Source organism: Trachemys scripta, chromosome 22 (genome assembly GCF_013100865.1).
Source record: "Trachemys scripta elegans isolate TJP31775 chromosome 22, CAS_Tse_1.0, whole genome shotgun sequence".
Lineage (NCBI taxonomy): Eukaryota > Metazoa > Chordata > Testudines > Emydidae > Trachemys > Trachemys scripta.
Genome location: NC_048319.1, coordinates 1,815,624 through 1,883,616, shown reverse-complemented (window position 1 = coordinate 1,883,616; position 67,993 = coordinate 1,815,624). Strand labels below are relative to the sequence as shown.

The following is a 67,993-nucleotide window of genomic DNA, read 5'->3' as shown; positions in this document are numbered from 1 at the left end:
AGCGTCAGGTAGTGGGAACTTTGCCCCACCCTGTGGTCTTGGGAGCTGACTGGACTCCACTCCCTTCAAGTGGGCGAGGGAGGTCCAGCAAACGGAACCTCATTGGAGGGTAGAAAAGAGGAGAGCTGGGGTCAAGTGTGGAGCCCAGAGCCCAGCCAGGGGAGATGAGTAACCCCTGGACAAGAAATGACAAAACAAGGAAGTGGGGCCCATGTAGGACATGTGGGGCAGAAGAGACGCTGGAGAAGGGGGTGAAGAAGCAAGGGGTTCCTGTACAAGGACATCCCAGAGTCAGTGGCAAACCCCCCATGCCCAGTGAGCGGGCCCAGAGGAGACAGAGCTGCCCAAGGGCTTAACACCTAAGGGGGCACAGAATCCACCAGACTGCGAGGACCAGGCCGGGGAGGACAGCCGAGCATGCCCTACCCAGGGATGGGATAGACACCAGGCTAAAGTCTGTGGGGTGTCCCTGGGGTGGTGGCCTGTGGGCGGAAATGGAGCTGCCCCCACCGAAGGAACACTGCTTCTGGGGATGGACAGTGGGAAACCCTCCCAGATGGAAAGTCAAATGAAGGGAACTCCAGGGGCGGAGGAGGATTGCTGCCCCCATAAGCCAGGCCAGGGAGAAAACTGAGCCCCACTGGAAAAGGGGGGCCCTATGCGAGCTGGGAAGCCTGACGGGGGATATGCTGAGGAGCAAGCGATATGAATGGCTGAGCCAGGAGCAGGAAGGGGGCCATGTTGTGATGCACCGGGAGGATAAACAGCAATAACGACACATGGGGCAGGTACCGGCTGCTGGATTCATTGAGGGCCTCCCGGCCAGGGTTTCCAGGAGCTGACAGGGGCCCCCATTCCCAGGGGGTGAACATGTGGGGAAAGGAGCCTGTGGGCATGTGGACAAGCATGTGTGCACATGCCATGGGGGGAGTGTGTCTGTAGAACGTGTGTGTCCCTGGATTCCCTTTCCTCTGGACAGGGCAGCAGTTTTCCCGAGTCAGCCCACAACAATTATGTATCTTTCCACGGCCTCCTGTCCACCCACCCACCCACCCACACACTTGTACAATCACACACCATCCTCCCAGCCAGGCGCTGTCTTCCACTCCCTCCTTGGACCAGCCTGTGCCCTGGGAGGGGGCAGTCCCGCAGCCCTTGCCAGCCCCACTGCCTGGGAGGAAAATGCCCTTAGTCTGCAGTAAGTGTAGGGCAAAGCCCCATTGGGGAGGAGCTCTGAGCCCCCTCAGCCCTGCGTCCTGCCGGATGCAGGCGGCTGTTTACTCTTGTAAAGAGGGGATTCCCTAGGGGAGCTCTCCAAAGAGCATCTCTTCGTGGGGGAGTTTTCGTCCCTCCCCATCCTGGACACTCGCGGCTGCCTGTCTTAGAGACGGCCGGGAAGGCTCCGACGTGAGACCCAGCCCTTCACACAGATTTCCACCCCAGCATTTGCTGGCTGAATTGGAATGAGTCCGCACTGTCGCCATAACAACCCGCAAATCACACAGACACAGCACAGCACAGCATGCATTCCACTCCTGAAATCCACTTCATGGCGCCCGCCCGGGCCCCACCGCTTGCTCGGCGAGGGGGGTGGCTTTCATCTTGTCCCAGGAACGGTACCTCTCCTTTCTCACTAAGTCGGTGGCAAATTGGCGTTTGTTCCGTGCAGATCTTTGGTCCCGCTTTTGTGCCTTTCGAGTGCCTGGCTCCAGGGGCCTCGTCTCCAGGGAAGGGATGAAGCTGTATCCTCGGCTGACCTGGCAGGAGTCTTGAACGGGAGCATCTTCCCTCTAACCACGAGCCCTCTAACCGCCTGGCTAACAGTGAGAGAAACAGCCTCAGAGAGAGGCAGCGTCAGTCTGAAGCCAGGCGGAGAAAGGCTCCTGGAGACTTGGGACAGCGGAGCTGGAGAGATCGAGCTGCCCCTGGCCCGGGGGTGAGAGGCCACGTCAGCGGCAGAGCAAAAGGAGACAGCTGCTCCCACGAAGGGCAGGGAGGGGAACACAGTGCTCCTTGGCTTCCCAGGGCATCGAGGACCTGGGCCCACAAACCCCTGCCACCCCCTGTCTGAGTAGGGATTGCTTCTTGTTGGGTTTGGGGGTGGGGGCAGTTTCCCTACCAAGAACATATCTGTTTGCGCTCTGCGGAGACCTCCCCTGTCGCTGGGGGGGGTGACGGGGGGGGGCGGGGAGGCGGGGTACAGAACGGTTGAGCTGGTTCACTGCATGCCCCGGTGTGCATCGACATGGAGAGCTGCTGCCCCCTTCCCCACGGTGACCCCAATAAAGCCACAGGCAGGCCCTGCTGGTTCTTTTACAAACCTTTATTTCCATTTCTCCCCCCTCACCCCCGCCCGCTCCGCGCTCCTGTCACAGCTTTTTTTAGATAAAAACAACAAACCAGCTCTCTCCAACAATTCCGGACACACATGGATCCCCGGACAACTCTCCAGTCCCCCCGCCCCATTTCAACCCAGCTTCCCTCGGAGCCGCAGCTGCGAGGGGCTTTCTGCTCCCGGATCGTTAATGGCTGACTCGAAAGGCAGAGAGGCCCAGCTGGCTCGAACGCACCTGCCAGGACAACACCACAAACGGCACCTCACTGAGCTGATCTGCCGAAAAGCTATCATGAAAAAGAGTGGGATGGATCCCAGCACGTACACAAAATATCCCCGCCCCCCTCCCCAAACTGCCCACCCCCCTCTCCAAAAAACAGATATGTTGCACACATTAAAGTGATACCGAACGATACAGAACTCAGAAGGGGGGAAGGATGAAAGAGTCTCTTTGCAATAACAACCTACAGGATCCAGTGAAACCGAGGCAGCGTCAAAGTAAAGGGTCAATAGCAATACAGCTTTCAAACCCGAGGGCAGGGAGTCCAAGGTAATAAGTTAATCTATACAGACAGCGTCAGGCGAATGGACAGATGAGCGGCTTTCCCTCTGCTGCAGAAGGGTGTTCTCAGCGCGAGTGCCCATGCAGAGTGCCCGGGGACAGCGGCCCATGCCAGCACAACAAAACCGTAAGGAAATGAGACGTGAAGTCGAGGGATAGGGAACGTCCGTGAGACAGGCTCCCCGCCCCACGCCTGGCCACAGGAGCACAATCACCATCTAGAGCAGTTACAGCAAAAGGGGTGAATTGGGAGGCCTTGTCCAGGCACCCTGGGGTGTGCCTCAGGAATTGCTCTGACGCTCTACAGGAGCTGGTGCTTGGGGGCCAGGGGTGGGGCAAGGCGCCAAGCTGGGAAATGGCTTGAGTTGGCTCCAATGCCGTGGCATAAGGGCCTGCCACCCGGCCCTCCACAGCAGCGGCATCCCCTGGGAACAGGCTGCAGGGGGTTCCAAACAGCTCCCCACGGGGTCCCTCCCTCTCCACCGTTAGTAGAGCAGCCCCAGAGGGAACTTCCTCGGCATCTGGCTCAGAGCAAGGCTCCTGGCCGGGTCGCGGTTGCTGCAGCCAGCAGCTCTCTTGCACCGAGCATGGTCTGGCAAGGACCAGACAGAAACCCTGTCCGTGGTAGGAGAAGAGTCCTGGTAGCTCCCTGACACCTGCCCTGGGCCCTACAGAGTGCCTGGGCTCGGGGACAGGGAAACACTGACACTCCCTGCCTCTTAGGTGTCACCTGGGGCCTTGGCTACCTGCCGGATTTACCCGAATTGACCGAGCAGAGCTGCAGCAGCGCAAACCCTTCACATGGGGGCAGCGCGTGTAGAACTGATGAATGACATTGTTTTTAATTGTTCACTTTATTAATGTAACTTCATACATAAAGTTTTATGAATGAAACAACATTCATTCATAAAACCAGTTACCCCAATAACTGGCTAATTGACAATTAAGATGCTTGTTAAGAGCCATAACTGTTCAGCCAGTTGCTCTTGTAAGTTTCACTGTCAATCCAATTCCTGCTTAAATCACTGAGACTTGCACTGTTTCAGTATTGGAACTTCTGTTCACTGTTTGCCATTCACTACACTTGTCTACTTCTGTTCACTGTTTGCCATATTGTAATTCAAACTCCATTTTACAACGCTTACTCCATTTTGTAAGGGCTTGCTGCAACCTTCATTTTTGCAAAACCTGCTGTAATCTTATTAGTTTAGTTTAGATGTGTGAATGAGGGATGTATGGATGATGGAATCAACCTCCAGCCCCAGCCTGTCCTGATTAAATAGAGTTCAAACACCAAGGGCTGAAGATGCAGACAAGAGCCCTAACAAAGTAAGCAGAGTCCACCCTAAAAAGAAAAGAACAAAGGTACAACAGAAGAAACATCAAAGCCAGGTCCGAGGCTGAAAGTCACGTCTGCAATTGACGGGTGATCAATCACACCGAACCCAAAGGCAGCGTGACACAGCAAGACCTGTAGACTCTGGATTCAAACTAAAGCCTACAAAAAGGATGGGTGAGATGGGAAACTTTGGAGGGTAACATTCTGCTGCCAACATGGGAGGGCAGACCCAGCCCTTCCTTGTGCCTGGCTTTCCTGGCCAGTTACCGCCACCAGCTACGAACCCAAGCTGCGAAATCAAGCCACGGACTCACGCTAGGTTCAGGACTGGTAACGTGTGTGTGTGTGTGTATGTGTACACACACACACACATACACACACACACACACACACATATATAAAGGTATTAGCTAGTGGTTGTAGATCAAATTGTTATCATAATAAATGTGGCATCTTTGCCTTGCCCCCTGAAACGATCCTCTGTAGTGTTGTCTGCCCAACACGCATCACATCCAGGGTCTGCCCGAGCGTAAGCGCCTTGATGCACTTACTGAGACTGAATCTACTCACTGCCTGCCCGGGGCCAGAATCTCCTCTCAGGCCCCCCCTGCCCGGCGCATCCTACGCGCGGCATCCAGGGAAAGTGAACCGAGAGCTGGAGCCGCCCCACTGACACATCCTCTCCCCATGGAGCCCCATCCGCTTCCTGCAAAACCAGCAGCCCTGAGGCTTGCCAGGTGAGGGCTCTGCCGTGAACCCCAAGGGGTCCCCCACCACACGCAGCTCCTGTTCCAGACAGGCGCTGCCACGCCAACTCCCACGCTCCCTCCCCGCCCCCACGGCAGGGTGCACTCTCTCCCTGCCCCCCAGTGCTCCCACCAGTCATCTGACTCCAGCCAACCAAGGTCACAGACCGTGTTGTTCTCACTAAAGCTCCCACCTGGAGCACCGGAGACACAAGGCAAGAAACCCCCTCAGTACCGCTCCCGGCTGGGGCTGAGATTGTGAACAGGGGGAGGAAAACAATTCCCCCTCCCAAGCACAAGGACAATAGATGGAGGTGGGGCCGGAAGCTGATGGCTCCCTCATGGCCCAGGATGGTTATCTTCAGACACAGTGCGGTGCGGGGGTTTAAAACAGCAGAAAGCGGGAAGGCAGATCAAAACAAAGGGGGGGGGTTGCATTAAAATGTTCACAGGAAATAAGGCATGGAGATGACAGGCTGGGGGGGGTGGGGGAGGGGCTCTAGATCACGGTTTTGTCCAGATCCACCTTGACCGGCAGCGGCCCCGCCTCCTCGTTGTCGTCCGCTGGGCAGATGGTGACAGCGATCACAGGGTGCAGAGAAAAGGGGGCCGAGCCATCCAGGTCCTCCAGGTACTCCTTATCGCCGTTAATGCTCAGCGGCTGGAAGAGAGTCAGAGCCAGACACCAGGTGACAGGGCGTGGCCGGGGGTGGAGGGGGCTGTGGCAACAGAGAGGGGGGACATATCGCGGCAGGGGGCTGGTTTGCACCCATCGGGGACCCAGCCGAGAGTCTGTTATCACCACGGCTCCCAGAGTTTCCGGGATTCATTTCCCAACTGGAGCCACGATTTAACCCCTCAAAATAAACCAGTCTCGGGCGCTGCTTGGCTAACGTCAGGCTGTGAAGTGCCAGGGCCCCGGTGTACTGGGGGCATGTGCGAGGATGGGGTATTTTTTTGTGCTTTCCAGGCTCTCCTCCCCACTCAGGGTCACCACCATGCTGCTCTCCACCAGCAGACAGTGCTATGCAGGCCAAGGGTACGAACTGCCCCCAGCCCACCCGGACATCCTCCAGTGGGCTGTGGCTGGGCTCAGCGCACGGTCCCGGCTCCGTGGCATTTGCACCTGCGTTTGCCCTAGGACGCCGGCTGGCTCCGTACCTGGGTCTTGACGTGCTGGTCCGGGGCGGTCACTAGGCTGGCACAGCTCAGCCACAACATCACCATGATGGAGAGGAAGAGGCAGGCAGCCAGGATCCAGCGAGGAAGGCCTGAGCGCCTGTAGCACCCCACCACCCCCCGCCAAAGAGAGAGGACAAGTTTATGGCTGGGCATCAGGGTGGAGGGGGCACAAACAGGACTCAGAGTGGCCGACGAGGGAAGGATTTCCCCTGGCTACCACCAACCTGCCTCCTCCATGGAGCATTCCCTTCGCAGTCTCACCCCTGGCCAAATAACCCCACCCCTCACCCAGATGGCCCCGCCCCTGGACTAAATAACCCCACCCCTCACCCAGATGGCCCCGCCCCTGGACCAAATAACCCCACCCCTCACCCAGATGTGCCCCACTCTTGGACCAAATAACCCCACCCCTCACCCAGATGTGCCCCACTCTTGGACCAAATAACCCCACCCCTTGCTAGTAACATTTTGCAAGAGTGGTTTATTCTGCAATGGAAATCCCTATCCCCACCTCATTATCCCCCCATCCCTTTTTAGCCCCCTGTCTCCTTTCCTCCCCACACATATCCCTCCCCCAATTTGCCAAGGCTTTTCATTCTGCCTCTCCCTCTGCCCCCCGCACCCCTGTGGGGCCAGGCCTGCACCTACTTGGACATGCAGCCCAGGAAGTCGTGCTCTGGTTGTTGGGTCTCCAGGTGCTGGAGCTTGGCTTTGCTCTTTGGCTCTTTCATGGGGGGTTTCTCCAGCTTTTCCTGGGGGCCTGGCAGGATGACACCCAGACCCAAGTGACTCCCCGGCCACAGCAGGCTGGGCACAACCACCCGGGCCCCCAATGAAGCTGGGGCAGCTGCTTGCGTGCCAAGGCCAGGAAGGGGAGGGTAGAAAACAGGGCAAAGAGGACTGCAAGGTCTTGACCTGGCTTGAGAATGAGACCATCCCCCAAAGCCTTAAAATTATGATCACTCCAGGCATTAAACTAGGCTCCAGGAGGCTGGGCACAGCCCCCCACTGGAACATCGCGACGGGGCTGTGACTGGTCAGGAGCCTGTGTGCAGTGAGTTTGGTGGGTTCTCAGTTTGGTTCCCAGTACCCAGGTGTCCACGGCTCAAACCCACCCCCACAGGCCTTGTGCTGGCAGCCTCGGCAGAGGCTGGAGACGGAAGGGGACAGGGCACCTGAACTGCCTGATGCCCCGCCCCAGGTCAGGACTGTGTGTGGAAGCTCCCAGAGTAGGGGGGATGGTCCCAGCTCAGTGGAGGGGGGCACGGGGGGATGGGCAATCTGCCCCTCGGGTAGAAGAGTGTGTGCATGTACCAGGGGGGCTAATCAGAGGCCACAGGCTCTAGAGAAACCGGCTCAGAGCTGGAAGCACTAACCAGCAGCTCCCAGCCCCCTTGCCTCCTCGCCCCACCTGGTCCAAGCACTGCCCCTTGCTCACCTGTGTGGGGCTTCAGGGTGTTAGGACTGGAGACAGGCCAGGACTTCTCCATCAGCTCCGACTTGGGCGCTGGCGCCTCGGGCACCGGGTACTCGATCTCCGGCTGGGACTGAGTGGTTAGGGTTCAACAAGAAACAAAAAGGACCAAAACGCAGTTAGTGACTGAGCCCCAAAACCTCCTGTGGGGGCAGGACTGGCCCATGGGGGGGAAGCACGCGGGATAGTGAGGGCCAGATCCCTCCTGCTGCATTAACCCCCAGAGACAGCCTCTCGCTGCGTCTGGGCAGCACCTCGCACAGTGGGGCCCAATCTCAGGGCCCGTCCTCGGCCACACCAGAGACAAACAATAGCAATTATTATTGTAGGGACGCAGGACTTGCCACAAAGGCTCAGACACTGGTTTGTCAGTCAGCCTGTCTGTCTGTCCGTTGTACTTCTCGGGCGTCTGTCACCTCGGCAGTGTCTGAGTGCTGGATGAGACAATCTAGTCTAGCACCAGACCATGACTCCATCTGGTAGCCCAGTATCCTACCTCCCTGCTGTACCTAATGTGGTGTCCCAGTCCTGGTTCTGGCCAATACCTGATGCTTTGTAGGAAGGCAAATATACCTGGTCACTGGTGAAATGCTTGGCATGGGTGGGATAAGAGGGAACCCCTTCCTGACCCCTGCAGCTTCTGCCCTGAAGCATGGGGATCCGTGCCCTATTCCCACAGCCACGCAGGGCCACTGATGACCTCAGCAGCACGAGCCCGCCCTACCTGGAACACCACCACTTTGCCATCGTCTGCCTGCAGGTAGAAGGTCCAGGTGGAGGAGATGAAGCTCTGGGCAGAGCTGACAATGTCGTTGCAAAAGCTGGAGACCAAGTCAAACATGGAGAAGGACACAGGTTGCAGCTCCAGACTCTGGAAATCAGCAAAGAGAAGAGCACCAGCTCGCTGTGCTGGGAACCTCCGCGTCGTCCTGCCCCACCCCAGCCCCACCCCTAGCGCACAGGGGAGGCCCTTCAGGACTCAAGGCTCTGCTCCAGGGCTCTAAAGCAGGTCTATTGACCAGACCATGCTGAATGACCCACCGCAGCGCTCTTGGCCTTAATGAGCAATGAACCCTCCTGAGAGTGACAGGATGGTCTAGTGGTTAGAGCACTAGCCTAGCCCTTGGGAGATCTGGCCTCAATTCTCAGCTCTGCCACAGAGTCTCTCTGTGACCTGGGGCAAGTCCCTTAGCCTCTCTGTTCCTCAGTTTCCCCACCTGTGCAATGGGGATTACAGCCCTGCACCGCGAGGATTAATCCATTGACGACATGGAGACTCTCAGATACTGCAGGCAGCGGGACAGAAGACAGCTAACCTCCATATCGCCCAGGGCAGTGGCTGGCATGAAATGCATTCATAGGACTCAGTCTAGGGCCCCCTGCACAAGCACTCGTGCCTTCTCGAAGCACCATTGGCCTCAGCACGAAGGCCGTGAGCTGAGCGGGCCATGGAGATCAGAGTCGACACACACTGGCAGGAAGCGCTGGGGATAAACGGGGGCTGCGTGGCTGCCAGCCCAGCTCCTTCCACTAGCACTAAACTCACATGAAAATGTTATAAAGAAGAGGAGCTGAGATGCCGAGGGCGTTTCTCTCCTGGCAGCTTAGCCATGCCCCGGATTCTTGGCTCTTTGCAAGGTTTGTTATGTTTTAAAGCATCCCTGCTGGAATCTACTTGGCTGCTCCTTGCCATGGACGTAGAACATTTTCCAAGGCTGGGCATGCCAGAGCCCCTCATACGGTCAGATGAGCAAACAGGAAAGAAATAGGTCAGGTTCTGTAGCTGATTATTGTGCTAAATCTGCTTTGCTTGCTTGCCCAGGAATCCAAAGGAAACATATTTTGGGTGGAATGAATGGAATCAGGGAATGTTTGGAACGCTATCGCCATGGAGCAATCTTGTTTGGGACCTGGCCTTTCACAGAGTTTCATCCACCCATTCTTTCAGGGGAAGCAGGGACAGATGCTTGTCCCCTTTACAGGGACAGCTGCCACTCCGATATAGCCAAGCAACTGAGGCTTCTTTCTCACAAAGAAAAGCATTGAGCTCTGCCACTGATTCTGTGTTCGACCTTGGGCATGTCACTGGACCATTTCATGCCTAAGTTTCCCCATATTTAATGCTTGTTACCAGCCTCCCAGGGGTTCATTCATGAATTAGTAGAAAGCACTTTGAGCTCTTGGGCTGAGAAGCTATAGACGCAGCACCGTATCCCCATGCCTGATCCTTGCTCCTCACTGCAGAAAGCCATCCTGCAAAGGTGAAAGCCTCTACCCGAGGCCAAAGGCTAACCCAGTTATTTGGGCAAAAGCTGAATCAATTAAATGTAGGAGGAAAAGAGGCGGAGAAAGGGATAGCCAATCAAAACCCAGGGAGCCTGGAATAATCACAGGTAAGAACCTTCCATCTTGGGAATTCAACACCACCCCCTAGCTTAGCCCAAATCAACGGCAGGCCTAGCACAATGCAATGAACCTGCCGTTTATGATTTGATTTAAATAGCACAACAGCCCTGCACCGGGTGGTTCTGCTTCCAACAGCCCAGACCAATCCACTCCCTGGGCAATGTTATTAGAAGGTTCCCTATAAGCACTGGCGCCATTCACCTGTCTCCTGCATCCCGGGTACCTGGTGACCATCAAATGCCCCGAAGGTGTGCCATACAGGCGGGATTCTCCGAGGGGGAACGACGAGGACATGAAATAAGCAAAGACCCCTTTTTGCTGTCAAATATTTGTAAGTGTTGTTTGCTAATGGGGAATTTTACTGCTGCGTGAGGGGCTGCAAAGACCTGAGATCGCAGGGATTCAAAATGCCCGGCTGCAGAGCGAAGAGGCAGGATAGCGTCTTCCAAAGGGCTGTAGCCGTTGGGGTAATGATGCTGCAATGTGGGGGTACGGCACACGGCTGCTGCCATGTGGTGGCAAGGGGGACGTGGGGCAATTGAATAAAGGGGGACAGCTGAGCAGAGGTCTGTGCTTCAGACAGGTGGCCTACGAGGAGTTATCACAGCCACCTCCATCTTCAGCCCGCTGATCTGCTGAGTGTGCGTTGGGGGGGGGGGGGGGGGAGAGACGTCGGGAAGGGGAAATGGCAACCGGGCTCTACAGTTTTCCTGTTTCTTTCATTTTACAAAGGAAGTCAGCCTCTAGCTGCTACGGCTGGAGCTTCCAAAGGTGAAGTGAGCGTACAGGGTGGAGTGACGCCTGCCTGTGTCTGCAGCGAGCCTGAAGCAATAGCTCCAAGATGGTCACTGCCCCGTCCATTTCAACCGGTGCTAGCTCAGATCCAACCTCCCTGCTCATCGCAGCATGTGAGGAAGGAGAGGACGGGTCGGACTGTGCAGATCTGTACCAGCATTCCCCACAATGCGGGCGGGGGATTACCGGCAGAAAGGTGGCATGGTGGAAGATGAATCCATTCCAATGGAAAAGCCTTTAACCCCAGGGAGAGAGCGACTGACCTCGTCCTCCTGACGGGAGGCTGAGACACGTTTGACGTGGCTCCACCTAGGCGTCAATGCTGTCCCTGCCCACTAGCTCTCACTGCCTCTGCTGTCCACACAGGGGCCAGGTCAGCTGGGATCAGAACACACAGCGCTGCCTCCTCCTGGGGTCTGAGACAGAACTTGTCTCCCAGTCCCTTTAAAATCTAAACAGCCCCAGGGTATCACCCCCTGGCGTGCGGCTGGGCTCTGTGCAGCAGCCGCACTGGACACCAGAACCACCAGCAAGCTTTAAACCCCAGGTCTGGCCAGGACCGACACTCCCTCCCTGCTGCCAGGCACAGCCAGTCACTCCTCTGAGCCTGTCTGCCGTGGCAGCTGTCAGCACAGATACGTCTGCCGCAGCGGCTCCCGGCTGCCCTGCCTGCTCCCGCACCGCTCTCTCACCCACGTGTCCGCATGCCCTGGCCCCCAGACCTCTTCCAGGGGGAAGGCCCATCAACAGCCCCTGTGAGACGGCTGCAGAGCAGGATCCGCTGCCCCAGCCACTGGAGGGCGAGTACAGATCCTCCTGCACCCAGGCCCTGAGCACGGCTCCCAGGGGAGCAGCCATGTGTCTGCTTGGAGCAGCATGGGGGCCCCGCGTCCCGGGGAGCAGGTACTGACCACACACCCACAGGACCCTGCAATCCCAGACCAGGCCATCGGCCCTTCTAGCCCCACCTCCTCCCGCCAATCCTCAGTGCTGCCAAAGGAGACAAAAGCTCCCCACAATGCAGCTGGGCGGAGATGCAAGGTGCTGTACATGGGGCCAAGGAGCGGATTTGCTCCCAGCCCCTGCTGCTCCAGGCAGTCTCCTCACGCTCTGCTACAGGAGAGGTCTGATCATTGCAGCTCTGCCGTGCGACGGTGAAACAGAGTGTCCAGGGGCCCAGTCTCAGGCGGTCTCTCCCAACAGGGCACACAGAGGCCGGGGTATCCCAGGGCGCAATCCACCCCAGTGCTCTCAATGCAACACCTTGTGCTGGGGCTGAACGAAATCCAACCCCTCCCCGCTGAGAACAATAAAAGCGCGTCTGGGTAGCAACGCCCCCTCACCCCACACCCCGGGGCCCTGCCGGGCACAGGGCTAACGCCTCACACTCTCCCACCGGGTGAAGAAGGATGCGAGGGTCGCGGTGGGGGCTTGCCATCAGTCTGGGGCGGGGGGTCTGGCCCGAGATCAGCTGCGTGGTGGTGCCATCTCCAGACCATCGGTACTGAGGGGCTCTGTCATGGCTGGAGCAGGGACTGTATGTGCTCCACCGGGGGGAGGGAGGGTTACTACAGCCCCGCCAGGAAGGGAAAACTGCAGGGGGTGATGAAGGCAAATCACTCAGATTACAGGCTTCTGGTCCAGCCTGGATTCTCCAGGGACCAACAGACCGAGAGAGGAGATTTGGCCTGAACAGCCTGAGCTGGGACTGACTCAGGGCTTCATTCTGGTTCCTGATCTCAAGGCCGATATGAACTTGTAACCAGAGGAAAAGCCCAGTTGTGGGTTTGAGGGACCGACCGCTACCAGGGCCCCAGACCGGAGTCGGGGGCACCTCTCGGTAGAATGCAGGTAGGGCCTTTTATTGGTTTTAGAGGCTTTCTCTGTAATGCTTTTACCCTCCAGGATAAATGCGCTTGCTGAGCAGGAGCTGGGGGGTAACTGGTAACGTGCTGGTCTCAGCCCTCGGAGAGAGAGTGATATCGCCGTGTAGAGCAGGGAGCCGGGCAGTGACAGGGGAGTGAGCCACGAGGCTCCACCCAGGAGAGATGACACCGAGAGCCAAATGACGCTCCCTGACACAGCCACGAGGGAGCACATAGGGGGGAAAACAGCTGCCGTTCCCCCAAATCTCTCAGTCCTCCACTCTAATCACTAGCCACATACCCATCCTCTCCAAGAGGCAGGAATAGAACTGCGGAGTCCTGCCTCCCAGCCCCCACTGCTCCGCTCGCTGGACACTTCCAGAGCCAGAAGTCCTGTCTCCCAGTGTCTTGCTTGGCTCACTCGCTAACAATCCCCTCCAAGGACAGGCAGAGAACCTAGGTGTCTTGCCTCCCTGTTCTCTGCTCTAACTGCTGGATGGCACTGCCTGACCGTGGCTCTGAGGACACGGCAGCCCAGGCTGGCTTCCTCTGGAACAGATGCACCGTGACTCACTCACATGGGGATGTTCCCAGCCCTTGCCTTCCCCGCCTTCTGCCCACAAGCACTTTGGAGAAGGAGCCAAATGCACGAGCCTCGGCCTCCTGGGACGGACAGACCACAGAGCTCTAATCCGATTAGAGCCGGTTTCCAGAAACTGTGCCCTTGTGCTGCTTCCCACTCCCCGCTCTGGAAACGGCTAATCTGGTTCCCCCCACCAGGGCATTGGTGCCAACGTTGCACCGTGGACAGGTGCCAAGAGGGGACGGAGCACTGCATCACCCACCCAAAAAGTGCAGAGCTCCCCTGGGGGACTGTGCCAGAACCACCACCAGAAAGGGGGGGAACAAGGTCAAATGCTCCCATCACGCACCCTCCGAGTGCAGCCGGATCCACCTGCTGCGTTTCTAGGGCGGCCCTGGCCATGGCCCTTTGAACAGAGCTGGGTTGGGTCCCTTTTCCCGTTGCACCTTTGGCCAGCACGAACGATGACGAGGGAAGAAGGGAAAAGGAAGAGAGGAGAACGTGCTGCCGGACAAGGGGGTTCCACGCATTCCTGCCGGGCCGAATCAATGCAAGGTCCATGTGCCCTTCCTCTGCTCCACTTACCTCCGGGATGCAGAGTCTAGACAGAGGGGGCAGGGCAAACTCTCCCTCTATCCTTCAATCAGACAGCGAATTCCTCTGCATCTGCAGATCCCGCCAGCCCTGCACTGGTCTCCCCAGCTGCCCAGTGGATCATCTTCCTCCAGGACACCCTGTCAGCTCCGTACGTCCACGGCACCCTGAGCCGACAGGCGCCAGCAGCAGAGCTCTCTGGGCTTTGGCCCCCGAGAGATAACCAGGGCATGAGGAAGAAGGTAACGGCCCTGTACCCAACCCGCCCTCCCCTGTTCCTCGGCGTGAACTGCTGCATGCCCCATCCCACGGGGATCCCCCAGAGCTGGGCTGAGGACAGCAACTGCCCAGACAGATTTCCTCACGACACAGCCTTTGAACGGGACCGTTGGTTACTGCCCCTGGAACGGACAGGGCTCTGTCTGCAGGAGGGGGCCTCCATTCCAGGTGCCGTCCATCCAGGTTTTCCTCCCAGCTGTCCCAGGCGAGAGGCCGAGCTCACCCAATCTGCTGGCCAGATGGTCAGCTCAGCACAGCCGAGAGATGAGCACGAGCTGGCTTCCGGCCCCCGCCTGGAATGGACCCTGGCTCTAACCCTGCTCCCAGGAGCCCTGGGCCATGGTGGGAGAATGAACCTCCGTCAGCTCCTTGGCTTCCCTGCCAGCGCGGCTGAGCCGGAGACGGGAGGGGCCGTTTGCTGGTGCTCATCTCCCACTATGATCCAGAGGTGCTGCAACTAGGGGTGCTGGGGGAGCTGCTGCACCCCCTGGCTTGACGGGGTTCCCATCGTACCCAGGGGTTACAGCTTGGATCAATGGCTCCCAGCCCCCCACTGTACACACTGTCCCAGCCCCCCGCTGCGCGCTGGTCTGTTCAGGCCCATTACCCAGGCCGCAGAGCCCCTTGGCACTAGGGAAAGAGGAGGCTGAAACCTTGTCTTTCCGGCTCTGCGTCTCGGGCAACTGCTTCCTGCATCCAGTCGTGCAGCCGAACTGCTCCTCGGCGCTGCCATAGGCTTCGATACAAGCTGCAAGACAGGAGGGGAAGGGAACGGTCAGGGCCGAGGCACCCCGCAGCTGTCGGACACGTGGACAACAGGGGGCTGGCAGCACGGCCTAGAGCCAGGCCGAGCCCACCCTGCTCTGCCAGGGCACCCACAGCCCCCTGCTATGCCAGCCCTGGGCGCCCATGGGCAGCTGTCAGCATTCCTCAGCCCTGACAGCTATTCCAGAGCTGGCCTTCTGCACGGAGAGAGCCAGATCACAGCCAAACTCCTGTGACGTGGACAAACGCCCCCCCTGGACTGGGATGAGACCCCCCAGCTCTGAGTCAAACACCCAGCTCCAGGGTGTGTCCACCAGCCAAACCCCGTCCGACAGCCCAGCGGAGTCACCCGGAGAGCGCCCCTGGGCTGAGCTGGGCACACACAGGGCTGCCTGACGGGCTCCATGCCCTATTTCATTTCTGCCCAAAGACTACTCAATCATGGCAATCAGCACAACGTTCCCAGACAGGTCTCAGCCTCCAATAGGAAACACCCGGATTTCCCATAAGCAGAGGGTTAGCCCACGCTGGAACGGCCCAGTCCCCGTTCCAAGCAGCTATCCTGAGATCCCAGCGGCATGGCATAGGGGGGTCGTCTCCCCTACAATACCATAGACACTGAGGCCTTGTCTACTCTGTGGGGACATGAAAGCCCCCAGAGCACTTTTCCCAAGAGTAGGGGAGTTGCCCAAATAGCCTCGGCTGAAAAGTCCACCCGCCCTGGTGCTGAATACCGGCTGCTCCGCTCCGCCCCAGAGGTGGCTGCAGTTCAGTGAGGCTGCAAAGTGCTTTGGGATCCCTTGTGCTGAGAGGCACTGGGGGGTTAGCACATCGTCCCTGGGCCAGGGAGGAAGACTGGTTTGCTCACATGGCACTGGGAACTTGCTGGACAGCCTTCGGCCTGGCGGGGGGATTCGGTTGCTGCTGTGGGAAACTTCCATCTTTGCAGCTGCCTGCCGGTGAGGCTAGAGCTGCACCCCTGGCCGGGGTGGTTGGCTTCAGCAGAGGATCCTCCCCTCCCTTCTCCTACCCCTTTGAGAGGTTGAACTCACGATCAGAACATTATTAATCCCCTTGGTATTTGCTGTGGCCACAGCCCTAATGGGTTCATGTGGGGCCTTGCATCCACGTGACCCTCCAACTTCCAGGATTTGCACCAGGGAGCGAGCGGAGCTGGCCCGGATTTCCACCAGGGAACGAGTGGAGCCGGCCCGGATTTGCACCAGGGAGCGAGCGGAGCCGGCCCAGATTTGTACCAGGGAGCGAGCGGAGCCGGCCCAGATTTGTACCAGGGAGCAAGCGGAGTTGGCCCGGATTTGCACCAGGGAGTGAGCAGAACTGGCCCGGATTTGCACCAGGGAGCGAGCAGAGCTGGCCTGGATTTGCACCAGGGAGCGAGCGGAGCCGGCCTGGATTTGCACTGCTGGTGCATCATGGCCATGGAACTTTGTCTGGACAGCATGGGAGCGCAGAAGGCGCAGAAGCAACCTCTGTCCTGACAGGAATAAGTGGAGAAGCCACTTCTGGACAATGTAACTGAGGGGGCCGCGGGAGAAGAGGGGAGGGAAAGTTAATTGGCTGTGCTGTTCTTTACCTGATTCACATTCAGCTCTGGTTGTGTTCAGCTCGGCGCTCGCATCCACAAAGTGACAGATGGAGAACAGCCGGCATCCTCGGTAACAGGCGTTGAGCACGGCATCCTGGAGAGAGGAAGAGGAGAGCTAGGAGCCGGAACAACACACAGTGCAGTGGTTGCACCCCAGCGCCCTGCAAATACCCGAATGCCCCTGGGGACCCAGCTGTGCTCTGGAACTGGGGCAGCAGGGAAGGGGCGGGGCAGGAGGGCGCTATCCACTGCATGGGACCAGGACCCCCAGTGGTTGGATCACTGACACCAGCTCCAGATCCTTCCTCCCTGTCGATGGACCACAAGCATCAAGACCTAGCACTACATCTAGGTGGTGGCACTGTCTCCCAGGAGGGGTGGTGGAACCCCAGTGCGTTGGGCATTTACCGCGAGGCTGGACAAGGCCCTGCAGAATACACTGTAGGGAAGGAACGGGGATAGGGCTCCCAGGGGAATGGACTAGATCAGTGGTTTACAACCTGTAGACCATGGAGCCCTGGGGTCCGCAGACTATGTCTAAGATTTCCAAAGGGGTCTGCACCTCCATTCGAAATTCTGTAGGGATCCGCAAATGACAAAAGGTTGAAAAGCCCCTGGACTAGAGGAGCCCGAGCTGGCCTTCTGCATCTCTGACTGGTCTGACCCTCCTGGCACTGGGCAGCGCCGCCTGGTTCTCTGAAAAGCTCAGCGTGACGTTGGAAACGTCTGGCTGCCCCAGAACTATGGGCCTGGAGAGCCAACAGGACGTGCGTTTCTCACACAGAATCTGCGGGCCCATGCACGTGGGGGAGTCTGCGGGTAGCTGTCCACGCACATGTTCGCTGGGGGGGCACAGTTCTGAGGGCACCTTCACCACCCCCCCTCCCAGAATCCTGACTGGCCCGAGAGAAACGCTCCTACCATGGGCCCCAGGGAGAGCTGCTCCGGCCTCAGCAAACACAGCAGCTTCAGCAAAAGAACCGAGGTGCCGTTTGCTGCACTCTTCTCCTGGGTGCTGCGCCCAGCAACCTGCCCCCGTATCGTCACTGACCAGCAGTGGGGGAGTTCGGGGCCGCAGCAGGACACACAGCCCCCTCCCCCCTGCCTAGCTGTCTTTGCCAGGGCCCGATTCTGCCAGGCAATCACCCACAGCAGCCCTGTGAGGCGAGGGCAACCCTGAGCCCTCTCACCTGAGCTCACCTCTGCCCCACACACCCACTGAGGAGGCTGCTTGGAAACCAGCCATGTGACGCTTCCACCTTAGTCTCTGCGGCACCACAGCTCAGGCCCTGCACTTGGCACGGGGTGTCCTTACACGCGTGTGAAGTATTGATCCCTCCCCAGTGTTAGTATCACCAATATGGTGTGTATTGGGATCATGCCGGAGCCGGACACACGCGTAACAAAAGGAGGGTCCCTGTCCCACGGTAAAGTAGCTACACCACTACCTAGCTCTTTGCATGAGTAGATTTGAAATCATTACCCCCATTTTACAGATGGGGAAACTGAGGCATGGAGCAAGGACGTGACTTGCCCAGGGTCATCTAACAAGCCAGTGGCAGAGCCAGGAATAGAACCCAGATCTCCTGAGTCTCAGGCCAGTGTTCTAGCCAAGAGACAGCAAACAGACCCAACAAAGACCAGGCAGGAGCCCCCAGGAAGAAGGAGATATTCCCATCAGTCTGACAAGCAGCTGACCCAGTCACTGCGGAGCACTCTGCAGGGAGGGTGAAAGAGGTGAGTTTTAAGGCAAGCTTGGCAGGACGTCAGCGTGGTCCTGGACCAGCGATTGTAAGTAGGGCTGCGGTTACCCTTCTCTACGTGCGTGGCGATCTCACTGCATGAGACTAAATGACAGTAAACCCAGAACTAAAACAAGGGCAAGAAAGGAAAATGCCTGGAAATAACTGAGCACGGGCTGGCAAATGGAGCCCACAGAATTGCACGGTTGGTTTTCTGAGACCACGAGTGATTTATTCCAAAAGGGGGCAAGGGAATTTCCTGTCTCCACCAGTCTGTCCTTTGGCTCGACATGTTCAGCAACCTCCCAGCCCGGGAGTGTATTTCTCTCCGTGTATATTTCTCTATGGTCGCGTTTGAAGACAGACAAAGACACACTATTTACCTACGTCTACAGCTTCATAATCTCTATTTTGCACAGAACACCAGGGCTGAATCCCAAACGTCTCTGTGCCAGGAAATGGGAGCGCAGCCCTGCATTTCTCATGCTCAAATGCTGCGCGGATAACAGAGAGGCCGTTGGATGCCCTTCGGCATGAGCCTTTAGAAGGATCCATTTTACACTTCCTCTTCGAGGGTCCATGTATCAGACAACTGGCGTGTACCCTGAGGGACGCCCTAGGGCATGGAAGCGGGGTAGGATCATCCTTGCTAAGAAAGGGAGACGCTGTCCAGGGTCACTAAAACAAACAACTTCCATCGCCGCCTGCCCAGCTTCTGTCTGGGCAAACAAACAGCCACTTGCAAGGGGATACGCCGGAAGAGCCCCAGCTGCCCAGTTTCCATTTTAAGACGCTAGCTCTTCCCCGAAATCTCTGCTTTACGCACATCCTGGCTCAGAGGAGTTATTCCAGCAGGAAGGAGATGCTGGCAGCCAGGTGGACGGCAGCAGCCTCCAGTCCCCTCCATTCTCTGCGACATCGCGGGCAGCCAAAGCCTTGTGCAAAAGCAACCCCGGGGAAGTCTACAGCCCAGCCCAAGGCTGCCCTGATTTTTTTAAACATGGAGGTGCAGTGGGCAGAGGCGACAGAACCCAGCATGCAGTGTTCCAGCAAAGGCACTCAGACCGCCATAGAACATTGCATGTTGGGACCTGTAGTCTCCACAAGCCGCAGCGAGGTGCCTGCAACCAGCTGAACGCCATACAAGCCGGGTGCTGCCCTCACACGCCTGGGCGAGTTGCTCCGGCCAGCTGTAGGCTTTTCCTTTTTGCAGCATGTGTCATGTACTTCAAGCGGGTTTCACATTTTAAGCATGTCTTTGCGAGATATAAAGTTACAGCCCCCCCCCCCAAATGTTTTCAATTTGCACCCAGCTCCTGTGGCTGAACCCACAGGGACTCCACGCTTTCACCTCCAAAGCAGGAGCGCTAACCAGAAAGCAGCCCAAATGGCTTGGAAATCAGCCTTCCCGTTTCAGAATAACACGAGTTCTCACATGCACCCTGTAGAAAAACCTACCCGGACAGCCCCAGTCCCGTCCCCCCGCCTGCCTGTTCGTGTGAGAAAATCCTTCCCCCGAAGCATTATTTATTGCAAACAAACAATCCAGAAAACAAAAGCTAAAATGGACTCGACCGGGACATGGGAAAATCTTGGGCTTGGAGTTTTTCAAGGATTTTTATTGTTGCTGCACAAACAAAAGTCAGTCCCATTTCTGGATGAACGGGGACGACACCAAGTGCAGATAAACCTATTCAGTATATTTTCTAAGGATCGGTTACCAAGTCTGGGAGGACAAAGACCGGATTCTTCTTTCCTGATGAATGACCAGAGTGGATACCATGAATGGGGGTGGGGAGTATTTCAATTACTTTTTAACTAAACTATTATTATTGGTGTATTAGGGATAGCCAGTGTCTGATGACACCATGCATTTCCCCCCCCTCCCTTGAACTGGTTTTAACAGCAGAAAATGTGACTGGTTTTAAAACATTCACCTGGGCTTTCCCCTGCTGTGTTTGGATATGTCACATGGATCTCCGATGGCCTTTTCTATCTGCCAACGTACGACCTTAGTACATTTATGATGGCAAGGCTAGGCACACTCTGATCCGAGGCCTTAGTTTGAAGTTATTAGTCTAGAAGCCAGAACTGGGGGGGTTTCAATGATTATTGTTTGTATGGTTCTTGTCATTGCAGCTCTGATGAATGATACTCAAGCCATTTCCTGAGAGCACTATTGGCGCCAGCACTAACGACAGCTTCATCCAGTGCTGGGCGTACACCCGTGTGAGGAGTTTGGCAGTTCTCAGTCTCCGACACGGCCCCCCCCCTTGCGGAGGAGGCATACTGGAAGGAGAAGGTGCCCTAGGGATGCAGTGCTTTTCTCTCCCTCATGGGTTTTCTGGAGAATGGGGCGGGGAGGGGAACACACAGACATCTTTCAGCTCAGCCTGTGAGGGGGGAGCCGTGGGAAAGAAAGCAGGTGTCCGGCTGCATAACACAACCAGATCCAGCCACTGGCTTCTGCTCTTCAATTGGACACCTGGTGCCTTGCAGAATAAAAGGGATGAACAGCAATTTGATCAACACCATCCGGCATCGCCCGCCCCGGGGCCGCAGCCTCTGCCCGGGCACCTTCCATCAGTCAAAGAGCATCTCCTTGATGAATGCCCTTATTTTTAGTAGGAAGCTCACCCCCCCTCCCCCCGGCTCAGGTTTTTTAAAGGACCCCCCTCCAGCACCAGGCGAGGTCGGGAATCCGTGGGCAAGGCTTTCAAAGGGGAGCCGGGCAGCCCAGAGGCCCCGAACCCGCATAAGCAGAAAGAGGCGGGGGGGGGAATGCGGGGGGGGGGTTCCCCATGACAAACCTTCTCCCTGCTGCAAAAAAAAAATTAATTAGACCCATCAGCCCCCTTCCTCCTTGCAAAACAAATCAACCCCCCCCCCCTTCAGACAGCAGGGCTGGCGCCCCCCCGGCACGATGCAAAAACACTGGAAGATGGACGCCACCCCCCCCCCGCCCTTCCGCCTTTCCCCCCCCCCCGCCCCCCCCCCGGCAAGCACCTCCACCCCCCCCCCCCCCCCCCCCCCCCCGTTTTTTTTTTTTCCCCCCCCCCCCCCCCCCCCCCAAAACAATTTCTTCCCCCCCCCCCCCCCCCCCGGTTCCCAGGCACTCACCCGGGCTGCGCCTGGGGGGTGGCCGCAGCGCTGCTGGCAGGCGCCGATGTCCCCCAGCGGCGGGGAGAAGGGAGCCGCGGAGCCCGCGGCGGAGGCCAGCGCCAGGCAGAGCAGGGGCAGGGGCAGGGCGCCGCGCCCCGCCATCCCGGCGCGTTGCATGGCTCCCCGCGGCCGCTCGCAGTGCGGGGCTGCAGCCCACCAGCCCGGGGAGAGGGAGCGCGCGGTGCCCGGCGGTGCCTGTATCCCCGTGACGTGCTTTGCACAGAGCGAGGGAGTCTGGGAGAGAGACGGGGGGAGGAGAGCGGGGGGGGCGGGCAGCAGGGGATGCAATGGTGCCACATGCATCCCTGCTGCAGGGTCTGCGCTGGAGCTGCGGCTGGAGAAGCAGCGAGCCGGGGCCGGGGCTCAGCAGGGCTGGAACAAGGCCACAGGGACCCTTAGTTCCTGCACGGGGGGGCCCTGGGATGAGCTGTGCCCAGGAGTCCCCTTTACGGGAGGATGGTGCAGCCAGGCCTGCTGCCCTGCGGCGCAGTCCGCGCTGGGGCTGGCATCACCCCTCGGCATGAACTCTCACCTCCGCTCACTTGCTGCGGGGAGAGGAACGGAGCCGGGTGGGCCGGAGGCGGGAATGAGGCAATGGAAAGTGGAGGGCGCAGGTTAGCGTGGGGTCTGTCGAGCAGTGGGATGTGCGGGATAAACCAAGGGAAGGGCGGAGAACTGGCTGTCCCCTGCCAGTGCCTTTCGATAAGCCAAGTGTATCATCTAGGTACTAGGCAATCGGCGCATCCGAAACGTGGACAGACGCAGTCTCCCAAAGGACGTGGTGGGAGCCCCGTCATTTGAGTCATTCAGAACAGGACAAGGGAAAACCATGAAGAGTAGATGGTCAGGACAAATCCTGCCTGAGGCCCAGGCAAGGGGCTCCATGGTACCGAAGAGCTCTGTCATGCAACCTCCAGGGGGGTATTGCATTTCCCGGCTTGGAATGCAAAGGCAGAGAAGATGTCAGGGCCACCTGCCCATCTCGGGTCTTGGAGTCTCCTAGTTAGCAGAGATGCTCTGTTATGGGGCAATCATCTTGCAAGAGGGCCCGGGCGGGGCTCTGGAGGTTCACCAGCGGATGCATGACAGGAGGGTTTGGGTGAAGGCGCCTTTCCTGGTACAGGCTCCCAAGTACAGGCCCGGCACGCTTATATTGGCATCACTGTCCACAAGTACGACATCCTCTGCGCTGACCGGTCGCGCCAGCCAAACCAAGGGTGCGTGGTGGCCGTTAAGGGATGCACCCCTTTGCAGCTGGGCGGCACCGGTCGCACAGCAGGGGAAGCAGGGAGCGAGGCCTCTCGTATCCAGGCCTCTCAGATGCAGCTCTCTGCTGCAAAGGGCACCTGAACAGCTGGCCAGCTGCTGCCTTCCTCTGCTAAGCGGTTCTGATCTTCCCCCTCCAGCCAGGGCCAAAGCACGTTAGGAGGGAGCACAAAGTACTGAGCATTGGTGCGTGAGTCAGGCGTTTAGAGCGATTCCTTTGGACTACATGATTATTGATTCCGGTAATTAACTCTTAAGGCCCCGGGCATTTCCCAGCATGCTAGTGAGATAGATGAGACGGAGAACAGAAGTGCACACCCTGCACGTTCCTAGTGAACTAACAAGGGTGTCAGTGAAACGACAGGTGGAGAGCACCCTGGATTCACGCCAGCTGGGTGAGCAGTACCCCTGGGAGATGCTGGGAGCAACAGGAATAAAGCAATAATCATTGCCTATTCCATTCCACTGGGGCCCTAAGTCATCCCATCTGCCCCCACCCCACTGCAAATGCAATTGCCAACAATAGTCTCTCTCACTTCCTGTCCTAAAACTGTTGTGTGGTGTTGTTGTGAGCTGTTCAACAGGTGCCACGTTCCACCCCAGAGCTGGCTGCATTTAAGTGGCAGGTGAAATTATCACCGTGAGGGTTGCGTTAATTAATGAGGGGATGAGACCCTTGGGTGGACGAGCCCCAGGGAAGTGCCACAGGCCTGGTTCCATTTCCCAGGCTGAGCCCAATCGCTGGTGAATCAGCTGGGGGGAGCGGGGCTGAGGGGAGGACGGGAGCTAGTGGGGGCTAGTTTAGCACCAGTGAGTTGATTTCCAGTCATTGCCTTCCCGGCAGCAGCTTCCTCTCTCCCTCAGACAGAGCAACAGCCTAGTCCGGACAGACAGACAGACAGACAGACCAGGCACTGTTCCGTTATAGTGAACGGCTTTTACTCAGCCTCACATCAGAAGTAATGGAGCCTCCGTTGAAGGGACGGAACGCCGGGGGAAAGCAGCTAGTCTCTAAGGTGCCACAAGTCCTCCTGTTCTTTTTGCGGATACAGACTAACACGGCTGCTCCTCTGAAACCAGAGCAGAGTGTGAATCAGGCGTCGGCTGGCGACGCGGCAGTGACCCTGTTGCTGGAATCTGCAGAGTCACAAGGGCTCTGTGCTGCAAGGTGCTGGCTGGGATCGCCGGGCGCTGAGGGCAGGTCTGGGGGAGGAAAGGAACCGGGCAGCGGCCGCTGGTGCAAGGTGCCAGGCATGTGGCCTGAGTGCTACCACTGCTGAGAGTCCAGCCTGGTAGGGACCAGCTGTGTCAGGTGAGAGAGAGGCTCATAGGCACAGACAGAACGAGCCACACGGAGCTGGGCTGGGGTGAGTCACCGCCCATGGGCCAGGCTGGTGGCCGGCTGGGCTGGGCTGGGCTGGGGTTGGTCTGTACCCAGCCGGCGGTACGTGCGCCACCCAGGCTCCCTGGGTTTTGTGGATTTGGTGCTGAGTTGAAGCCCCTGGGGCCTGCATCCACAGGGCAGGTCCAACGGGCACTGCTTGCTCCATGCAGGCCCTAGGAGCACAGGTGGGTCGCCCCGGCGCTGCAGCCCATCCAGCGCTTTGGGGGTGCCGTGCAGGGGGCCGGTCAGTGCCCATTGTGGTTATGAAGGCGATTTGTGCGACATGGGCACTAGTCTCCGGCCCCCAAGGAGACAGGGACAGGCGGGGTTGCACTGGCGGAGGGCCTGGCCCGTGGATGTGTCCCTCTCTAGACATTCTCGGGCTCTGTGGGCCCCGGAGGGAGGGTGGCTCCTGACCCAGATTCAGTCACCTGACACGGCAGCCCATTGGGCTTCTCTTGCTGGCCCAGCCAGCCTGAAAGTGCATCTCCCTTCTGCACCCGGGCCCTGGCGGACGAGATGGAATCTGCAAAGGGGAAAGACACCAGAGAGCGGCGTTTCCTGGGTATTAGCGGCGTGGCTGTGACATCACTGGTGGCCAGTCAGAAAGTGGCACCTGTGCCCATTGACGACACAGCTGTGAGGGACATCACTGGTGGCCAGTCAGAAAGCACCGCTGGTGTCTGCCATGCCTCAAGCCTGAGCTATTTCCCTAGTGACTTTAGCAGCCCGGAGAGTGGACCTGCCCCACGTCCTCAGGGATTATGGGCCATGGCACCAGAGCTGCCCCAGGAACACCAGTGCAGCTGCACCCCGTTAATTGAGCATGGGTGGGCCCTTTAACCGGCTCATTTTCCTCCTGTATGTGAGAATTTCAGATCATCCTCAGCTTGTGGTTCCAGCGGTGGGACCGAGAGTCGGGACTCCTGGGTTCCATCTCTGCCACTGACTCACTGCATGACCTTGTGCCCCACTCCTACTCTGGAGATCTAACGGTTAGAGCCAGGGACGCCTGGGTTCCACAACAAGCGCTAATCCTAACTCACTTTGTGACTTTGGGCCTACGCCTGCATCTACACGGGTGGGCCCTGATTCTGGGCTCCTTTCTTACCTCTCCCACTAACTCCGGGCTCCTGACACTCGGAGAAGCCGTAAAGTGCTCGGCAGGTCTGAGGCTGGGCCCAGCTTTTGAGATCTTGTCAGGTTTCCGGAAATCCTTCTTACTGCCCTCTGGAATGAGCACCACCTACACCGCCAGCGCCCAGGCCCTGCTGGAATACGGGTTGCAGGTCATGCCCTTCCCGGCTCGCTGCATGGGAGGGCAAGGCCGGCGAGGTGGGAGCGCCGTGTTTCCATCTAGCTGCCAGGCCCTAATGATCCTGAGGGTGGAGCTGGCCGTCGGGAGGGCGGCAGTTCAGGTCTGAGGTGGGCATATTTCATTACATCCCTGTGCACCCAGAGCAGCCCCCGAGCCAGGCCAGTTCCTAGGCGAGGGACGTTACCAAACAAAGATACATATTGTTGGGCCTTTCCTGACACGCTAGATTTATAACTTTTATTTCACAGGGGTTTTTTTAAGGCAGGAGGAAAAATACCCGTCAGCCCCCCCACCTGCGCCTCATTCCCGCTCCCCCGCCACCCCTCTTTACAATGTCAATCTCGTGCTCGGGAAAGCAATATTTCCTTGTGGGCTGTCACTGCTCTGCTCATTATGGTTATTTATCATAGCCCCCCAAAGCGTGCTTGGAGCTGCTGACGGGCTGATAACCTCACACCCCTAATGGGGAACACATGGGGCAGGATTCTCAGCTGGTGTAGAGCAGCATCACCAGCAGTGAGTGTAGATCGGAGCGGAAGCGGGGCAGCCCTCTCCCCGGACCCACCCATGGAGGGGGGCAGCACCACTTACCCAAGCCAGGGAGCGGAGGGAGAAGGGAGTCCTGCTCTCCCCCACCCTCCCTGTGCTGCTTCGCCTGCTCCCCGAAGTTGGTGGCATGGCCCGGATTTGCACTGGAGGAGGATCCGGGCCATGTGGACGGAGCAAGGCGAAGGGGCGGGTGGCTCACACTGCCATGTCGTGCCAGCTTATTCCGCTCAATAAAATTGGGCCGGGCTGAAAAGCTGCTCGTGAGGTTGCCAGTTTGGCTTTAGTTCTTCCCCCGCTCTGCCCTCTGCGTCCCCCCTGCTGGATCTGATCCAGGCTCTCGGCCTCCGTGTCCTGCATCGGTGAGTAATGTCGAAGTAAATTGAATAGATTGGGAGCCGTCACAGTAAATCACGCTGGGAGCGGAGTCACATGCTTGACAGATAGGGTTTCCAGAGCCCCGCGGCCAGCAGAATCGCTCGCTGCCCAGCGCTCCCTCCCGGCTGCACAGAAAAAGCCAGAGCTGCTCGCTCACGCTGATCTCACTGGCAAAGCGTGCAGATTCACGGGAGCCGGCCAAGGCACAGCCCGGCCTTTGTTAGGCGCACTCCCCCGCGAGCATGCCAAGCCCCTGGCAGTGGGGGGGGGGGAAGCAGGACGCCGTGCACTTTGCAGTGAGAACGCTGTGTCCCAGGCTTGCTTCCTCCACTTCTTCAGGGCAGTCATTGGGAAGCGCCCACCCACTCCCCTGTGAGCATGCCCAGAGCTAGCCCCGCTGCACGGATGCTTCTCAGCCACTCAAGTTTCGTTAAGACCTCGATACCCACGTGCCCTGGTGATGGCCTGGGGGTGTCAGCAAACCCATGGGCCAGGTCCTGCACCGTTCCTATAGATTCATTAGAGGTACGATTGCACCAGCGGGGGATCTGTGCCTAGGTCTTGAACCACCAATGCACAGGACACCGAACCGCCCGGGGAGGGGGGGCTGCCAGAAGCTCTGGCCTGGCGTCACCATCCACTAAAGGTGAGCCAGGCCAATGCTTTTCCCTGCATATGGGGAGCCCTGTCTGCAGCACGGTGGGACCGCAGAGATGCAGTCTGGGGGAGCAGCAGGTGCTCGACCCCTTTGCTGATCAGACTCTAAGGGTCTCGCGTTGGGTACCCAAAAATGGAGGATGCTTCTGGAAGTTTGGGGCTTAAACCCTAAACACCCCTGGCTTGGGCTTCGCAGGACCCCGATACTCTGCTCTTCTTGCAAACTCTCCAGTAAGGGTCATGCGCTGCACCTGCCTTTAATCCCTCAATTGCAAAGTACAAAGGTGGCATCATATTCCCCACTGAGCAGCCGGGGCCTGCCCCAGGGCACACCGCAGAGCAATGGCAGTGAGGGGTGCAAAGCCCAGGTGCCAGGCCAGTACCTGTACCAGATGCCAGGGAATGTTCCCGCCAAGGCTCCTGGAAGGGATTACTTGCATTGTCTTTTTGGATCTTAAGGGCTCAGTGGCTGGAGAGGCCACGGTACCATTTGCAACCTTGGTGGGAATGGGTGTGGGTGGCGCGATGCCATCACCGTTCACTTAGGAGCCCCCACGCTGAGACACGGGGTTGTGGTTAAAAGAGAAAAATGCCCAGTTCAGCCTGGTTCGCTGCCCGTCACAAATACATCCATCAGCTTTCAGCCTGCTCAGGAGACACCCGGGCCAGGAAGAGCGGGGTGGGCCACCGGTCGGGACTGAGGAGCCGCCCACTAGAGACGCCGGGGAGCTGGAGGGAAGGCTTACGGGGTGCTGGAGGAACCCAGGCAGGGTGTGAGGGACGCTGGCAGAGCCGTGTGGGGCCCGGGACTGGGCTAGCAGGGAGGCTGTAGGTCAGGACTGAAGGGCACTGGCAGAGCTGTGTGGGGCCCGGGACTGGGCTAGCAGGGAGGCTGTAGGTCAGGACTGAAGGGCACTGGCAGAGCTGTGTGTGGGAAAAGCTACACAGCACCTGCCTGCAAGATGCCTGGCTCCAGCCTGCGCTGTCAGCTCCTCAACTTCATGAGCACTAAATTCACTCGCATTTTAATGGAAAAAACCTTCCCGTGCAATCCTATTCCAGTTGGCAAATATTTACACCTGCTCGTCAACCTCCCTCCCCCGGGCCCCTCCCCCCTTTTCAATACAAACAGTTACTGCCTTTGGCATTTCTCAGAAATGACCCCTGCTTCCTACTGGCGCCTCAAGCCACCATCGCTGAAGAGGCAGGGGCACATGGGCCGGGCCCTACCAACTGGGCCGGCTGGTTCGTTGCTAGGGCCACGCCCTTGGGCACATGGTTACCTGAATACCTCGTCCAGGTGAGCCTCAATGCCCCAGGTCCTGGATCCCAGCGCACACACCTGAGTTAATAAGAGCTTTGGGGTTTTGGTCTGTGGCGAAAATCCACCTTTCCACCAAAACTGCCATTGTACCGTGGGACGAGACACCTCCCCTCCCCTGGCTGGACCCTCCCTGGCCCTTGGAGTGACCCCCAGAGAACCAGCCGCTCTCAGACTCAAGCACCATGCTCAACATTTGTCACATTTTTCCCCTCCCTAGAGATTAGCAAACCAATCCACCCGCACTCTCTGGAATTATTTGTGCTGTCTCAATGCAAATACTAGCCAAAAGGCGGGGCTGGCTTTTTTCAAAGAAGGCTATTGCACAAAGGCGAGCAGATTTGTGTCAGTAGCGTGGAAGGGGTTAAACGGGTTGTAAATTATCCATTAATGTGGAAATGTTACTGAGAAGAATATAAGGAAAAACCTGACTGCTGGATTCTTTGCATTTCTAGCTTCTTTATTTTTCCCCCAGGTCACTTTAAAAGGATGCAGAAAGTAATATGCAAAGATCTGCTGTGGGCTTGGTTGGGGCTTTCTTCTGGGGTTTTTTACACCGTAGATTTGGAGCCAGATACTCTCATTATCCAAGGACTTTATGGAGTAAGCCCCTGGCTGGGAAATCAAGTAATTAGATTAACTCAAGAACTATCTGCGCTGATGATACACAAGGTTCAATGAGGACAGGACGATGAGGGTCCACCGGTCAATCAAACCAGCCGCACCAAGGAGCGCTGAACTTGAGCCAAGCACAAAGGGGAACCAGTCTCCTTGCCCCAGGCAGTTCGGCCCCACCGGCCCAGGGTTCAGTCACCCGAGCACTTTCAGGGGCTGTCGTTACAGTGGGGCTGTCGCTGACCCGCTTACTCACGGTCCCCGTTCTGTCCGCACAGGCCCAGAGGGAGAGACAGGCGGAGCCGGCAAGGCAGACACAGGGCAGGAGGGGAGGCTGGTACATGTGGTTTCCTACCCAGGGGGGACGTCCTGTCTGCCCTACAGAGTCGATTGTGCCATGGGGACCCAGCTGTGTCACAGGCTTCTTCCCCACACGGTTCCATCGAGCTGTGTATTCTGTTTGTGCAGCGCCTAGCACATACAATAAAGAGGTCCCCTCCGGCGCTGGACTTGGTGGGGTGGCAGGACCCCACAGCCTAGAAAGTGGTTTCTAGGGATGGTTGTGGCTGGTCCCCAGTGGGCAGGACACACTCTGTGCAAAGCGGCTCAGCCAGTCCCCAGTTTAAATCATGCTGCACACTGGGGCTGCGTTACCCCCCCCCCCCCGACAGGCTACGGCCAGTGCTCCGTGTGGCTCCTTTTCTTCGCTCAGCGAGTGCCTGGTGAGCCACGGGCGGCTGTGTCAGTCTGTGGGCAGGACGGCGCGGCCATGGAGTCAGCTCTTTAAAGGTCACTGTCAAAGGGCGAAACGAACCACATCTGGTTTGTGGTGGAGGCACTGACTCAGAGCAAGTGGGGAAAGGAGCTCCCTCCGCCCTGCCTCTGTCTCTGGCACTCCCCCTCGGCCGCCGAGGGCCTGATCCTGCCAGGCCTCCTGCGCCCTCAGCTGCCCGCTGCGGCGTCTGTCATTATTTATTGGCAGCCAGCACCTGCTCTCCCAGGACAGTCACGCTCCCCTCTCCCTCTTTTGTGGGGGGAAGGGAGGTGCTGTGTTTTGGGCTTTGCCTTCCTGTCCATAAAACCAAACAGGGACGGAGAGGTCGGGCCGTTCCCCTGCTTTACCCAGAGGAATCTGCCTTCCCTGCCCCTTCCACAATGGATCCCCAAGGCCTCCCCGTGTGCCGGTGCAGTGCCCAGCGCAGTCCTGGCCGTGGCTGGGGCCTGCAGCCCAAATAAGGCTGAATAATCAAAGCTTCCAGGGCCCAGTCTGCGGGGCTCTCAGTGAGGGAAGAGCGTGAACGGCCTTGAATGTGTGGCTCTGATGTTCAGTCCCACTCAGTGCACGCTGGTCATTTCCTGGCCCTTGCTAGCACGGTCTGTCCCGCCACCAGGAACAGATTGTCCCTCCCTCTTCCCACACCCTGGTGTTCCATTCACAAGCATATGGATTTTATAACTAACTATTTCCCCACAGCTGCTCTGACCTCTGGAGCCCATAACAAAGCCCCCAGATTTGCCTTCAGTCTGCAATTTCCTTGCTAGAGCCATTAATTTACCCACTTGGCTTTCCTGCACCTCAGCAGCATCGGCATGGGTGCCCTCGTGCAGGTCGTTTGCTCATGTTTCCAGAGCATTCCCAGAGCAGGGCGAGATCGACACTGGTAGACAAGCCCATAACATCCCCCTGTGGTGGCTTCCGCTTCTGTCCCCCAAAACACATAGCTTTGCTCGTTGCTCTTTGAGCCAGTTGCTTGTCCTACGCGAAGAATATGCAGCGTGTTCACATGCTTCTGTGGTGCGGGGTCTGTCCGTCCGCATGCTGTGCTACACTGCTGCAGTGGCACTACCCTCTGGGTGCCTGTCCCCCAGCCCCGCACAGCTCCCTGCACTGGATCCTGGGTTGGAGGTTTGGTGGGACCTTGTTTTTTTTAATCTTATCTACAATCAAGATCCTGAAAATTCGTGGTTATTAAAAACCCCACCACCCTTTTCGCAAGAGAGGAGGAGTTCGCCCAAAGGACCCGTCAACTTGGGGAACTACATTCAACCTTCTATAAGGTGTGTGAGCAATGGGTTGGAAAACGATACTCAGAGAGTAGCGATCACGGTTCACAGCCAACCTGGAAGGGCAAATCGAGTGGGGTCCCGCAGGGATCTGTCCTGGGTCTGGTTCTGTTCAGTGTCTCCATAAATGATTTGGATATTGGCACAAAGAGCACACTTCCAAAGTTTGTGGACAGTACCAAGCTATTGCAAGTGCTTTGGAGGACAGGGTTAGAATGCAAAATGATCTTGACAAACCGGAGAACTGGTCTAAAATAAATAGGATGAAATTCAATACAGACAAATGCAAAGTCCTCCATTGAGGAAGGCATAAGCAACTGCACACATACAAAATGGGCAATGACTGCCTAGGAAGGAGCACAGCAGAAAAGGATCTGGGGATCATAGTGGGTCACAGAGTAAATATGAGTCAACAAGGTAACACCATTGCAAAAAAAAAAAGCAAACATCATTCTGGGACGTATTAGCGGGAGGGTTGTAAGCAAGACACAAGAAGTAATTCTTCTGCTGTACTCCACGTGGATACGGCCTCAACTGGAGTATTGTGTCCAGTTCTGGGCACCACACTTCAGGAAGGATACTGACAAATTGGAGAAAGTCCAGAAGAGAGCAACAAAAAATCATTAAAGGTCTAGAAAACCTGACCTATGAGGAAAGGTTGAAAAAACTGGGTTTGTTTAGTCTGGAGACGAGAGATGAAGGGGGCTATGATAACAGTCTTCAGTTATATAAAAGGTTGTTATAAGACGGAGGGTGACTAATTGTTCTCCTTTGCCACTGAGGACAGGACAAGAAATAATGGGCTTAAATTGCAATAAGGGAGATTTAGGTTAGGAAAAAGTTCCTAGCTGTAAGTTACAAATTACCTGGAGAGGTCGTGGGATCTCCATCATTGGAGGTTTTTAAGAACAGGTTAGACAAACACCTGTCAGGGATGTCAGGGGCTAGATCAGTGAATCTCAACAGCCGGTCCGTGGACTGGCGCCAGCCCCTGATATCTCCCGGACAGAGTGTAGGAAGGCAGCAAGCCAGTCCCTGGCATCAAAAAGATTGAGAAACATTGGGCTAGATGATACTTAGCTCTGTCTCAGTGCAGGGGACGAGAGTAGATGACCTCTCAAGGTCCCTTCCAGGCCTACATTGCTATGATGCCACCTGAACTCAGAAGTGGAGAAATTATGTTTTGCTTCTTCTCCTGCAACACTGCTGGGTAATGTTTTTCTGTGTCGTTAAACAGACGCCACCCCAGAGGCAGATGTTTTTCGATGGAGATGGAAGCAAGCGCTTTATTCAGAGGCAATGAAACGTGATGGGATCTTTTGGGATGAAGGGTGTTACTGCATCATACGTACAGCTGTCAGCACCACCGATAATGAATGTGAGCAGGACTGGCCCTGTGGTTGCTCTTTGCCACAGTGTGGGGCTGCGGTAGGCACCATTGGGGACAGCAGGGAGCCTGTCTCTCCTGGGCTCTCCATTACCCACCTGCTAGGCCCAGACCTCATGGAGAAGGAGGAAGAGCAGCTTGACTGGAACACAGAGGGGGGATGAAGAGGGAAGATACAGGGTGGGGAACAGGCGCTAGGGAGCAGCTCCAAAGGAGAGCAGCAGGCGAAGGACGGGAGCTGGGGGGGAGAAGGGGATGGGGCAGGGAGAGTTTCTGGGTTGGGGAAGCAGGGGTAGAAGAGTCTGTGACCAGCACTCCTCTCTACAACTGGAGTGGAACCCAGGGTTCCCGTCTCTGCATTCCTTCCCTGTCAGCGGAGAGCTGTGCAGCCCTCCGGCAAAGTGTGTCTCCATCCCCCTCTAGCGCTGGGTCCCCACAGAAGAGAACAGCCTTCTACTGCACCATTGTGGTCGGTGTGGTAGATCTAAAGATCACAACTCTGCTGAGGACCCGTGTGTGGAGGTGGGTCCACCGCATGGAACTTTTGTTTTTTCAGTGTCAAATTGTATTTATTGGTTTAAATGAGGAAATGATGTCCCAGCGGGTTACATTAAAGAACAGGAAGGTTGCAAAGTGAAGCACTGCCCAGTTAGGAATGCCAGAATGAATCCTGGTGTGCATGCCTTGTGATACCCTTTAATGACGTGAGCACACACCATTGTAGAGTACCCTTTACACCAAATTGGCTAGGTCGCACTCGGTGTGCCTGGAAGGCAGGATTGTTAAATCCCTGTGTGGGGAAGGGAGGTGGCTGGGGAGGAGCAAGAAAGGAAATTCTGCTGTGAGAAAACCCAGCCTTGCCAAGAACACCCTGTTTATTTATATTTGTATGAAGCACTCAGCAGCGCAGAGGAGTCTAGGTCCTGGACAGATCATTCAAAGCCCAAGTTCTCTCTGAAAGAAGCATATTCTCGGTCTTGTCCAATCCTTCATTGGCTAGGACCTCTGGCTGGCTCTTTGCTACAGCTCTGCTGTGTGACCCCTGGACTGGGACGGGGGCAGGGACTGGCTTATTGGACCCAGTCCACACACAAAGTTGCACCAGTTTCACATAAGGGGTCTTGAAATCAATATCACTCAAAAAGCCTGTGGTCACTTTTAATTCCCTGTGAAGCTGGTTGATGCTGATTTAGCTCAAATGGACCTGGCCCCCTTGCTGCCTTCAGCGCCACAGATACAAGGCGGAGTTACAGGGAAGGAAGAGTTTCTTTGATGGAAAACCTGCCTTTTCAGTGAAATGTACATTGTCAGCAGAAATGGCTGGTTTTCTTGAATTTTGGAGGGGGTTCACGGAAAAAAACAAAGTTCTTTTCATTGCCAAAATCCCCTCAAAATTTAAAAATAAATTTATTTTAATTTGCGGGGGACAAAAACACACACACACGAGAAAAATTGGCTGGGGGAAGAAAACGGATTCCCACCCAGCTGTGAAGAGTGCCCGGCAAGTAACTGATTTCTCTGTTGATCTTAGTTAAAGCAGCGCAACCCTTGTGCGGAGAGAAGCCCTTTGTCCCTGGTCTGTACAGCCCCGAGCACACCAGGCGCTGAGCGCTTCCTAGCGGGTCTATGCGGCTACAGGAAGACGCCCAGCTCCTGCTATTAATAAGGGAAGGGCAGGAGCAACATGAACAAACGAACTTTCCGGGGTGGGGGACAGAAATGGCGGGTTTACTCTTGGCCAGCCCCGCCCGCGGACTAGGAGGAAGAACCGCTGCGGTCAGGGGGGCCGGGGACAGGGTGAGGCCAGGATAAGGCTCCCAGGCACACGTGGGAGAGCCCAGCTCCAGGCGCCCGGGGGCTGTAATCCCAGTTCCTGGGCTCAGCTCGGAGGGTTTATTACTCACCTAATCGCGCAGGGAATGTGTCTCTCTTCCAAGCCTCGGGCGCGGGCGGGACACCCTGACGCTCTCCGCCGAGGGAGTTGGGGAGCGTTATTCTGGGAGGTTGGCTGTGAAACCCCCCGCCCGCGGGTCCCAGCGGGGAAAGGTTACAAACAGCGCACAAAGAAACCGCGGTGCGCGGGGCAGCAGCCCGTGGCCGGGTCGGTATTTACCGCCGTGACTCACAGCTGATCTTTGCAAGGCGCTGATTGAGTAAGAGGAGAGCGATTTCAGGAAATGTCATTGAGGTGAGGGGGGGTCGGGGGGGGCTTTCTCCCACATCCCTCCCTTTTGCTCTGCAGCAACCCAGAGACAAGGGGGGGGGAATAGGGGAAACACTATAGGATCTCTTCTGAGTAGGGTTTGTAAATTTCTGTCCCCCCATGGGGGCGGGATCGGGCAGTGTGAGGCGGGGCCAGAGACGTATTAAGAAGCTTGTCAATTTCAGTTGTTCAGACTTGCTTAGGACTTTCCAAAACTTGTTGGTGTTTCTCTCCCCCCCACCCACCCACCCCCCGCTCCTCTTTCAGGCATTCCTCAAGATCTCTTGAAATTTAAAATTGGGGTGTGAGAAATACACACCCGGAACAAAATTGGGGGGAACCCCATTCCCCATTGGGAGCATCTGCCGGGGAGAAAGGAAACATTTCTGCCCCTCGAGGTGGAGAACAACCCCCAAGCTCCCACACATACACACAAAAGTGTTGAAATATGATCACTTTTTTGTTCCTTTGGCTTTGTCTTCCTCGAGTGGAATCCTTGACATGTAAGTAACGCTGCATTCCGTTCTCTCCCGGGCCTGTTCTCGGTAAGGTGGGCAGCAGATGCACGGAGGTTTTGCAAGTTAGTAATAGACCGTATCTGATGGGATAATGTTAGCAAGAAATCGATAACTGGCTGGAAACAAGCGAAGGCGAGAGAGAGGGAGTGTGTGTGTGAGAGAGAGAGAGAGAGAGTTGGGGGTGGGGGGGTATTAGGGAAATAGGAAAATCCAGCAAGCTGTGGCACGGAAGGGGAATTTTTTGAAGCCTGAAGAAAGTCACCTTGGCAGTTGCAAGGTGGGAGTGTGCGCTTGGTAACAGGAGATCGCCCGGCCCAGGCAAAGGTGCCTGGATGGGGGCAGAGACAAGAGAAAAGGTCGAGGATCGTTGTAGACAGAGGGGGAGGGGGCAGAGCCCGCCCGGGCCAAGCAAGGTTGTAGCGCAAACGGCCAGTCCATTTCCAAGAGGTGGGGTGGGGCGCGCGGGGAAGATTTTGCTTTGAGGCGCCCGGAGTTTTTGAATTCCCCGAGAAACGCTTCGGGGTGTGCCCGAGCCCTTTGCCCCGCGCACATGGGACGGCGGGTGCACGGATCTGCCCCCAAAATACCGTGCAAGAGAGAGAGGCACCAACAATGGGAGTGGAAGCCGGGAGAAGCTCCGTGCGCCCCTGGCGCAGCGGCCGTGAGGCGAGCGCAGAAATCGGTGATGCTGGTTAAAAACGCGGCTCCTCCGATCATCTGCAGCAAACCACAGCGAAATGCGCCCCCCTTCCCTCCCTCCCTGTACCCGGCCCCCTCGCTGGGGGGGGGGGGCTCGCTTCCCCCGGGGGTCTCCTAAGGCCCCTGCCCCTCTTTTTCGTTAGTCCTTATTTTTCTTCCTTTGCCATGCCATTCATTTTCTCTCTGTGGATTTCCGAGGCGCGCGGGGTCGGGGGTCCCAGGCCCCTATAATAACCCCCCCTGCGCCCAGGTTCTCTCTAGCCCCCCCTCCCCCGGTCCATCTGTGCTTCCCGGGTCACACACACACATCCTGTCTCAGGCACACTGCGAGCCTGGCTGGGCGAGTCCAAGGCGAACGTGCCGGGCTCGGGCCGTTGACATGACAAAGAGTTCCCAGCCCACGGCCCCAGCCCTCAAGCCCCCCAGCCGGGGGGACTTTCGCTCCCGCGGGTCCCAGTCTGCGCGCAGAGAGGGGGATCTAGTCCGCGGCTCGCTCCGCGGAGAGCCTCCGGAACCGCACCTGGAGAGTGGGACCCCTTCGCTCCGCGCCAGGCGCAAGTGGGGGGGCTGCGCTGGCGCAGCGCCGGGAGCCGGGCGGGGTGTGCGCCGCAGGATAACGCACCAAGGCCGTAACAAAGGGGCTTTATTGCCGCAAATATAAATACCCCGCGGGGCGCCACGCCTGGCCCGTCTCCCTGCGCGGGGCTGGCTCTGCGCCCCAGCGCAACTCAGCAGCCACGGCCCGCACAGATCCCTCGCCTCGGCGAGACCAGCCAGGCCCGTGGGGAGGCGGAGAAAACCCGCCGCTGGGCTTGTGGGTGCCGGTCTGCAGAGCCGCCGGGGGCGCAGGCGAGGCCAGGTGCGGGCGGCTCCCCCAGGAAGGAAGCGCCCTAACCCCCTTCGCCCACCCCCAGCCCCGGCTGTGCCCTGGGGGAGCTGCCAGCCCAGCCCGGGGGCGCACCCGCCTGGCGCGGGGACCAGCGATCCGGGCGACAGCCGGGCAAGGGGACGTGCTCAGCCCCCCCACCCCGGGACCTGCAGGGCGCAGCTCCCCTTGAGAACAATGGAGAGTCCCCCTCCCCCATTGAGAACAATGGAGAGTCCCCCTCCCCCATTGTGAACAATGGAGAATCTCTCTTACCCCCATTGAGAACAATAGAAGGGAACCCTCAAGTCCCACTCCTGGTCCCGTTTGGGCAGTGGGGGCCTGTCTGCTCCCTCAGTGGCTCCGGAGGGCCCAGCTGTTTCCCTCCAGGAGAAGGGTCTTGGGTTGGGGTCAGGCGAGTTTCTGCCTCCTTCAGTTGGGATGATCATTTCACCAAGAAAAAATTGTGTGTGTGTGTGTGTGGCTGGGTGTGCTTATCTGTGTGTGTGTGTGTCTCTGTGTGTATGTGGGGAGAGTGTATCTGTGTGTGTGTATTTGTGATGTGTGTGTGCCTGTATCTGGGTGTGGATGGCTGTGTGCAAGTGCATCTGTGTGTGTGTCTCTGTGTGTATATGTATGTGGCAGGAGTGTATCTGTGTGTTTCTGTTTATTTGTGGTATGTGTGTGTGTGTGTGTATCTGGCGTGTGTGCGTATCTCTGTGTGTGTGTGCCTGCATCTCCGAGCAGGGAGTGTATTTCCTAAGGCCCCAGAAGTGCTGTTAACACAAATTAGCCTTTGGTTCCTGGAGTTGTGTTTTTGTTTCCCAAGCAAGGGGGGGGGGGGGGGGGGGAATTCCCTTTCTCCTGTAGCAGGAAGTTGGTGCTTCCTTTTTATGGTGGGAATTTCTCAAGAGGAGCTATGCTGCAAACACACGATCTAGTCCGGCCAAGACAAACTGCTGCTGTTGTTTGGGAAGCGTCAGCCACCCCCCAGCCTGGCCTGGGCCGGACAGAGCATCCCAGGGACACATAACGCTGCAGCAGGACCCTGAAACCTCAGCCAGGCCAGGCCTGCTCCCAAGCACCCGTGGGGAAAGAAACGCCCGGGATGCTGCTGTTGGATGCTCCTGGGAACACAGAGTGCCCAGCCCAGGATATTTGTGACTCCCTCGCCCTCAGTAGCATCACCCGGTACATGGCGAATACTGACAATCCAGGCTGTGGGTCCACAGTGCTGAGCTGGGTTTCCCTCACAGGCAGTGAGTAGCTTGCAATGAGTTATTGAATGAGTGATTAACAAGAACCATTAGCAGTTAATTTATTAGACAGCAATAGCTAATTATTTGGAACCAACATAACAGCTAAGCTGGGCTTGTGCCAAGGAAACGAACCCAAACGGAGGCATTTGGAGTGAAAGCTCCCCCTAAAAGCCATCTAAGGGTCTCAGAAGTGTGGCCAGCTTCTCTCCAGCCGGGGGCCCCATCCTGCACTCCCACTACATTGAAGTCAATGGAAGTTTTGCATGGGTAAGGTTCACAGGACCAGTCCCCAAGTGTGAGGCAGTCCCCAGGCACTCCTGGGTTAATACTCTGGGGGTGGCATTTGCTGTGTTAGTGGGGTGTCCCACATGCCAGCTGGCCCTGGCATTGCTATAGACAGCAGGGTCCCAGGTGTGCACAGACACTGATGTCCAAGTCTGGAGTATTTGATGGGCACCTACGTTGGCAGGGGGAGATTGTTTAGTGGTTTTGTGGCCAGATTAGGGTGAAAGTAAGAAATTCAAGCTCAATTTGAGGACAAACCTTGTCTGTTAGGCTGGGGAGCAGTCTTCCCAGGGAAGCTTAGATTGTACAGAATTGCTTTGGAGTCTGTGTTTTCGGGGACCCACTTGGGCTTGGGGAGAACTGGGCTAGATGTGACCTGCCAGCCCTCACCACCTCCTTGGGTAACTCTCCTGATTTCACTGGAGTTCGGTGGATTCAGCCCTTTGATCCTGACTGGAGCATTGCTGTACTCCCAAGGAACCGCTAGAGATGCAGCGGGGTCTGTTAAATGCACCGGGCTGCGGGAGAGCAGGGGACGTGTCTTTCAGTGGCTTGTCTGGAGCTGTCATTTGGGGGGGGCAGGATTGTGCCCTTTTCCGAACTCTCCAGAGTCTATAATCGAAAGTCTTTTACCCCCTTTTTGCTATCAGGTTAGTGGGGGAGAGGGACGGTACCTCTAGGCTGGTAACGTTCCCCCATCACAGCTAGAGTCCCCACAAAACATCCCAGAGGAGGGTCAGAATGGAAACGGGCAGAGAATGGCAACGAGAACACAGTAAGCCAGGCACTGACCTGTGTATGGCATTTCTATTGCCCCCGCAGACTTGGCACGATGCCCAACCAGGGACTCACACTTTCCTATGGGTCTCCTGAGCTGTGAGACATGGGTCGAGAACCCTTCCAAGGTATAGACCCCAGTACATGAGCACCAAATCCTTCCTATGGGGTGTGTGTTGGTATTACACCCCCAGGGGCTGGTGTACCCAGAGAGAGTGACGGGCCCTGGAAGTCTCTTAAGGGGGGTAGGACTTGAATCGTCCTTTACCCACAAGCCCGTCCTTTCTCCTCGGCAAAGGTGTACTGCTTTGCTGTGCTATTTTAGGAACTCTGCATGGGTGGATATGCTTAGGATTGCTTTGAATAATGGAAAACAGCCCCCCATAGTTCTGTGGCCAGTGTGTAATTTTCAGTCGTTTATAACTTTATACGTCTGGGAACCAATTTTTTTCAAACCTGTCCAAGGCACCCACCCTGCCTGAAGACTAAGCCTGTGCCAACTTTGCCATGCAGAAATGAGCCCCTTCAAGTGACCAGAACTCAAAAATAAACCCAAAGCACTTTTTAAATGACTAGTTCCCCCCCCCCCGCACACACACACATATTTGACTCTATTGAGTTTGATAAAACATTTAAAAAGATTCACCTGAGGGATGGAGCATGAGAAATGCAGCCTCAAAACGAAAAAGGGAAAAAAAAAGGTTGAGGACGATTGTGAAGGAACAAAGTCTTTGGCCGAAATGGCTCTTTCGGTTGGGGTTTCTGGGGTCTGTCACATGACTTTGGCACAGCAACAAGGGGGTCTGTGCACCACATTTCTCAGGATCTGCGGGAATGTTCACTGTATTTTTTACAAAAATTGAGACTGTACAAATTGTCCTTTGTTTTCCCCTTTGGGGATCTTGCAGATAATTATTTGTTTAAATCTTTACAATTCCCAGTTAAAGCACACTCTTGCTGTGTGATCTCAGAGGCTTTTCTCAGAGATTTTTTTCCTCTTTCCCAGGCATTTAAACTTCCAATATAAAAATAAAATGAAATCCGGCCATTCAAAAGAAAAGAGTAAATGCTCCTGACACCTTGGACCTGTGGTTTTACTTTATAGTATTACTTAGCACCTGATCAGCATTTTTTTTTTAAATAGGAAAGTAATAAAACTTCTAGCAGGTATTTTAGTTCCGAGTTGCACATTCCACACGTTGACTGTGTCTCTCTGGCCCTTCCTCTCCAATCTGAAAACTTCACACTTTTCCCTTTTAAAACACATGTTCATTTCTGGGTCTGTCTCGAAAAAACACTGCTTAAAAAATTGGCCCCTCCAGACACTCCCTCTCTAAGGCTTTGCATGGAGGACGGGAAACGTGTCTGTTTTATGACGCTCGTACGTGTTTCCAGTGGTGTTTAGATTAAGATTTACTAGAATTAGGGCCCAGAGCATTGGCCCCTTTTATCCGCAGGGCTGCAGCTTTCTCACCGAGAGCTCCTCTGGGTTTTGAAACGCTGGTGGATGGAAATGCTTGTGTGCAGCGTGATTACGTTTTCAGAGGCCCTTTCGGCGGCCGAGGCGCGTTCTGTCCTGCACGTCGGGCTGGAGGTTCTGAACTGCAGAGATTCTTTGGGAACTCGGTACAGCAGCTGGACGGGCCTTTGTTTGTTTTTAGCAAAGGGGAACGTAGAGCTTTGTGCAGCACCTGTACTGCACATTCCCCAGTGGCAGCTCTGCACGCTCGAGACACAAGGCAAAGGTCCCCTCGGGGCTGCGGTTGCTCATCTCGTTCAGGCGTCTAGTTATGCTTAGGCCATTCTACGGGGCTTGCCTCGGCCCATGCTGACTAAGCTGGCCCAAGAGAAAACGCCACCCCCTTGGTAAGCGATGCCAAGGTATCCCCACGCTAGGCAGCCCTGTTCATGGGCAGTGCCGAACACGGGCCAGGCATAACGAGGCCCTGAGCCTCTCGGCACTAGCACAATATGAGTAAATAGCAATACAGTGGGGGCCCCAGTTTGCCACTGGAATACCAGGGCCCAACTCTGTTGACTTCAGGGACCGCGCTGCAGACTCAGCTCCTTGCCCAACATCTGTACAAGGCTGGGGCTTAAGGCACAGTGTGTTCTTTTGTCATCAGTGCTGCAGTCAGGGAGGCTGCAGGCCGGGGGGTTGTTTTGCTTGCCCGCTCTGGGGAGGGCCTTTGGGAGCTTTTAGCGTGCCCCCAGGGCCAGGAGCTCTGAGAATTAATCCCAAATAAATGCACTGTCTCACTCACTGAGGTGCAATTCATCCCTGGGCAGATGGCCACAAGGGGAAGATCACCACCAGGAGCAGAAAATTGTCTTTTGGAGAAACAGTTGCATGGCTGACAAAACTCTAAAGTGGCATCTGCTCAGCAGTGGTTGGTTATATCTCCAGGGCAACCAAAGTGGCGTTGGCACATTGAGCGTGTTAGTCTCTAGTAGATGGAGATTGGTGGCGTTTCCTATAGGTTGATGGCTAGAAATGAGCTTGGCAGGGCGGCCCTGTGGCACAGAGGGTGGAATATAAACAAACCAATCAGATAAAGCCTCAGCAAACCCTTTAAAGCCATGCTTCACCTTAAGCACAGGAGCAATTCCAGGGAAGTTGGTGGTACTTCTAATAAAAGTATGGGCTGAAGAGTTGTGCTGAATCAGGGCTTTAAAATGTTCCTCGGTATCTCACCGATACCCGGAGTGAGATCAATCCTGCAACTCTGGATATACATTTAGGACTGCACTGTCAAATAGGGGCAGCGGAGCTCTGTGTCAAATGGGTAATGGGGCACAGGGAGGGAGTGTGATTGTAACAGGTGGTGCTTAGGTGTGCGAACCGGTGTGTGCAGACTGTCACTGGGTGACACTCTGGGTGCACACTGGGCTCCCGAGCGTAGCGGATGGATTTGCAGGTCCAGGCTCCGACTCAACAAAGCTCTCAGGTGTTGGGCAGTGGAATCTTGGCTCCTGTACAAGGAATGGGGCGAGAGGGGCCCCTTAGACTGTGATTTGCAAAAGCCAGTACGCTAGGCTCTCCCATGGGAGATGCCAGTGAGAGGGGTCTCCAAGCTTCGGGACGCACCTGCTTCTGCTCCGATTCTCAGCCAGGAACCCGCTTTGGAGTCCAGCGCCTCCTGCTGGTTTGGGGAGGAGGAGGGGTAGCCCTGTGAGAAGGACTCTGTTGCCCGGTGGTTAGAGCATTCACCGTAGGAAACTCAGGATCCAGCCCCGCTGCTCCAATGACTCTCTCTTTATTTATCCAGAGTACAACAGCTTCACTAGGAGAGATTTGAGGGATTTTCCCCAGCTTGGACTATCCCATGGTTAGAGCGTTCACCTGAGAGGAAGCAGATCCCTTCTCCCCATCAGGCGGAGGGGGGAGTTGAACTGGGCGGGGGGCTCCCACATCCCAGGCAAGTCCCCTGACCACTGGGCTAAAGGGTAGGAGGGAAGTCCTCCTCTGAGCAGCACCTCGGACGAGGTAGATGGCCACACACAGGCCTGTCTTCCCCTGGTTGGGGAATTGGGCTGGGCGCAGGGACACAGCCATGTGCACATTCACAGGCAGAAACATGGGTGTCTTGGGAGCTTTTACTGCCAAAAGCTAGACAACGAGGAAGTTTAGGCACCTCCAGGGTCTCAGCAGGAGTCCTGTGCATCACTGTGGGCCGAAACTGGACGTAGGTGCCTACAACAGGGACGTACACTCCAAACTCAGGCCTTACGCACATGCTTAAAGTTAAGCAGGTCCTCCGGTGCCTTGCTGAATTGGAGCCCTCCAGAACAGCGCATAACTGACCAGCTCTGGGTCCCTGACGCTTCCCTCTCCGGTGCGGGGAGGTCTGGCTGTGAATGTGGTTTTTGAAAAAGTGTTTCCACAGTTGCTTTTGAAATCCCCTTTGCCACAAACCCCACCCGCCAGCCATGGGCAGCCACGCCCTACCGAAACCCAGCCCCGTAGGCTGCAGCAACCAAAGCCAGAGCAAACCACATAAACAATCCTTGCCCAGGCAGCGGTGAGCAAGAGACACCTTCTCCACTGACACAATCAGCTTATTCTTGGAGAGAAATCCACACTCGATTTACATCTCACCGTCCAAGTGGGAAGAAGCTGCCAAACCCGCCTATATAAATCCCAGGCATCTCCTATGTTTTCATCATATGAAGAGCGAGGGAGGATTTTTACCCGGCAGGCAGACCAGAGACTATTTGGGGGAAGAGTTAGAGGTTGAGCCACGTAAGAGATTGTTCCTTGATTTTTTTTCTTTTTTCTTTTTCTTTTTTTTTTTTTGCTGCAGATCCTGCAGTCATATCCCCCCAAGATCCAACTCTGGTGATTGGCTCTTCGCTCACCGCCACTTGCTCAGTGAACTCTGACTTACACCTGAAAGCAGAGGACCTGTACTGGACTCTGAATGGCAGACGTCTCCCCCCAGAGTCCTACAAGGTCCTCAATGGCACCACCCTCAGCGTGGCTCTAGCCAACCTGAACGGGTCCAGGCAGCAGTCAGGAGATAACCTGGTGTGTCACAGCAGAGACGGCAGCATCCTGGCTGGGTCCTGCCTTTACGTGGGATGTATGTTCACAATGCTTCTGCTTAGAGAGATGTTTCGCCCCAAACACCCCAGGCACAGCCAGAAAAACAAACCAGCCCAAATTCATCCCTGGTACACGTCTGTTGAGTTGGAAGCTTACACGGGGATGAATCTGGCTACACGGATATTTACCTTGTTCATTGATAGACCTTAACTTTAGATTGCACCTTTCATCCTAAGGGGTCCCAAAGCACTTTAAGGACTGTACGGGTACAGCAGTGGCTGCCCACCCACTGACATGCAGCTGTTTCTGGGGTGGAACCTACTGGGCAGCACTGCTCAATAGCGTTTAGGAGGGGAAATTAAGAATCAAATCTCTAATCAAAACTGCCCCGGGGTATTTAGAGAGGGAGAGAACCACTTGAGTTGGAATTTGGCCCAGACACTAGGCTTAACACTCCAGCTCTTGTCAAAAAAGTTCCCCTGGTTTCTACCAATGGCAAGATGTTCAGAGGGATTTTGCTTCTCTTCCAGAGAAGCCGCGTGTTGTCATGTGGCCACCTATTTCATTAGGGGCTGAGCATTTCATCAGAACAAACGGAGTAATTTAAAAGTGTCGTTGGTTACCCAGAACAAGAGTCAGAGAAGCCCCTGCAATATTAACAGTAATTTGTACACTAATCATTTGCACCTTTAATGTCCTTGTAATAATTTGCACTACCTGCTCATTTCCCAGCATTCATTAATGGAACTCTAATCCTGGGAGTTATCAGAGCTGGCTTTCGCCTCTGCATGTGAGAACACAACAGCAGAAAGACTGTTTGGCAACCGCTGGTAAAATTACTGTTGTCCAAATCAATGATCATAAGATTTTATCTTAGGCTATTTTAAGGACATTTCTATGAGTTTCTCAGAATACAGAGGCTTAACTGGGAACAGAAAACCGTTTTTGTTTTTTTTTGTTTGTTCCCAAAAGAAAACTGCTTCAGATCTCAGCTCAGCAACAGAATAAATGGGCAGATGTTTTAAAAAAACCCAACCCACCAAAAGCACTTACATTTAAAACGAAGAGCTGGAAATAATTTGCTCTGTCATGCACCTGCCAAGACCCGAGTTCAGGAGCCTGTCTTCCCCCTACAACAGTGGATGGTTTTGTTGGCACCCAGCTCAGGGTATTTTCCTGTGTTCCCTGGGGTGTTCTGGATGTGGGTGATGTCATCCACACTTTCGTGGGAATCACAGAATCCTGACCTTGGATCCTGGCAGGTGAGTGACAAATGAGCTGATTTTAGTTGAGCATCTAAATGCCTTTAGTCAGGGATCTTAAAACAGTTTGTCAAACAAATCTACTGAGCAAAGTTCTCGGGCTCGGCCCTTGTAAGTCTCTAGGCTGCTTTGAGCTGGGGAAGCTTTGGTGGTTTCTTTGCAGAACTGGTTTCATGTCAAGGGTTCTTTTCCCTTTTAGTGCCACCGGAAAAACCAGGCAACATAACCTGCTGGTCCAAAAACATGAAAGACCTCACCTGTAAATGGGCCCCCGGCACGGATGGCGAGACCTACCTGCACACCAACTACACCCTCAAATACAAACTCAGGTATGGGCCAGCTGCGGGGGAGGGGAGATGAATTCCGGTTATTCTTTGCCAGGCAAGTGCTGAGGCAAAGGACCTACAAAGAGGGGAACCAGATTGCGGCTCCTCCAAGTTCCAACCTGCCCACCCCGGAGGTGAAAGACAGACTGCAAGCTCTTGCCATCCGACCGGCGCCATTGGCTAGCACGTGCAATGAGTTTGGTGGGGCTCAGGCTGATTCCTAACAGGCTTCTCCTTGCTGGCAGCCTGAGAGAGGCCAAGGACGATATGGGCAGGGAGACCCAGGCAGGGTGCAGCCCAGGGGAAGCATGCCCCACCACTGCTTCTTCTACACGTGCTCTCACGGAGGTTCAGAGGAGTACGTGGCTAATGCATAGGCTAGTCCATGTGTATGCCAGGACTCCTGGGGTCTATTCCCCGCTGTGGGAGGGAAGCAGGGGGCTGGGAGCCAGGACTCCTGGGGTCTATTCCCCGCTGTGGGAGGGAAGCAGGGGCCTGGGAGCCAGGACTCCTGGGGTCTATTCCCCGCTGTGGGAAGGAAGCAGGGGGCTGGGAGCCAGGACTCCTGGGGTCTATTCCCAGCTCAGCCAGTAACTCTGTACCTGTCCTTGGGCAATTTCTCCGTGCTTTGGTTTTCCCATCTATACAGTGGGGCTAATGGCACTGACCTACTTCCTGGGGGATTGTGGGGATTTAGTCATTAGCATGTGGGAAGTGCTTTGACATCCTTGGGTTTAAGGCAGCATAGAAGCACAAAGAGTCTTTGCTCGGGATAAACAGCACACATTGGCGTTTTGGGCTGGGAATCTAAGACTTTGCAAAGAGACATTGCCAGTATTGGACAGCAGATGAATGAATCACAGTTCCTGTTAGGAGCACGTAACGCCTGTGTTAATATGGAGGGGGTAGACTTGGCAGTGCTGTCCATGCCGATCGTTCAACGGATTCATACCAAAAGAGCTCAGTAACATCAGAAGCCGCCAGTGAGGAAACCAGACCCATCCCTGCTTAATGCACTAGAGCCAATGTGCACGTGCAGAGCTCCGGAAGCAGTTTCAGCTGTCCATGGAAGGTTGGACGGAAACCAAGGGCCACATTTTCTGCTGGTGCAAACTGACTGAGTTCCCTTGACTCCAGAGCCAATTCACCAGCAGGGAACTCGACCTGACGGGAGGGCTGATGCCTCTTGTTTGCAGGTGGTACGGCCGGGATAACACGTGCCAGGAGTATCGCACCGCAGGGCAGTACTCCTGCCATATCCCCAAAGACCTGGCCCTCTTCACACCCTACGAGATCTGGGTGGAGGCCTCCAACCGGCTCGGCGTGGCTGTCTCTGAAGTCGTCATGCTCGACATTCTGGACGTGGGTGAGACATTGGCTTGTGCCGCCCCCACCCTGCATGGGGCCACTGCTCGTGTGCATCCCGCCTCTCTCTTTCCTTCCTTCCTTCCCATTTTTGGCTGTTTTTAAAGGGTTTTTTTAGAGTAGATTTTTATTTTTGAGAGGGGGATCTAAATCCTTCAGAAACAGCCCATGATGTCCGCTCCCTCCCCAGCTCAGGAAGGGTTTAGCCACTCCACTGGGTGCTGTGGGGCAGAGTCCTAACACAAGGGACCTCCCATTGCTGCCAGCTCCCCATGGGGCTGGACGCACCATTGTGGGGCTGGACGCCGTGGGGAGCAGTGGTGCACAGGGGAGGAGAGGGGAGCCGAAGGATTTCAGTCAAAGTCTGGTGGGAAGGCCTAGGGCGGCCCATCCCTAATTACCAGCGTGCCTCTGCTCCTAGCTATCCTTCCTCTGGTTGTGCTGGAAGGCGAGCCGGGTGGAGCAGAGCGGCTCTGGTAATCTGAGCCCCGGCTGCTTGGAGCAGCACCGACGGGAGTTGGGGGGCTTCTCACGCGCTAAAGAGCTGCTGACACCTCATGGAGAATGTTACAGCCCACTGCGGTGAGACCTGATCCTTCCTTGAGCCCCACAGTCGCTGCATTCCCTTCCCCTCCTCCCACACCTGGAGCCACAGCCCTCCCAACTGTGATGTCACAGCCGGTTGCTGCGGAGATGACTGTGATGTCACACACAGGGGATCATGACCTCAGCTGGGGGGGAAGGCATAGCAGAGCTCCAAGGGGGACCAGGATCCTGGGTTCATGGCATCCTCCCTGGTAATAGAGAAGGACGGAGAAGGCAGCAGGAAATGGACGATATGTGAGCAGAATTGCTTCTAATCTAATTAGGATGTTTCTCCATGTTTTCCTGGAGGCATCTGTTGCTCCTTAACCCTTTCTGCCCCATGAGGCACATGGCCAGGAAAGGGGCTCCACCCCAGGCCCAGGCAAGAGGGGCAGGGCTGCCACACGACCTGCGGCCAGATGTCCAACCTGCGCCGTGGAGAACGTGAAACATCCCTGGTTCATGGCCAGAGGAAGAAATGCCCCTGTTTCCTCTTGTATCGTACACTTGGGAAGCAGTGTAACCCCAGCCCGATGTGCTGATCCAAGGCACACGCATCCCCCCCGCATTGCACGCCCCGGCAACAACCGCAAGGCGAGCGAATGCCCCATCGATTGCCCCAGCAGCCAACGGGGCAAGAGGCTGAAAGAAGGGTTTCATTCAGAGCTCCCCCCAAGTCCCAGCTCTCCTCCCTTCCGTTTGTGCACCGGGCTGGTCCTGAGCAGCAAAACACTGTGGGTGCTTGGTCCTGCACGCCCCCCAGCCCTAGGAGGGGCAGAGAGGCCCCCCAGTGGCTTGGGTGCTCATCGCACCAGCACCCCACCCCCTGAGCTTCCCCCCGGGCTGGAGCGTTAGCAGCACCAGGGGACCCCACAGCCACCGGAGGATTCTGCTCCCAAGTGCTCCCTGCACCGCACGCTAGTGGCCGCGAGAACGGGAGAGCTGCCTGCATGCAAGATGCTTTTGCACTTTGCACCTTACTCTGGCAGGGCACGAAAGTAACGAGTCAGGAGCAGATTCCTGCCTGAAAGCCTCCCCTGGAGGAGCAACCCAATCCCTTCCCAGGCCTTGTGCAAACGCAAGCCGGGACCTGGGCACAGCTGCCGTCTGGCCAGGCCCGATTGCTAGTGACTCCCCGTCTCTCTCTGTGGTGCCGTGGGCCCCCCGAAAGCAGCACTCCGGGTTGGGGTGTTCATCTAGGTCACGCCAGCAGCCCTCTCCCCGGCACTGCCTGTACTTGGTGCCCTTAACGCATCTCTCCCCCTGGCAGTCACCACCGACCCGCCGGCGGACGTCACCGTGAGCCGAGTTGGGGACCTGGAGGACCAGCTGAGCGTGCGCTGGAGCTCCCCGCCTGCGCTGAAGGATTTTCTGTTTCAAGCCAAGTATCAGATCCAGTACCGGGTGGAGGACAGTTCGGAGTGGAAGGTGAGCGTGAGGGAGCAAACACGCATGGCTGGGACCCGGGACTCCAGTGGCCAACGCCTTACCCAGGGGGCCAGGAGACTGGAGCCAGACATGCCTGCTTAGAGAGGGACTGGCCTGTCCCTCGCTCAGCGTGGGAGCCACATGGATCTCTGAGCATCCTTCCTCCCTGGAGAACAAGCTCCGAGTGGATCTCTGGGCATCAAGGGAAGGCGTATTCCAGGCGCAGCTGCTAGCTCTGCTACAGGCTGGAACGTGCCTGGAACCCGCCTTCCTCCTCTCCCGGCAGGTCGTGGACGATGTAGGGAACCAGACGTCCTGCCGGCTGGCAGGGCTGCGGCCCGGCACCGTGTACTTCGTCCAAGTTCGGTGTAACCCCTTCGGGATCTACGGCTCCAAAAAGGCCGGGATCTGGAGCGACTGGAGCAACCCCACGGCGGCCTCAACTCCTCGGAGCGGTGAGCAGCGCGGCCCTGCGGCAATAACCGTGGTGGGGGAGCGGGGAAGGGGCCCCTCGGAGTCCTCCGGCTCCACACTAGCACGGCCCGCAGGTCACAGGGGAGGAGGCTGGGGCCAGGGACCCAGCTCCCAGCTGATCTGCATGGGTCACTGGAGAGCCGAACCCACGCTCCTCCAGTGGGAGAGGCTGCAAGGGGCCTCGGGCTGGCAGCAGGTACTTGGCTGCCAGGAGGTGCACAGGTTCCCAGCTGGCGGGAGGGAGCCACGCGAATGCCCTCGGCCATGGGGTACCTCGGGACTGCGGTGCTGGGGCACTGGGCACGGCCCTTCCCTGCCAGGCACTGTGCTGTGGGATGGCAGGACCCTCCCATGCCCTGTCCGAGAGGTGCTGCCTGGCCTGGGGTGAGGCAGAGCCGCTCCCCCCCCCCCAGCCCCGGCTCCGTTGCAGCCAACACGCCAACTCCACCTTCTCCAGCTGAGGCTGTCGCTCGTCACAGCCCCCCCAGTTCGTTTGCCTTGGAGGGGTCCCTCCAGGCTCCCCAGCAGGCCGAGCGCCTCTGTAACACCCCACACTTCCCTCAGCCCGGAAATCCAGCCCAGCGCCTCCCCCCAGATGGCTCGGAGCGCCGACTCCCCTATTCCTCCTGGAGATGTAACTTTCCTTGGCGTGCCGGGGGTCTTGGCACCCCGCCAGCTGCTGGAGTTCAGGGTCACCCCTCCCCGCCCCCCTTGGCTCTGGCAATAATTAGATTAACATTCAGTCCTGCTGGGGCAGCCATTCCTCCCGCGCCATATGCAAATTGGCTGCTATTCACATTGTCTTTTGGGGGCGGTGGGGTTGGGAAGGGAGGGGGCAGGCAGGGTGGGGGGGCGGGGCAGGCTGCAGAGGCCCCAGCGGCCCAGCCTCTGCTTCCCCACTTTCCGGAGAGCGCTGGACGTGCGGAGAGGTTGTTCCCCCCTTGGCCCCGCTCTGTGCCCGGCACCTGGATTTCTTGCAAAGAAGCCAATTCGGAGCTCTGATTTCCCAGCCGGGAGAGAACGAACCTCGTTTCCACCCCTCACGCCGCGCCAGCACGGCCCCGCCGTTCAGCAGGTTTCCCCTGCCCTTATTTATGATGTGGCGTCGATGTCACGCCTTCCCTGGGCATCTGCACCATGGGATCAGTGGGGGAACAGCTTTGCCCCACCCCAGCCCTTGCTGGGGGACCCGCAGGCTCAGTCCCTGGACTGCACAACAGGGGGAGCACGGGACCTGCCATGCAAGGGCTGGGACCCCCACAGCTGCCCCCAGCCAGGAAAAGCCGCTGGGAGCTCAGCGCCGGAGGCAGGGGGATTCTTAGGCAGACAGAAGATTTTAGGTCACATTTGGAGGCATTAATCCTCATAGGAGGGTCCTGTCTAGACAGCTTTGCAAATCGCCCTCACAGGCCCAGCCCCAGGGACCTGGGGTAGGAGCCCTCCTGCTTCCACCGGTGAGCTAACCGCCAGGGAAATGGCCCCCTCTTGTCAGTCCCAGAACGGAGGGTTCCCGCCCCACCCTCCGGTGCTGGCACTGCCAAGCTGGACCCCGGGCCGCAGTTCCCATGTTGTGGGACCCCGGGCCGCAGTTCCCATGAACATGGCCAAAGACGAGCACGTCCGGGGCCACAGACGTGCCAGTGTTCCTGGCCATCCTCCAGCCCCAGCAGCTCCGCTCTGACCCCCTCTGCTCTCCCTGCCCAGATCGGGTCCCGGGCGTGTGCGACCCCAAGAGCGGCGAGCAGAACACCACGCTGCGGCGGGAGCTCAAGCAGTTCTTCGGCTGGGTGAAGAAACACGCCTACGGCTGCTCCAACCTCAGCATCAAGCTCTACGACCAGTGGCGCGTCTGGCTGCAGAAATCCCACAAAACACGGAACCAGGTAGGTAAGGACCCTTCTCCGATTCCTTACATCTCGGTGCCGAGAGGGAGGTGGGCCGGGAGTTTGGGCGTCAGGTGCCCCCCACCCGCGTCACCTGGCCCTGCGAGGAGGAGCAGAGTCTCCAGATGCACCGTCAGAGCCCCCTTGTCCCCCTGGGAGCCGCTCTCCGTGGCCATCTCGCCTGCTGCAGCGCCCGCCCTGGGGCCAGATTTCGCCAGCCCTGGTGATCTGGAGACGGGGGCCAAGGCTGGGGTATCTGGGAGCCAGTCGTCGGAGGTGGTCAGGCCTCTGCACTTTCCCGAAGCACAGGGGCTGAAGCGGAGACGGGGCTGCCCTCTGGATTTATACAGGGTCATCGGGATGGGAGCCTGCAGGGTCCCTGGCTCCTGGCATAGTGGCATCCTGATACATGCCAGCCAGTGCCCGGCCTGGCAGCAGCCCTCATCCACCAGAGGCAGCATTCTTCGCCCCTGGCCATGAGGGGAAAGCGGCAGGCACAGGCTCGGCTGCCCCGCCCCACTCTGGAGAGGCAAAGCAGCTGCCCGCACGTCCTGCCCCGCAAAGCTGAGTGCAGGACCTGGGGCTCTGGGTCCTGGAGCCGGCTCTGTTCCCCCTGCCCCACCGGCCTCCCACAGACATTCCCGCCTGGCCCTGAGCCCATGCCCCGGCCCTCGGTGCCCATGTGGCTGCCAGCCCCAGCAGTCAGCACTCGAGGTTATAGGAGGAAGCAGACGCACCCTGCATGCTTTACGGTTGCTGGAGGGCAAACAGGCGGATGGGACGCAGACAGGCTGGGACCAGGGGAGGGTTGCTCTGCGGCTGGCCGGGCGGGCGGGGAGGCGGTTACTGCCTCTGGAAGCTGGGCTGTGCTCTCGTTCTAGGTGCTACCCGGCGATAAGCTGTAGCGCCCGCCGCGCTCGGCAGTGGCAGGAGAGCAGAGGGACACTGGGCTGGAGCTGCATGGAACCCGTGCGCGGCTGGACCTCACCCAGCCCTCAGGACCGTGGGGGAAGCGCACAGACCCCCCCCCCCAATCATTCTTCTCCAGCAGGGATAGGAAGAAACAGACTTGGACTTTGAACGTTTCCCCCAGGCACTCCCCTCCCAGCACCCAGCCCTGCTCCCCGCCAGGGGCCCTGGTGCAGCCTCCCTGCAGTGCTGGGTGGGTTCCCAGCATTGCCGAGACACCCCCGTGGGGAGGGACCCTCCCAGCACTGGAGGGGGGGCACTATCAGTGCTTACGAAGCACACCCCCGAAGGGGGTCAGGCTGCTGTCAGCTGGGCCTTGGCTGCTGGCCCGGTGGAGCCTGGCCTTGGCTGCAGGTTGCCCCCGGGGCAGAATTAAGAGGGGGGACCAGAGGGGCCTAATGGGCCTTGGACCGTTCACAGGAAGGGCCCTGGTTGAAGCCAGTCTTGGGCACTAGCGACCCACGTCCGCTGCCATCAGCGGCCCCTGCATGAAATGAGTCTGGAGGGTCTTAGCTCCGTTCCCCCGGGAGCAGCTTCCCAGCCGCGACCCACGGGAACTGGTGCTAACCGGGCTGCACTGGCGGGAGGCGAAGCATAGAACCAGCTCCCCTCACCCCGAGGGCACTCCCGGAGGGGCACCGCTGCTGGGCAGGAAAAACAGCGGGGCCTTTTACCTGCCAGAAAATCCCCCCTCTCCCCAGGCAAAGTGCAAACGACGGGCAGGATGCTGCACACGCAGGCCCCTGTGCACAGCCCTGCTAGCGCACCGGGGTGCTAGGCACAGTGCCACCAACTGCATGGCACCTTTACGCTGCCCACGCTGCACCAAAGGGCCCCAGCCGCCTCATGGAAACGACCGCCATCTCCCCCGCTGGGTCCCCCGGGCTGCCCGAAGCCCAGCCCAGCCCTGCCCCACCCCAAGGTGTCAGGGAAACTGTTTGTCTTTGTTTTCTGGCTGCACATTAAACACCAGAGCGCAGAGGCCTCTGCATTTGACGCTGTGCCTGTGGTTCTCCGAGCATTGGGCTCCAAATGGACATCATCCCTCAGTGCCCGCACGGACTCGCTCATTGCATACTCAGCGTCGCCGGCTTTAGCCAACCCTACCTCGGTCTGCGGGGGGGAGGTGCGCCCCCCTTGCTTTTATTTAATAAAGGAAAGAAAAAAGATCTGGCCTGAGTGGGTGTGAGCAAGGGGCTCCCGGCCCCTGGCACGTGGGACTGGGAGTATAAAAGCGTGTGTGTGTCTGTCTGTCTGTCTGTCTCCACAGCCGTGCACCAGTTTAACGTAAGGTGTGACTTCAAACCAGTGTATTTCGAGCAGTGCCGAAGGCCGCCTGGCTGCTCTGAGTTGGCGCCAGCTCAGGGATAATTTGGTGATGCGGAAGTCGATCAGGAACTGGTTTGAGTTAAACCCCAATAAAGGACTCAGACCAAATCAGCCTCCACCCCAGGTCTGCCCCCCAGTTAACTAAATCAGGGCAGTGTGTGCAGCGCGGGCCTGAGTGTGATACGCAGCACGGCCTGGCCAACTACACACCTCTCAGCCCCGTGCCCGTGCCCTGCCGGGCGTGACTCCTCCCGCTGCAGCCTGGCTGGGGTTCCTGCTCCAGCTCCGCTCCCAGGGGAGGTGTGACAAGGCGCTGCACTGAACGCCCAGCACTGGTGCAGGCCCGAGCGAAGAGGTGCTGGGCTCAGGCCTCAGGTGCCCTGCCGGAGCTGCCTGAAGGGAGCCGTGCGTTGCACGTGAGCAGAGCTGTGTGTGCTTGAGGGGCAGCAGCAGACAGGGCCGGCTCCAGGGTTTTGGCCGCCCCAAGCAGCCAAACAAACAAACAAAGAAGCTGCGATCGCGATCTGCGGCGGCAATTCGGCGGGAGGTCCTTCGCTCTGAGCAGGAGTGAGGGACCCTCCGCCGAATTGCCGCCGAACAGCTGGACGTGCCGCCCCTCTACGAAGTGGCCGCCCCAAGCACCTGCTTGACAAGCTGGTGCCTGGAGCCGGCCCTGGCAGCAGAGCTCAGGGCAGGTTAGCAGGAGGGCTGGAGGTCGGGCCTGAGGGGTAGTGGGGACACCAGCTCCGCTGCACCCCTTCTCCTGGCGTGGAGCGGCCCTGCACACACCCCAGCCCCATGTCCCTCCTGGCTCTCCCAGTAACGAGTACTGAAACCAAGCTGCCCCGTCTGGGGTCCAGCTGACCAAGGCGTTACACATGGCTGCCAGGGTCTCTGCAGACACAACCCCTCCCTCCTGGCTGAGACGCCACCGCCCTCCTCCCGGGGCTGCTCCCCAAGCCCTACCCCTCCAGGCTGGCCACCAAGAAAGCGAAAAGCCTTCCCCGCCACAGCTCCCCCCGAGGCCTCCCCACTGGAGCCCAGGTCACGCCCGCACTGGGCTGCCCCCACCCTGGGGTCTCAGGGCTCCAGGAGGCGCCTTCCTCTGCTCCACCCAAAGGGCACATCTTCCCCAGGGCCTGGCTGGATCGCATCACCAGTCACACGCCTGGACTGTGCCTCACCTCCCCTATGACAAGGGGCCTCGGCAGAGTGGGGGGGGCCCAGGGCTGGAGTGGGGGGGGGGGGGGGGGAGCCTGCAGGTCAGGACTGAGTTTGTGGAGGAACTGGCACAGGCCTGGCCCACCTTGTCTTTGGCTCTGGCCCAGCATGTGACCAGCTGGCTGGGGCATGGGGCAGGTGCCCCTCGCCCGTTCCCGGGCACACTGCAGAGGCCAGGCAGCAGTGAGGTGGGCAGGGCTGTGGGGTGCCCGGCGCCGTGCTTGTGGGAAGGTCCGTAGGGAGACAATCTAAGTTCCCAGAGCAGCCAGTGGCCAGAGTGCCCCAGGGGCTTGGGTACGAAAGGGGACGCTCTCACCATTCAGCCTGGCCCTCCAGGGCACGGTGATGGGCAGCCCCTGACACCACCAGCCTGGGCTGGCAGCAGCACCTGTGGCATCTCACTGAGCGAAGGAGACAGCGACAGGATTCTGAGCTCCAGCCTGCCTTTTATTGAGCCACAAACCAGCGCCGCCACAGCAGTCGGCGAGCACAAGACCGCGCCGCAGAACGTTCCCTGCCTTCATAGCGCCAGAGCTCTTCGCTTCATTCTTAGAACAAACTGCCTTGAAAGAGGTCGCAGCCCGCGGTTAAAACACTTTGCTGCGCGGGGGGGGGGGGGGGTTCCCAAGCACCCAGAGGATTTAGGAGCATGGAAACCCCCCACAGCCACCTTGGCACTTGCAAGATCCCTCCCCAAATCTGCAGGTTTGGCTCTGTCGGCACTCAAAGGGCCCCTGGCTCTGCGGGGAGGGGGCTTGGGGGGAGGGGGCGTTCAGCCCTGCTGGACAGACAGCGACATGTCTCGGCTGCCCAATGGGCTCGAGGGCCCCCACCCGGCACCGAACTGGACGCTAGGGGAAAGCTTGTCAAAGGAGCTCAGCCCCGATGCTCTCAGTGGGGGGTTCTCCATTGCACTCAGCACGGGAGGGGGGTTCCCCATTGTTCCCACTGGGAGCTGCTGGCTGTGGAGCCCTTTAGCAAACCTGCCCCTGTGCTGGGACAGCCCAGCGTCGAGCTGCTCCTCCGTTGCAAAGGCCGCTGCCCGCCTGGCAGAGCGGGCCCTGGACGTGTCTCTCGCAGGGGTTTGCTGGGGAGAGGATCCCGCCATGGGGAGCGAGACCCCGACGTGAGCAAGAGCCCTGCAGTGCAGCCCAGCGCTCCACCCAGCTGGCCCCCTCCAGTGCTTCCCGCCTCCTCCGGCCATTCCCACGGGGAGACCCATCACTCGGCTTCTTCCGAATCGTACTTGAGGTCCTGGAGAATTTCGCTGATTGCCTCAATGGTTTTAATTAGCCTAGGAGAGCGGATGGAAACTATAAATAAAGGCCATATGGAGCATATTATCTGGGCCGCCTCGCGTTCCCGGCGCTGTTTATGAAACACTCGGCCGGGGAGAGGCTGATAGGCACCAAAGCCATGCGGCAGCGCTAAACAATCCGGAGGGCCGACAAACAAGAGAGCTTTTGAAGGCACCATCTGGGTCTCCTTCAGCCCTGGTTAAGGAGAGGGGGCCGAGGGGTTGGGGAAGGCGCTTTCATCCCCCCCGCGCCCTTCCTCCAGCCCCAGCCTTGAAGAAAGGCAATGATAAAGGAGCTGCTAGGGCCTGGCGCAGCACATGCCAAGTCCAGCCCGCTCCACCGCCCCCTTGGCAGATCCCATCCCCGAGCTCACACTCCCCCCACTCCTCCCGGCCGGTCACGTCCATCGCCCCCCAGCCTGGAGGGTCCGAGACGCAAAACGCTACACAAATAAACAGCCGGCGCGCCTCCCCCCTGCTCCTTCCCCAAAGGCTGCCGGGCGCTGAGCTAGCCCACGTCTAGCCTTAGCCAGAGCAGTTCCACACCCTGCCCCCTCGAACCCAGGAGCCTGGTGCCCAGGGAGTGTGTACAGGGGGAGCCCCCAGCCCTCACCCCCCATTGTGCCACACACTCAGCTGGAGCCGTGCCTGCCTGGCTTCATGGGGGGCTCCCGCTGGCCCCTATGCTGAGAGGCGATACCCCCCCACCACCATAGGGCTCAAAAGCATGCGGCATTCAGAGTGCCGTGGGCGGCAATGGGGTGGTGCTGCTGCGCCCAGCTCCCCAGGGCACCTACTTGTATTTCAGCTCTTGCACCTCCTGCTGGTGGGCCGGCACGCCGGGCTGGTCCTGCACGTTCTGCCTGGCGAGCTGCAGCTGGGCCGTCTGCAAGGGGGAGGGCAGGCGGAGTCAAGGGAGGAGACACCGACCCCACCCACAGACAGGCACCCGGCTGGGCGCCCCAGGCCGCTGCACACATTAATACACCAAAGCCACATGGCTCCAGGGCGGGTCAGGCTCAGAGTGATCCCGCCTTGCCCCGGCCCCCACCCCTCGATTCCTTGTACCGAAGGCCCCCCCAGCACAGGAGAGGGACAGGAGCAGAGGCTCACGCCGAATGCTCCGCTGCCCAATCGAGCAGAGGCTGCGGCAGTGTGACCCTGTGGCTGGGCCCCAGGGCTCTGAGCAGCAACGCCACCGACCTACCGCATGGCCGTGGGGAGACGACTGCTCCCCCCGCTTCGTCAGTTCAGCCTGGCAGCTCTTTGGGGCAGGGTCTGGGGCTGTGCAGTGCCTCACACGACCGGGCCCTGATCTCGGCTGGGGCCTCACCCTCACACACAATACTAGCCCAGCGTAGCCAGGAGTGCAAGCTCCTGCCCTTTCGCGGCTGGGGGGTGCTGCATGAGACAAGTTTGCTAGGGCTGAACCCAGTCCCTAGGAAGCAGCGTCCATGGTACAACTCCACCCCACTGCTGGCATCAGCAGCCCCCTTTGCCTGATGGGGCTCTGAAGACTGGATGGCGCATGGGGGAGGAGGGGCCCTGCAGGGTGGGGGCGGGGATCCTACGCTGGCACTGCACCTGCTCTGTGAGTAAATCAAGGCCCCAGCGCAAAGGGGAGGAGACAGGGGCCTCTCACCAGCTCTAGCTTCTCCTTCTCCTTTTGCTGGACCCTGGACAGGTGTTGGGCGAGCTCCGGCCGCCCGTGCTCCACCTGGAGCTGCTCCTTGATCTGCAGGATCTCCCGGGAGATGCCGCTGAAGGCCAGTGTGATCTCATGCACCAGCTGCCGGTAGCGGAGGAAGTCGTAGTGCGGCCCACTGCTCAGATATGCCCGGTGGCCCCTGCGAGCCAGACAAAGCAACAGGTCACCTGACATGAATGAGCCCCCCGAGACTGCCTCGGACTGGGCCTCAGGAGATCTGGGTTCAAATCCCAGCTCTGCCACTGGCTGTGTGGGCCACTGGGCCTCAGCCCTTCAATGGGGTAATGATGCTCCCTGGGGCAGGAACAGTCTCTCCCTGGCTCTCTGTGCAGCACCTGGCGTAATGGAGGCCTGTCTGTGGGTTTTACAGTAATAACTTCCAGGCGCAGCAAATTGCAGGCAGGGACTCGTAGCCCCAAAGCCTTTGCTCTCAGCTCGGTGCCGCAGAGAGGCGCACGGCCCCTCTCCCTACCCTCTGCATGACCCCTGCAGTCAGCGGCTCAGGTATTTTCCTCTTCAGCCTTTCCACTATATTATTGAATTAGCAGCTAGTCCCTCCGCTGGCTGCCAGTGCTCATTACTGAGGGTTATTACCAGGCCCAACAGCTTAACCTCCGCTGGCCTGGCTTGGGGCTGGTTTGTTTGTTACAATCCAGGGCCAGGATCCGGACGAGTAAATCATCTCCCAGCCGTCGCTGAAATGGGCTACAGGTGTCTGGTTTGCTGGGTCCCCCTGGCCAGCCGGATACCAGCCCGCAGGGGCCAGGCCCAGGCCCAGGGCAGCAAGCGGCAGCTGCTGCTTCCTGGGATCCTTTGCCAGCCGGGCGGGGAGGCCCAAACATTATAGACTGGGCACAAAGCACCGGAGCAAGGGAGGACTGGGCCCAGCGCCAGCACGCACTTCAGCCGGAGCTGGGGAGTTTAAGGTCAATGGGGCAGGGGAACGGCCCCGTTTTCTTCTCCTGCTTCATTCCCCACCAGGAATCCCTCCAATGCCCCTGGGCCACAGGGGGGAGGGGAAGAAGGCTGCAGAGGGCAGCGGGAAGCATCAGGCAGAGGGGCCAGGATAGGGCCTCCAGGTGGAGTGACCCCGCCCCCTCCCACCTGTTTGCCTGGGAATAAGGGGAGCGGCCAGCGCGGGCCAGCAGCGGGAAGAATCTGCTTGAAAGTCCCTGTTTGGCAGGAGTTGGCCTCACTCGTTTTTGGGGCTGGAAGGAGAAGTCCCTGCAGGGTGCTGCCTCCCACCCCGAGCCGGCTTGGGGCTGCGTTGTCTGCCAGGGCAGAGTCTGCACCCAAATACACACTGCACGCGAGCTGAGACCCCGGAGTCCCGCCCAGCCCCAGGGCTGAGCCTGCCCTTATACGCCAGGGCGTGGATCCCCCTAAGAGCGACCGGGGCAGAGGACAGGATGGGATCTGGCATGTGAGGGAGCCAGGGCCAGAGCCCACAGCCGCCAGTGATCCCCTGGCCTTGGGGTCACTTACTCCTCAAAGAGCCGATAGGCTTCCACCCGCTCCCCCTGCAGGGTGTAAAAGCGTCGCAGCAGCAGCTTCACGGCGTCGTCCGTCTGCCAGCAGGAGACAAAGGGACAGTGTGAGATTCAGGGTGTCGCCGGCCCTGGGGCAACAGGCTCCCGGATGGCTCTGAACCAGCGAGACAGGCCCTGGTGCATCCCCCCCCAACTAGCCCCTCCACTGCTCGACCAGCCCCAGGAGGGCACTGTATGGTGATGGGACACCTCCTCCTCCGCCCTGCGGGGCTCCCCACCCAGGGACTGCGGCACTAACCCCAGCCACAATGTGACAGCTGCCGTCCTGGGGCTTCCCTGGGGTTCCCATGTGGAGAAGGCCCCGTGCCCCATTCCCGGCCCCCCAACCCAGTCAGTCTCCCGCCCTGGGACGGATCAGAGCCATGCCCCAGAAAGGGAAAGGCCCCGTGTCCCATTTCCTTGCCTGAGCCAGCCAAGTCCCCTGCCCTGGAGCTGAATGGGAAAGGCCCCATGTCCTATTCCACAACCTCCAAGCCGGTCAGTCCCCCCCGAATGAGCCCAGATTGGAGCTGGCGACAGGCTCCCCACCCTGTTGAGTTAGGGGTTCCTAACCCTGTGACCATCCAGTCGCCCCAAAACAGGGATAAGCTGGAACCCAGGGCTGTAGTGAGGAATGTCTCAATATTTCATGCTCTGACCCAGCAGGTCCTCATCATGGGGCCCACCGCAGGATGGGCTGGAGCCAGGGCCATGGAGATGAAAGCACCCCAGGGCTCCCCCAGTACCAGGTAGCACCCCATCCCCTCTAACCTGGGGCTGGATTCGAACCAGGGACCAACATGTGGCCATGGCCACCCCCCTGCATGCACTCCCACTTCCCCACCACTCCGGCCCACCATTGTGGGTTCTCAGATGCCAAGCCCGAGGCAGAGGGGCAGAGGGGCTGCAACTGCTCCTCAGAGGGAGGCCGGGGTGGAGTGCACGGCCTCAGGGTCAGCTGTTCTGAGGCCAGAGTCCTCGCTGCCGCAGCTGCGGGATCCGGTTTCTCTCGCTCTCCAGAAGAAGGTTCCACGGGCTCCCCGAAGCCTCTTTCCATGGGCCTGTTCCGAGTTGCGGAGCAGCCGCAGGCCCTGAGTGCGTGCGTGGAGCCTCCCCAGAGCTCTCACCGTGCTGGGGTCTAGTGCACGGCAAGGCCTCCAGCCCCCCACACAACAGCTGCGTTTTCTAACTTGGCAGCTCCAGAGGCTCTTTCCTGTTGGCAAAGCCCCCGGCCGGCCTCTCCGGTTCCAAGCCCCATCGCCTTTGAGCGACTCCTTGGCCCCCAGCACCAAGCCAGGAGGCTCTCCTCCAGCCTCGCCCAGGACTCCCACGAGCATCGCCCAGCCACCTGTGAGCACCCAGGGCTGGGCAGCCCCTCACCGGGCGATGGAGGTTTCACACCATCTCACCCAGCACTGCGGGAGCCCCCGCCCTGCCGTCTGCAGCCCGCGCCGCGACCTCGCGACCTTCCGAGCGGGTTGTGTGTTTGACAAGTCTCCAAAGCACAATTCCAGCACTTTCCGAGCCAGGGCTTAGCAAAGCGCCTTCCGCTCCCTAACGCCTCTGCTTCCAAATGGGGCGAGGGCTGGGGGGGAGGCAGAGAGTGAGCGGGAGGGAGCGCTGTCTTAGCAACACGCTGTCCGGCTGGAGTTTTTAGCTTGCGGTATCCCACCCAATTAAAGGGGACGGTAAATTTCGACCTAACGATCCTCCATGCACTGCCCACAAGGAGCTCAAACCACACCCAGTGTGCCATTGCCCAAGCTCTACAGGGCATTAGAGGGCGCACACCTGAGAGGGTGGCAGCAGGCACGGACTGTGGCATCCTCCTGGGATCACCAGGCTGGAGCGGCCTCTCTAGGTCAGATTCCTCTCCTCAGGGCCAGCCCCAGCAGCATCAGAGGAAGGAACAGCAGGCAGAGACAGGATGACCTGATCCCTCCTGACCCCAGTGGTCATAGGTTGGCTTGCGCCCTGTAGCATGAGGGTTTGTTTTCTAATAGTTACTATTCTAGCGCTAGCTATTCATGTTCTCTACTCACATGGAGATTGCTCCTGGGGGAATTCTGCATTCCTGCGCATGTGCAGAATTCATGGCCCCCGCAGATTTCTTTGCTTCCCCACAGAAAAATGACTTCTGACAGGGAAGCAAAGGGAAGCTGCAAGAGCAGTCACGCATCCCTCCCCAGCAGCACAGGCAGGTTGCTTTGGGTGCTCAGAGCAGCCAGTAGAGATGTAAATCACCACTGGGGCGAGGGGCCTGGGCAGTCATACGTGTGAGAGAGAGAAACACTCTGTCCCTCTCAGTGCTCACTCACTATTGTGGCACGCTCGGAGAGGAGGGGCAGGGCTTTGGGATGTTTCTGACGAGGTAAGTGTGGGGCAGGCGCTGTGCCTCGGGCAGAGCAGAATGTAGCAGCCTGCCTGCGTAGTGAATTGTTCCCATTATTAGTGAATTCCCCCAGGAGTATAAAACAGGTGTAAAAATGTTAAGGCCTCTTTACATGGCCAGAGTGATTGTAAAGGACAGGATGACCTTAGAAATGATTATGGCGCTTTAGTGATTAGAACTAGTCTAAATTTTTGGACTGAAAAAATTTCCATCAAAATGTGCTCCATGAACTGTTTGCTACTGACCTGTCTGGAGATGGTCAGTAGCCAATATAAATTGTGACTTTGAGTCCCCAGCCCTTGCTTGGTCTTCAGTTGCCTATGATGTAACACTGAGCATATGGTTGCATATATTTTCTGACTAATAACTAGAAGTTAAGGGTCAATATTAGCTACGTTACTATTAGACAAAGGAGGGTTGGGGATTTCCTCCAATGCCCCCCACTCCCAGTCTCCATCCATTGTACTATAGTTTAAATAAATTATCTGTTAATAATTGCATTATTTTAACAAATAAAATATGCAGAATTTTTAAAATATTGTGTGCAGAATTTTAATGTTTCAGCACAGAACTCCCCCAGGAGTAGGAGATGAGCACAGATCTGGTTACCCACATTCAGGCCTAATCCCTTTTCTCACTCCTGCTAAACTCTTGGTCTCAGTGCGATCTTGTGGCAGGGAGTCCCACAGGGACCCTGTGTTTGTAAGGAAAGTATTTCCTGTTTTGTCCCTTATCTCAATTTTATTTCAAGGAGGGCTGCTGGGGGAAACTGAGCTTCCACCCGGGATTTTGCAGCTCTGAGTCGCAGTCACAAAGCACCAACTCGCATCACAAAGATGCCAGCCCTGCTGAGACCGTGAATTATGAGGGAAAAACAGGTTTGCTTGCTCATTTTTTAAGAATCTTATTTTTGTATTTACTCCCTTTGAAACTTTATCCCTGGCCTAAATGAACCAGTGGGAGGGGGAAGGGTTAAGACAGGTCGGCTCAATAAAGATCCTATGTCACAACAGACCCAACCGATGGCAAATGGTGGCAGAAAAATGAAGACCGGCCAGGTTGACCGGGTGCATCCTGCAGCTTTTGACTGTCAACACAGGGCCATTTCTATCCGTACAACCCCTTAACTGGGCTGGCATTCCTGAGCCTTCTGCTGGGGCACAACTGGGGGGCAGAGGAGGAAGCCCCCTCAGCTGAAGTTACAACCCTAGGAAAGGAGAGAAAGGCCTCAGTACAGACCAAGGGTTCTCGCCCCAGAGAGTGGGAAGGGGCCCAGCCCGGGGCAGGCTGGGAGGAGTTGGTGTAGACGGGTTTTTCTTTACCTGATAGCGCCTGGCTTGATTGACCTCAGTCACTTCCCTCTGCTCTTCCCAGCGGGGCTTCCCCATTTCCAGCCCCAGCTCCCCTCCTGTCTCCGGTGCCTGCCCCCCACCAGCTGGTGTCTGAGTGCCCCACCACCCTGAGTGTATGCAGCCCCCCAGGCCTCCTGCCCAGCCCTCCTGCCCCCTCCCTGCAGCCCCCCAGGACCCCGGCCCAGCCCTCCTGCCCCCTCCCTGCAGCCCCCCAGGACCCCGGCCCATCCCTCCTGCCCCCTCCCTGCAGCCCCCCAGGACCCNGACCCCCGCCCCGGCCCCCCTGCAGCCCCCCAGGACCCCGGCCCAGGCCTCCTGCCCCCTCCCTGTAGCCCCCCAGGACCCCTGCCCAGCCCTCCTACCCCTTCCCTGTAGCCCCCCAGGACCCCTGCCCAGCCCTCCTACCCCCTCCCTGCAGCCCCCCAGGACCCCTGCCCAGGCCTCCTGCCCCCTCCCTGCAGCCCAGACCCACAAAGCGGGGGCGGGGGATGGGAGCAGTCTCAGCCCCAGGAGCGCTAAGGCGAGCCCAGGATCCTGGGTGTGTGCGGGGGGGGGGGGGGGGGCGCTGCGACCCCAGCCCGGCCAGGGGCAGAAACCAGCCCCCCCCCGGCCCCGAGCTCCCAGGGGATGTGCAGCCTCTGCCGCGTGCACGAGCCCAAAGCGGGGCCGCAGCGGCTGGGCCCCCCCGGGGAAAGCGGCTCGGCCCGGGCCCGGCTCGGCAGGGCCCCCCCAGCCCCGGCACGTGCTCCCGGCCCGGCCCCCCAGGGGAAGCCGCGCTCACCATTGCAGGAGGCTCCCCCGGGCCGGGCGCTGCAGCGGCGGGGACGGGCGGGCGGACGGACGGGCCGGGGGAGGCGGCTGCCGCCTGCAGGCCTGGCGGCCTCATGACCGCCCGGGGGGGGGGGGGGGGGCAGCGGGCCTGAGTTGCTGAATACAGCCCGGGACAGGGTTCAGGGGTCCCCCTGCAGGGCCAGCATTAGACACGTGGGGCCAAGCCCGGGGGCCTGAGCCCCACCCCGGGGGCTGAAGCCGAAGCCTGAGCAATGGAGCTTCACTGGGGGGGGCCAGGTGGTATCATTGCTGGTGGTGCCCAGAGTTGGTGCTTGGGGCTGGGGCAGCGCGCGGAGACACCCCCCTGCCCGGGGCCAGCGCGCGGAGACACCCCCCTGCCCGGGGCCAGCGCGCGGAGACACCCCCCTGCCCGGGGCCAGCGCGCGGAGACACCCCCCTGCCCGGGGCCGTAGGGAGCGAGGCTGGGCAGGAAGCCGCCTGAACCCCGTGGCACTGCCAGGGGTGGCGACGGTGGCTGGGGGCCTCTGGGCCCTTTTAAATCGCCCAGGGCGGCAGGTGGGGCCAGGAGACGCTCCATGGGCAGTGCAGGTGGGGCTGGGGCAGAGACCCGGCTCCGAACATTGGTGGAGCCGGGCCCTGAATATTCCTGGAGCCCGGGCACCACGGGCCCATACAACTCGCCACCTCTGGCTTCACTAAGCCCCCTGTGGCTGTTGCCCTACTTGCAGTCCGCCCAGGCCAGCCCGGGCTTTTCTAGGCCGTTGTTGATACACAGGCGGCCGTGGAGTTTTTATAGCGGGGGGCACAGAAAGGAAAAGGTTGAAAACCCCTGAGCTAGATCAGTATTTGTATTGCTGTCACACCTAGACATGCACAGAGCAGGTATGGCAGGAACAGAACAAGGCCATCCCCATGCCCCAGAACTCACATTTTCAGGTAATTAGCTCTCACTAGAGCCCTGGGAGCTTGGGGGTCAGTATCATCCCCCTCTTACAGGTGAACTCAGCCAAGAGAGACACCAACGGCAGACCCAGGACTAGGTTTTCCATTTCCAAACCCCATCTTGTTCCCAAGCCTATGCTGCCATTCCCAGTCACCTGAGCCAGAGGGCAACCCCCTGCAGTGGAGTCTTGATGCACTTTGCTGGGCTAAAGCTCAGGCAAGCTGATGTTGAAGGCCGGTAGGAAGGTCCCAGAGCAGAGGTAAAATATTTCCTCCCTTAGAACAAGGTGTCTGCAACACCTGCTCTTTTGGGCTCTGGCACCAGAGACTCACTCAGCTCCATGACTCCGTTTTCTGAGCTAGGAACTGGAATACTGTTCCCCTCAGAGCTGTACTGTGCACTAGCCAGGTTCAAATCCTGAATGAGGTGAAAGGTGGCCATGAAGCAGGGGGCTCTCATGGTGTTTCTTCTCTTCTACAAGATCACAGGCCAGGCAGGAGGTGCACTGGCAGAGCTAAACCTGGAACCTTCCACCAGCATTTCATACCAGAAAATGCCCCTCATCTTTGTGTTTGAGTAAAAGCCCCATGTCAGAACACAAGGGGCTAGTAAACCCCCATTCCTTACAAGGGCAGCTGATTTAGGGTCAAGCTCACATCAAACTCCAGCCACCAGATAGGCACTGGTACCTTTGAGTGGGAGCCTGTGCTGGATTGGAGCAAACAATTCCCCATAGATTGTCGAGGCTTTCAGCTCACTAGGATGGCACCACGCACTGATCTCTGTCACTCTGCCATGTAGTTTGCCTTTTCAGTGTGGCACCAGGATCTATCTACTGCAAGAGGCAGCCGCTCAGACAGAACACAAGGGAAGAGGCTAACTCTCTCCTGCCCCCTCTTACCTGTCAGGTGAGTTACGTTGGTAGGAGAAAAAGCATTTCCCCTCTTCTCAACTGACATGGTCCTTTCCCGGTGTAGCTGAGAAACAAGCTGTCTTCCCAGCACTTGTAGCTGCAGCCTCACTGCTGCTGGGCTTTTATTCCAACCACAGGGGTCTGAGATCTCCCATGTGCTGTCTAGTTCCCCCTCCCCCAGAACAGGTTTTGGTGTGATCCTGATTGCCACTGTAGGATGGTGTAAACTAGCCACAAATCTTCAGCCTACTCCTAGAGGCTATTCCCTTTAAACCAACAAGAAAATAGGTATCACCTTGAATCTGAGAGGTGCTTTTAGCAAGTGATAGTCCATCTGTTAGCATGGACTTAGCTACTGAATTCTGTTTCTACTGTACAGGAATGTTTGCTAGGCAGACACTGCACTGTGAATTCCTTAATCCACCTGCCATACGTGTTCAGAGGAACAGTATCTCTGCTACTGCAGGAAGCCAAGAATGGATCAGGCAAGTTTAAGAATGGCAGAGAAGTGTCTGAATCAAGCCCTGTATTTCATGTTGAAAAGACATGCAGTGAACACATTTTACAGGATATGCAGAGACGATCATGTGCATTGTTCTGAACAGCATTAAGTATGTGAAAGCAACTGTGCAGGTGAGAAGGCAGAGGATAAATGGCAGACACGTGGCTGAGCACTGGAAGTCGATTTATTCAACACACCCCTGCCTCATGCAGGGCCAAACTACGTTGCAGCAGACTGACTACCCGACTTGAATTCAACAGCACGTAGCCACACGGGCCGAAGACAGGGAGCTCCCTCTACTTGACCTTCTTCTTGGGCCGCAGATTGTTGGTGTGGCCACACTTCTTCTTACGGCAGTTAACAGCACGAGGGTGCAGGCGGGCGTAGCACCTGAAACAGGCAGAAGAATAGCAGTCAACTCTTCTGGGGGTTGGGAACTCCCAAGAGGCTCTGCCTCGCATGGCGAGATCCCAGTCAACCCCCCTGTAAACGCTACTAGCATACGTACTAGAGGCAGCAAGCACAGGGGAAGAATATGCAGCTGAAGAGAATGAGGAAAGTTTAAGTTATATAGGGAGGACAAATGTAAATTTGTTCTAGCCTCCTGGGTTTATGATGCAAAGGGATTTTTATCAACAGCTACCAGTGCAGTAGAGAATGGGACACCCGCCAATCTTTGATGGGAATAATGGCATCTCCTCTGTCCCATGCAGAATGGGCAAGGTGACCCATCCCAAGCCCAGTGACTCTGAAGATGACCTATCCAGAACAGGCGCCTCTCTAGGAGGCTAGGAGATTGATACAGCATTAGCTGGAGGTAAAAGGTGTTAAAGCTGCCAGGATGCTGCTGTAGTTGCCCAATGCAGTTACTCAGCCCAGCTCCTCCTTGGGCTCTTTAGGCCAAGACAGCAATCTATTCTAGGACAGATTCCATTACCAACTGCCTCCTAGCACACTGATCACCTGACGATACCCACTACACATCAGAGCACAAAGAAGGGTGTAAGGATGCCGCTCAAAGCTGTTCACCCTCAGAGAGGGCAGCGGCTACACTCCCTGCCAGAGGCTGTAACGCTGAGTCTATTGCATAAGACGACACGTACTTGCGGCAGATCATTTTGTCGCAGTTGTACTTCTGTGCGAGCTGGCGAAGGGAAGGCTCAATGATGCCTCCACGCAAACGCAGCACCAAGTGCAGAGTGGATTCTGAAAGGAGGAACACACCAAGTTAGCAGCATTTCAGAGATGGCACGGAGACAGGAACTCCCCGTTTGCAGAGGGATGAGCATCATGGGACTCCAGGTCCCAAGTGCTACCACCACAGAAAGAAGTGACTACTTATGGACAAGCACTCCAGTTCTTTAGACACCTGGGCCTCCCTTAGGGTTCTTAGGACACCGTACGGGTGTCCCAGCATAAACCCACAAACCCAGGTCATCTGTGGATAGCGGGGAAGAACACAAAGCCAGTTTTTTCAAAGCCATTTCTAAGAGTCCATATGCTATAGACACAAAAGACAACAACAGCATCTTACATGAAACCTCAAATTCTTAGATTTTAAAGCCAGAAGGGGGCATTGTGATCTAGAAGGACTTTGTATACATCATGGGCTAGACAGTTTCACCAGGTAGTTCCTGCATCGAGACCACAACTTCCAGCTGAGATGAAGCACATTTGTAAAGCGACTTACGAATCTTGGTTTAAAGACTTGCACGTGGTGTAGAATCCACATCACTAGATGATTTGCTCCAGTGGTTAATTACACTTCACTAAAAAATGTGCACCTCATTTCTAGTCTGAATTTGTCTAGCCTCATTGGATCTTGTTATGCCTTTGTCTAGAGTCCATTGCTATCAAATTTAGTCCCCATGTGGGTACTTCTACCACCCTGAGATAATCTAACCTTTGTAAATTAAATAGACTGAGCTTGTTTAGTCTTATTTTAAGGCAGGCTTTCCAAGACAGTGCCTTGTTCTTGTAGCTCTTTTCTGAAGTGTTTCCAGTCCGTGTTCACACCGGAGCTGGACACAGTATCCCAATAACCATCTTACTAACACTTGATTGTGTCACACCACTCCTCACTACTTCCAGTCATTATTCCCCTACTTACACAGTTAAGAAATCCATTTGTTCTTAGCTCCCTCATTGTATCAAAGTCATTCTATAAGTTAGCCACCATGACCCTGAAATCCTTTTCTGA

General features: G+C 57.6%; 4 protein-coding genes across 6 annotated transcripts in view; 1 reads left to right on the top strand and 3 right to left on the bottom strand.

The window, feature by feature from the left end:
• Positions 1-4,211: 4,211 nt before the first annotated feature.
• Positions 4,212-21,654, bottom strand: TMEM59L (transmembrane protein 59 like). The gene is made up of 8 exons (XM_034755303.1): positions 21,394-21,654; positions 16,520-16,625; positions 14,814-14,908; positions 8,363-8,509; positions 7,603-7,711; positions 6,813-6,924; positions 6,144-6,285; positions 4,212-5,643 (listed from the first exon to the last, which is right to left on the bottom strand). The coding sequence occupies exons 1-8, from the start codon at positions 21,550-21,552 to the stop codon at positions 5,482-5,484; spliced, it is 1,032 nt and encodes a 343-aa protein (XP_034611194.1). The 5' UTR covers positions 21,553-21,654; the 3' UTR covers positions 4,212-5,481.
• Positions 21,655-34,824: 13,170 nt separating this feature from the next.
• CRLF1 (cytokine receptor like factor 1) lies at positions 34,825-52,408 on the top strand. Of its 3 annotated transcripts, none has more exons than XM_034755551.1 (8): positions 34,825-35,077; positions 43,282-43,560; positions 44,985-45,114; positions 46,308-46,477; positions 48,332-48,489; positions 48,776-48,944; positions 50,668-50,846; positions 51,728-52,408. In XM_034755551.1, exons 1-8 carry the CDS (start codon positions 35,023-35,025, stop codon positions 51,749-51,751), a joined length of 1,164 nt encoding a protein of 387 aa, XP_034611442.1. In that variant the 5' UTR covers positions 34,825-35,022; the 3' UTR covers positions 51,752-52,408. The 3 variants fall into 3 exon arrangements, with proteins under 3 accessions (XP_034611442.1, XP_034611443.1, XP_034611444.1); XM_034755552.1 differs by having other exon boundaries at positions 50,668-50,850; XM_034755553.1 differs by lacking the exon at positions 34,825-35,077 and adding an exon at positions 37,750-37,915.
• A 2,383-nt stretch (positions 52,409-54,791) lies between these two features.
• On the bottom strand, positions 54,792-62,746 carry REX1BD (required for excision 1-B domain containing). Its single transcript, XM_034755347.1, has 5 exons — positions 62,614-62,746; positions 58,856-58,938; positions 57,305-57,509; positions 56,460-56,548; positions 54,792-55,659 (listed from the first exon to the last, which is right to left on the bottom strand). The coding sequence occupies exons 1-5, from the start codon at positions 62,677-62,679 to the stop codon at positions 55,587-55,589; spliced, it is 516 nt and encodes a 171-aa protein (XP_034611238.1). The 5' UTR covers positions 62,680-62,746; the 3' UTR covers positions 54,792-55,586.
• Positions 62,747-65,959: 3,213 nt separating this feature from the next.
• UBA52 (ubiquitin A-52 residue ribosomal protein fusion product 1) overlaps positions 65,960-67,993 on the bottom strand; it is an 8,789-nt gene continuing 6,755 nt past the window's right edge. Inside the window, exons 4-5 of the mRNA XM_034755349.1 lie at positions 66,897-66,999; positions 65,960-66,183 (exon numbers count right to left, since the gene is read on the bottom strand). Coding sequence (XP_034611240.1) covers positions 66,090-66,183; positions 66,897-66,999 — 197 coding nt within the window. The 3' untranslated portion in view covers positions 65,960-66,089. The remainder of the gene's footprint in view (positions 66,184-66,896; positions 67,000-67,993) is intronic.

Excerpts from the sequence above, each read along its gene's own strand:
- CRLF1 (XM_034755553.1), top strand. The coding sequence starts at position 37,765 with ATGCTGCTGTTGGATGCTCCTGGGAACACAGAGTGCCCAGCCCAGGAT. Across the intron at positions 37,916-43,281 it reads CTGGGTTTCCCTCACAGGCA|ATCCTGCAGTCATATCCCCC; the intron begins GTGAGTAGCTTG and ends TTTTTGCTGCAG. Across the intron at positions 46,478-48,331 it reads GCTCGACATTCTGGACGTGG|TCACCACCGACCCGCCGGCG; the intron begins GTGAGACATTGG and ends TCCCCCTGGCAG.
- TMEM59L (XM_034755303.1), bottom strand. The coding sequence starts at position 21,552 with ATGCAACGCGCCGGGATGGCGGGGCGCGGCGCCCTGCCCCTGCCCCTG. Across the intron at positions 14,909-16,519 it reads CAGAGCTGAATGTGAATCAG|CTTGTATCGAAGCCTATGGC; the intron begins GTAAAGAACAGC and ends CCTGTCTTGCAG. Across the intron at positions 7,712-8,362 it reads GCAAAGTGGTGGTGTTCCAG|TCCCAGCCGGAGATCGAGTA; the intron begins GTAGGGCGGGCT and ends CTAACCACTCAG.
- REX1BD (XM_034755347.1), bottom strand. The coding sequence starts at position 62,679 with ATGGGGAAGCCCCGCTGGGAAGAGCAGAGGGAAGTGACTGAGGTCAAT. Across the intron at positions 57,510-58,855 it reads GCCTATCGGCTCTTTGAGGA|GGGCCACCGGGCATATCTGA; the intron begins GTAAGTGACCCC and ends TCTGGCTCGCAG. Across the intron at positions 55,660-56,459 it reads GTGCAAGAGCTGAAATACAA|GCTAATTAAAACCATTGAGG; the intron begins GTAGGTGCCCTG and ends CCGCTCTCCTAG.